At 41.3% G+C, this 61758-nt stretch overlaps 5 protein-coding genes across 12 annotated transcripts; 2 read left to right on the forward strand and 3 right to left on the reverse strand.

Moving 5' to 3' along the window:
• The first annotated feature begins 5308 nt into the window (after positions 1-5308).
• LOC131240585 (uncharacterized) lies at positions 5309-7395 on the forward strand. The gene is made up of 2 exons (XM_058238876.1): positions 5309-5710; positions 6808-7395. Exons 1-2 carry the CDS (start codon positions 5373-5375, stop codon positions 7280-7282), a joined length of 813 nt encoding a protein of 270 aa, XP_058094859.1. The 5' UTR covers positions 5309-5372; the 3' UTR covers positions 7283-7395.
• An 8635-nt stretch (positions 7396-16030) lies between these two features.
• On the reverse strand, positions 16031-17854 carry LOC131240586 (uncharacterized). Its single transcript, XM_058238877.1, has one exon. The coding sequence runs from the start codon at positions 17852-17854 to the stop codon at positions 16730-16732; it is 1125 nt and encodes a 374-aa protein (XP_058094860.1). The 3' UTR covers positions 16031-16729.
• Positions 17855-34315: 16461 nt separating this feature from the next.
• On the forward strand, positions 34316-43841 carry LOC131240588 (uncharacterized). Of its 2 annotated transcripts, XM_058238886.1 has the most exons (4): positions 34316-34460; positions 40397-41226; positions 42148-42320; positions 43315-43841. In XM_058238886.1, the coding sequence occupies exons 2-4, from the start codon at positions 40444-40446 to the stop codon at positions 43439-43441; spliced, it is 1083 nt and encodes a 360-aa protein (XP_058094869.1). In that variant the 5' UTR covers positions 34316-34460; positions 40397-40443; the 3' UTR covers positions 43442-43841. The 2 variants fall into 2 exon arrangements, with proteins under 2 accessions (XP_058094869.1, XP_058094870.1); XM_058238887.1 differs by lacking the exon at positions 34316-34460 and having other exon boundaries at positions 40365-41226.
• On the reverse strand, positions 35921-38142 carry LOC131239050 (uncharacterized). Its single transcript, XM_058236612.1, has 4 exons — positions 38119-38142; positions 37471-37626; positions 37095-37249; positions 35921-37028 (listed from the first exon to the last, which is right to left on the reverse strand). Exons 1-4 carry the CDS (start codon positions 38140-38142, stop codon positions 35921-35923), a joined length of 1443 nt encoding a protein of 480 aa, XP_058092595.1.
• A 643-nt stretch (positions 43842-44484) lies between the features above and the next one.
• On the reverse strand, positions 44485-60552 carry LOC131240587 (nuclear transport factor 2-like). Of its 7 annotated transcripts, none has more exons than XM_058238880.1 (10): positions 60415-60552; positions 60114-60246; positions 59858-59992; positions 49388-49694; positions 48004-48290; positions 47706-47901; positions 47063-47184; positions 46901-46966; positions 46150-46228; positions 44979-45290 (listed from the first exon to the last, which is right to left on the reverse strand). In XM_058238880.1, exons 2-10 carry the CDS (start codon positions 60150-60152, stop codon positions 45061-45063), a joined length of 1461 nt encoding a protein of 486 aa, XP_058094863.1. In that variant the 5' UTR covers positions 60153-60246; positions 60415-60552; the 3' UTR covers positions 44979-45060. The 7 variants fall into 7 exon arrangements, with proteins under 7 accessions (XP_058094864.1, XP_058094867.1, XP_058094868.1 ...); XM_058238879.1 differs by having other exon boundaries at positions 60114-60269; positions 60415-60549; XM_058238881.1 differs by lacking the exon at positions 44979-45290 and adding an exon at positions 44485-44929 and having other exon boundaries at positions 60114-60520.
• Positions 60553-61758: the final 1206 nt, after the last annotated feature.

Consider the following 61758-nt stretch of genomic DNA (forward strand, 5'->3'; position numbering starts at 1 on the left):
ATATTTGCAGGTCCTTTCCAAGTATGTTTTAAATTTTGCTAATTTTTTTGAGGAACCACCTGAAGCACAATTATACATGGAAGTTTGAGTATCTACTTCCTTATTGGATGGAATCTTCACTATGAAACATTTATAAGTGGATCAACCTGATTTTCATATCAACTAAAAATCATGGTGAGCCCCACCTTTTGAAATGATTGATATTCTACACATGTGATATGTTGGCCACAAAAACCAAATGTGCTTCTGATCATTTCACTTTGGATAGTACTACTCAATCAAAGGGAATAGGACTCGTCATCGAAAACATGTGAATAAGTGAAAACACTTCGTTTCTTTTCCTTTGTTTTCTTTTTAAAAAATTAAAGAAATGTGCATGCACTTTCTAGTCCACTGCGAATGCTTGTTAGTTGACTTAGACGAGAATGGTGGGCATTTGGTCCTTGAGAGGAAACGGTACCCTCTGCAATGTTACAAACGTTGTCAGTGGGGCTACCATGATGTTTTCATGGCATCCAACAGTCCAAAAGGGTAATCCAACATATATTTGGGACCCACACAAAATCAGGTGCATCCAACCATTATTTTACAACTACTTGAATTGGTGTTTATTTGGGAAGTTGCTCATTATTTATTGTTTTGTTAACTGCATTGATGTTTTTCTATAATCTAATGAACTGAGCTACACCATGATGATGGGATTTTTGAAACTAATTTTTTATGTCCAACATTTATGGTTGGGCTTCATGCCATGAGTAAAAACTACCTAGCTAGATCTGCTAACACTATTGTTTGAGATGATCCTAGCCTGCTTACGAAATGTTCTATGAATTATGCTTATGAATTTCTACAATTACATAAAATGCATTGTTTTCTCTCAAGTCTAGTCGGAGAATTTTCTTCCCATGTGTGAAAACACTTTTCTAGAGTTTCTCTTGATGCAAATGTTAAAACATATCTTCCTAAGTTATTTTTTCTTCTCATGCACGCCTCTCTATAACTCTCTTAATCATCTAAACTTGGAACCTTCTACACATGTAGACATGCACATATGTGAAGCTGGTAAAAAAACACATGTGATTAAAGTACTCAAACCATCTAAAAGTGAGTGGCTTAGACACGAGGATGGACCATACCAAACAATCTCCCACTCCAAACTCATGAATGGAGGACACAACCGTCATAACTCACTCAACACTCAATTCACTCAATATTGTTGTTAACTTAGTATAATTCTTCGCACATATTCACTCATAGAAATATTGGTATAATGCGTACCCAATCTATCCCCAAGCATTTCTCACAACTTCCCGAGTTTTGACAGGTTCACATAAAATGCACACAAACAATATTATAAGCCTTGCAAGTAGGGTTAGTAGCAGGTGAGGCCCTAGTCGTTGTCAATATAGATTATCTACCATTGGCTTTTATTAATATGAAAAATAATGGTATGATATAAAAGATGAATACTTCTGAATTTTTTCTGCATGAGCTAGTTGGGCATATATACGCCTTAATAAGCATAGAAGCAACTTTAAAGTCTTCTACTTCCGCAAATGATGCATAGGTGATAAATAGATGATGGAAGACCAAGATGAGGAAGAGATGGCCGAATCTATCGTTGTTCTTGCAATGGTAGCATGCGTTACAGCTATTGGGGAATACTGTCGGCACACTACATGTTGTGAGAACCGGCTCATTAAGAGGATGATGCACGGGCCAGATTTATCAATTCTATTATTCGGACGGGTGACAGAGACTGTATTACTCAACTCAGGATGAAGCAAGATGCATTTTTCCATCTATGTCAAGTAGTTCGTGAACTAACGACCCTACGTGATACACGAAATGTTAGTTTGGAGGAACAACTAGTCGTGTTCCTATATACACTCGGACATAATGTACGTAATCACGTGATAGGACACAGGTTCTGTCGTTCACGTGAAACTATAAGCTGTCACTTTCACCGAATTCTGGATGCAATAGTCTCCCTATATCCCGAATATGTTAAACAGGCCCGCGCAGAAACCCCAAATGAAATTCAATCAAATCCACATAAAGCCACATACTTCAAGGTACCATTATCGACCAAGGGTTCCTTTATGAAGTTTAAAGTTTAATTTTACATCATTCATGCTAATCTTATGGGCTTGATAACTCCCCCCATATAGGATTGTGTTGGTGCAATTGACGGGACACATATTCCGGCATATATACAAGCAGTACAGCACACAAGCTTTCGTAACCGACAGGGTATGTTGTCTCAGAATGTACTTGTTGCTTGTCAATTTGATATGTCAATATCATACGTGTTAGGCAGATGGAAAGGTTCGGCATCGAATGTAAGGGTCTTACATAACGTATTGACGCCAAATGATGATCCTCTAATTATGTCACCTGGTAATGAATCTCCACCATCATTCGCTCATCATTTGCTGCATAAAATCGTGATGCTGAAAGACAAAGAATAATTCCTGCAATTATGTAGAAAAATATTTCGTCGTCGACGCAGGTTACGCTCATTCACCAGGCTTCATGACCCCTTACCATGGGGTTCGATACCATCTGTAAGAGTATCGTACCGGGAGAGCATCCATGAATCCGAATGAATTATTCAACTACTGACATGCGCAATTGCGAAATGCAATTGAGCGATGTTTCGGTGTGATGAAGGGCAGGTTTCCAATACTAAAGACGGCTGTACAATATCCTTTTGATACGCATGTCAAAATTATTGTTGCTTGTTCTGTGCTCCATAATTTCATATGAAAAAAAGGTGGATCGGACGAATATTGGATTTCAGCCAATATTGACTTCATTGGACTCTACGCAGAAACACCGTGGCATGGAGTAATAACTCAGGTTTGCTTCCACAACTTTTCAAAATGACACCAATGTCTTGTGTTGCAACTGGTCCAAAAGTAGGTTCATGTCCTTGTTTTTATTATTAAGCCTATCAATGGAACAGAACATGTATTACAATAGTGCAGCTGGCACTCGCCTTCATTATATTGCTATTAATGCAAGCTCTAGTTTCCTGCACATGGGGCTCATGGTTCTCACTTCATTTGCTACTTATTTTCTTACCTTCTGTTCGTTTTTGAAATTTTTCTTTTGGGCAGGTAAGATAGTTATGACGGAGAGGAAACAAAGTGGTTATAGGCTTGTACTGAAACTGGTATTGACAGACAAAGAAGATTCAGCTTTGTTGGCACGCATTCTACCGAGAAGCTTTGCTTGTGTTGATTCTTTGTCATGCATTATTTGTGATGTACATCTAAACTGGTGTCAAAGTTAATCCCCTCGTCAATGATGGCTCTTTCAGATTTGATTGTCTGTGTCCTTGTGGTTTAGTCATTTCCCTACCTGTTTATTGTCATTTTCTTAATATATGTACAGGCTCAATTTCTGTATATGCAAGTTACACACCCACATTTACACGTGAACATACCATTTGTTCCTCATATACAGCAGAATCTGTCCTTTCTTGGGTCTCAGATAGATCTGCCTATGACGCATTTCACGGATTGAGATTGGCTGTCAATATATATTGTTTTCCTATTATTTGACTGCAGTTGAGATTTCTATCAACAAATGATGTGGTCACATACCCTATATTGATCTGTTATGATGATCTGAATGGTCTGGATGAAACACGTATATCAGTATAGGGCCCACTGATGATCACCGATTGCAATAGTCGTCAATGCAGATGGACTGGCCGGTCCGTTCACGTAGCCAACTATGATTTACACACATGACAATCTCACAAATTACATGCCAAACGTCCGTCCAAGGGAATCCCGTGGGAGTCTTTCATCTCCATTGCAATCCAAAAACGGCCACCCGGTATTAGGTGGGATGTTAGGTGGAATGTCCACGCAACCCAAACGCACTTGCTGAATTGACTGGTTTACACCTGTCCCAGACAAATCTCTGACAGCCATCAATAAATGCTACCTTCTCATCCCATCCCTTCAATTCTCATGGAATTTGACGGGCCAAACACGGCCTCGACAGTAAGCGTCCAATGTCCACTGTTTTGCGGAAGTGAATCTCACACGTACATGATGGTGAGGCTATAAAAGTTCCACACGTCAACACAGAAAATACGTATATTTTTCTATTATAAGTATTTATATTTTCCTTTTATTTTTCTAAACTGACGTCATTGGTGATGACGTGGACCAATGAGAAGGGAGGGCACAAGAATTCACGCGGCTTGGCTAATGACGTTGCCTGATCCATGTGGTCCATCCATTTTTTCATATCATTTTAGGTCTTTGATCCCAAAAACGAGGTAGATATAAATCTAAGGTGGACCACACCAGAGAATAAAAATAGTGATTGAATGTCCACCATTAAAGCCCCATATGCTCAGTATAATGTTTATATGATATCCAACCTCTTTAATATGTCATACAGAGCTAGATGAAGGAAAAAATAAATAAATAACAAATTGATGAAAAACTTCGTAGCCCTAAAAAGTTTTTAATGGTAGGCGTTCAATCAATATTGTTTCCTTATGATGTGGTCCATTTGAGATTTGCATCTAACTCATTTTTTAGATCATATTATTATATAATCTCAAAAAATGAATAGACGGCGTGGATGAAACACATACATCATGGCGGGTCCATGAAGCACCGACCACTAACATTGGCTAGTGGTAGGGTCATTAGCCAAACCGCGTCCAAGCCGTAGCGTCTAATAGGTGCACGTCATCCCCGATTATGTAGGCCAAATAACAAAAAGAAGTCGAAATACGTATGATAGAAACATTACTTATTTACTCTCCGTGGACCGTCTATGGCCTCACTTTGTTGTGCGTGTAAGATCCACACCATCCATCTATTTTTTTCCAAATCATTTTAAGTGATGAGCCAAAAAAAATTTAAGATAAATCCGAAGCTGAAGTGGACCACACCATAAAAAGTAGTGGGTATTAAACAATTACTGTTGAAATCTTTCTAGGGCCCACCATGACGTTGATTTGCCATGTAAGGTAACGCATAACGCGGATCTATCACATACATCATACATCATGGGGCGTAGATAAGTCCCACACGTCAATTGAGAGAATACGTATATATTTCTATTTTTGTTTTAATTTTGTGCTAACGTCATTGATGATGACGTGGACCAATGAGAAGCGACGGCACAAGAATCCCCTATATCTGCAGCATGGACTCTCCGTAATCTAGCCGATCTCTTGTCCGCATGCTTTTGTAAACACGTGTGGGTGCATCGTCCAAAAACTAAAAAGTCCAAACGTGTAATTAAAAAAACCTAAAAATGAAAGCATGACCCTTTACGAGTGTTTATAAAAGAGAAGTAGGAAAGAGAGAAGAAACAAATAATCAAAGTGGGGTATGGATAATAAGGCCCAAAGTGCATGTTGGGCGTCCATCATTCAAGAAATCCTAATCCAGATCTTCTCAAACCTGGATTTTGCTTCTCTGGTATCGGTATCTCGTGTCTGCCGTTCGTGGCGCTGCGTGGCCCATTTTCAAGAGTGCTGGGATCGTATCTACTTCGCTCATAATGAAATATTCTTAGAAAACAACATCAAAGAGAGCCTAGTACCCGATCATCAAGCAAGGCTCTGTAGGGAGTCGGTTTACGTTATCAGATATGCTGGATTCGGAGCTAAGTCGATTTTCGTCAGCCCGCTCGCCGATGACATGATGCTTCAGATGATTGCAGACAGGTTTGGATTCTGCGATTGATTCATGTTAATTACCTTAAGTAAGGAACGCCCCATCTGTGGGCTCCAAATGCAGAGATGGTTGAATGATCAGAAATTTTCATTAGCTGGATGCTTAAACTTGGGTGGGCCAGGGGTCAAAAACTAACAGTGATTAGATGATTCTGACAATTCTTGAACCGTTGAAAACGAAGCTTTCGATGTTTCTTCGTATTCAACTCGAATCGATGGTTAGGGTTGCCTTTACGATTTCGACCATATCTGCGTGTGGGCCCCACGGGGTTCATGTTGGATGAAGCCTTGCTAACTACGTTTTAAAATCATTTTTATATAAAAAATTTTATAAAAAAATGGATAATTGATTAAACTTTTAAAAGATGGTATTTTTTGGGGGAGGGAGGACCGAATTAAACTCCTTTTTTTTTTCAATAAAACATGTTTTATTCCCAAAAAATAAAAAAATAAAATCTTTTGGGGGGCAATTTAAAAAATAGAAATCATCGGGACCACCGGTAAGTAAAATTGAGTAGAAGGTGATTTTAATTGAGATGATTAATTATATGAAGATTACTTAAAAGAAAGGATTTGAAATAGGCAATAAACTCCATTCCACAGTTTACTTTAAATTTTCTATTTCAACCTTGTTTATATCTAATATAAACACAAATATATATGCCCCTATACAGTTGGTTTTTGTGTGTGTGTCTTACTTCATTTTCTAGTCCAAACTATGTTAAACTTGAAGTATTCTTCAAATTTGTAGCACTTTTGGGTTTTAGCATACCTCTGACAATAGAAACAGAATCAAACACCAACATCTCTGTACCTTCTTTGCAGTTTCCTTGTTTGCTAACTATGATCCAACCCACCAACTAAGAAATCCAGGCCTCCTAATGTTTCTTTATATATATATATATATATATCAAGATGGTTCTGTGGCAGTAGAGATTGTTTCCAGTTTCTATTCATACTGGAAATGACATTAATCAAACAGAAGGCTGGATTTCTTTGGGTCCCCAGCTCTGCAAGGAAGAGCTAATCCAAGCCAATGCATTCACCATTTATTAACATGTATCATGTTGGATTGAATTGAATGCTAGGTGCCCATCAATTGAATCAATATCCCTTCGGGGTTGTGAACGTATCTCAGAAACCGCTTTTCTCAAGTTAATCCGCACTTGCAAGGACCTGAAACTCGTCGACCTTAAACTTTGGTTGGCAGTCTCTGCCTCAACGATTGAAGAAATGGGTCGATCTTGTCCGAGCCTGGTGGGCCTCAACTTAGGTGGTCAGCAAGTGACAACAGCAATGGCAATAGCCATAGGAAAATTCATGCCCAAGCTCAAGTGGCTCAACCTCAACAATGCCATTATATCCAGTAACATTCTTTGTAGCATTCTAGACTCATGCACTGAGCTAGAATATGTTAGTGCCTTATGGTCTCATGGACTGTTCATGTATGATGAGCTGAGGAGCAGAGCTAACAGAATTGCAGAGTTCAAGCACTCACATCATGATCCTACCGACCCTCAAGTAGTTGAATTCTACTACGGCGCTGACCTTTGGTATCCTTAATGTTATAGTAGAGTAGGCTTAATTGCAGTTAAGATACTTTCGAGTTCATTGGACACAAAAAGATGTAAATTTAAATAACTACTGTGCTATCAATGCTAGGAGAAATATTAGAATTCCTGATGCATTAAAACTTGAATTGGGTTCTGATAAACTGGCCTGCATAAATGGGGACCATGATACAGTGGTCCAAACTGCTGATTTTATATATTAATTAGGAGATATTATATAAATGTTTAGGGCCGTTGTCTTTATTAGTACTTCGAAAAATTCTCTAGACTAGAGGTTAATGGCCATTTTGATAAGAGGTCTATGAATAAATGGTCAAGAGAAAAACAAGATATATAATAATGGTCCAAAAAAGAGGCACATTTGATGGCCAAGATCATCCCTCTTGCATGGGTTTTGGGTCACACCCCACCCATAATATCAATTGTTCAGATTAATGAAACCATGATCCTTAATTGTACAAAATGGGTGCATTGGGACATTATTCATGCTCTAAAATATGTATTTTAATTCTGGTCATATTCTCCTCATTGAACTGATTCTTGCACCCTCCCTAAATGGGTTGATCATGTTGTAAGCATAACACACATTTCCATTAAAAAATACACTCATCACCTGAAAAGATCAACACTATGGACGTCCATCATTGGAGCTGTTAGGGTCTCCAAACATAGACTACACCATCTACACATTTTTGAGGCCGCTCCAGTGGTACCACTATCGGCCATGTGTGGGGCCTATGCGATGCATGCAGAATCTCATATTGCCCCTAGGTTTCAAAAATCAACCAGATCGAACACTCAGGTGGGCCATAACAAAGGGAACAATGAGAAATCTGGCATTGATGCAATTATATTGCTCACTTAAGCCCATGACCCACTACAACTGTTTATTTATAGATTCCGGCCCCAAAATACCAAGATTTGCAATTAATATTTGTGAAATATATGAAAATTGATTTAAATTTGTGATTAAAAATATGAGGAGACGTAATTAAATATATATAAGAGCTAATTTAGAAATATAATTGAAGATTTGAATTATTATTTTCTACATTTGCTTTTATTATATTATTAGGCTTTTTCTATCTGATGTAGATCAGATTAATTTGAAATCAATTATGATTAATTTAAAATCATCCCATAGTTGGGGGATTTTAAAATTCATTTAGGTTCAATAAAAAGAGATGACCATTTTGCACTAAAAAGTAAAAACCCATCCTTTATTTGTAAAAGGGTCCATTGTATTTTAAAACCACCGTTCATTCAAACTAGATTAAAAATTGGAACTGCCTATATTTCATATAAACAACGTGGTAGGCCTTCCACCAATCAAGGGTTGGCATTCTCTCCAAAATTACACTCCATCATGTGGCCAACCTGATTCATAGATCAGTTCCCTTCTCGGGATAACACGCACTGATACATCTAATGGGCGGGTTGGATTTCATTCATGCACCACGTGGGCTCAAAATCCTCCCACTACTACAGTAGCTTATTGTGGTATCGGCACCACAGCAACGGTCTCCCCCATCTTAACGATGCCAAGCCACATCGCTCCAGTCTTCATCTAACCATTCTACGTTTCCTCAAATAAAAAGAGAAGGAAATATAGCACTCCCAATGGAGGACGTGCAGAGTAGATGGTTCAATGATCCGGACCATTTACAACACATACATTGAGGTGGGGCCCAGGGTCAGGTCCCACCCACATCGCTAGCTGGATCCGGAGTTGCAGCCAAGGTGAACACGCATTTGGAAGCTGCGCATAATCCCAAACCCTTAAAAAGTCCGGATGCTAGGATTCATTGCTAAGGGTGAAAGCAAAAGTTAGAACCCATAGTCAGCCCTATCACGTTCACTGAAAGGAATCCAATTCCTAGTAATAAATTCATGATGCTCTGTATTGTAATACGTCGGGATGTATTGTAACAAATTTCAAAAGATATATAATACCAAACAACCTATGGTAATCAAGCCATGAACCTTTATTAAAGGGAAGAAGCCTGTAGCATGGTAATTGTTTATATCCATTTTTGGCGCCCAAACATGGTCCAATAGAAAATTGTCATATCGTGACGTTACATGTTTGGCACACAGGGAAGACGTACTCACATCCGAAGAGATCTTTGATAGATTTTTCTTCAGCATTATGCTTTCTGTTATTAATGTGACGGTATAAACCCTTACGCATGCCTTTAAGGGAATGAATCATCGCATGCTAAGTGGCCACGATCAACGTTCTAGGCATGACTATAAAAGACCTACGGAGAGAACGTATCTATCGTGAAACTAGCGATGATATTCTCGATGAGGTCATCTCTCACAGTTCTTCCAAAATGGAATATCTTCTCAAAAACATTCGGAGAACCGACAGCGATTAAAAAGGTTCTAAATATCGGGATATTGAACTTGTGTCCAAGCCAATCCAATTTAGGTTCCAACCTAAGCTGGGAGAGCATCTCATCAACTAATCCCAAGCCATCCATTGATTGGAACAAAAAAAGAATGGGAGAGCTTTTTGAGAAGGTAAGTTTGTCCAATAATAATAAATTAGACAGATCCAGTTCGCCCAACAATGTGGATATCAGAAGAAACAGATATATCACCCAAACACCTCTAGGGTCAAACTTCAATAAGGATGAAGAGTTTGGGAGATCAGGATGTAATGGATCATGTTCATCTATCCTTTCAAACGCTGTAAACCATCCCGCCGTGAATTGTGAAGATGTTGGAGAAGATATGATCCAAACTGTCCAACATCCTAAAGTGGACAAGGTGGACCATCAATAGAGACGTTGAGTAGCCAATACTGATTTGGGTCCAAACCTTGACCTGGTTGTCTTAATTAGAAGAATCTTGACATGTCTAGGCCTGTTCTTTAGTAGACCATGAACATTTTCGTGACAAGTCAGCTACAAAAAGACGATTCAGAAAACTAGAAAGTCCATATCTAACTAGAGTCCCTTTTTCCAATCCAAGTCCCTAGTTCTGGAGGAATTAAGGGGATTCTCATATCCAGAACTGCGACATAAGCGTTAAGAATCTATAAGCAACAAAGAAGGTCAGTAAGGAGTTTCACCATCACAACAAGCTATAAAAGGACCACATGAAGAAGAGCTCAAGGACCCATGCTAAACACATTTATCTATATTTCATTTATCTTTTCTTAGTTTATCTTAGCATAGATAGCTACTATATAGAGGGCTCCCGCTACAATACCTTAGGAGTAGAAGTAAATATCTTCAACCCTAAGTTGTAGAATCATGTTCAATTGAGTTTCAATTCAGATGTTCATATCAACTCGGTCACGTCCTGCTGAACACTCTCCTCGATCGTTTGTTGTGATAAACAAATCAGGTTTTTATCTTACTTTAGTTTGCTTTCATTTCTTTATCGAGTTAATTATTATTTTGTTGATTGTAATAAACTACATATTTTAATATCAATAAAGTCGACATTTATTCAGCCATACTTCATTTATTTGTATATTCTTGTTCATTTGAGAGGTATATATATAAATTTAAAAATTAGTGAAAGAAAAAGCTTTTAAGATCATAGGCTCACGTCTATTGTCACAAGGTAAAAAGAACTCATTCGGAGGTGTAAAAAGAACTCATTCGGAAGGGCTAACCCCTACCCTTTCACAAATTGTTTTAGCGCAAATCAATGATCAAGAGGATAACTAGATCCAAATCCTGTCTCCAATCTATCCATCTTGACGTGGGGTGTTGCACTCTGAAATAGGTAGTCGGGCTCTCCAACTTTCCGAGCACTAATCCCAAGTAAAGGGATTAGACTTGGCAAATGGACTCACCAAATTCTCAAACTTCAAATCTATCTCGTGGTAAAGGGATTTTTTTATTAGGTCAAATATTTAATAGCAAGATTCATACATTTAATGGACCATCTTCTATAAATGGGGCCCATTATTTGGAGGTCTAATCCATTGATCATATGCAACCTTGTCGGTGGAGGATAACCCAAAAATCTCTTAGACTAGAGGTTCCTAGCCCTTTTGATTACAGGCATGGAAAGTTATGGTTAATGATGGTCTAGGAAAAAAAAAAAGGAATATTTGATAATTAGGATTGTCCATTCGGTAAGCTTTTTCTCTCTTTCTTTTTTTCACACCTTACCTCACACAAAGACTTTGATTGATGCATAATATTAATGATCTACATTAACGTATAATGATCTCTACTTGGTAGTGTATGCTCTAGAATTGATTTCGACTCCTTTTTAAAAAAAATATATAACAAGTTTTATTCCTCTCCAAAAAAAAAAGACACTTCTACAATCAATTTAAAAAATAGAAGTTTTCGCTACCTATCAATAAAACTGAGTTAAGGTGATTTTAATAAAGATAATTAGTTTATATAAGAATTACTAAAAAGGAAGGATTTGAGAGAGGCAATGAACACCATTCAACTATTTATATATACATTATGTTTATACAAATAAAAATTTTAAGTAAAAGGTCCGACTTGATTTTCCCGCCTGAGGTAGAATATATTACCGAGGCATATTTGCTGCTCTCGGGATTCTTCCGCTCTAATACCATGTCAAATCACCACATTCTCTAAAAGCTCGAGCCATTAGAGGATGGTGTATCAATGTAAGACTTAACACTCCAACAAATATAAAGAGTAGCAATGGCTGTTGATAAGGGGTTTACCATTGACATGGTCCATACTTACTCTTTGCCCAACCATTAGAAATTAATAATCCATTTGCAGCCCTATTGTCATGACTAAGATTGTTCAGTAACATGAATTTTGAGTCATATAATGCCCCATGATATGCATCATCCATCATGATAAAAATCAATTGATCAACTCATTTTTGGTGTTTTCATTTTGTGGTCCTAATATTGCATTGAATCAATCGTAGTTCCATCATCTATGACAGTAGAGATTGTTTCTTGTTTCTATCCATACCAGAAATGGTATCTATCACAACAAAAGGTGGGATTTCTTTGGGTCATCAGCTCTGCAAGGAAGAGCAAATCCAACCCAATGCAGTCACAACTAATTAACATGCATCATGTTGGATTGAATTGCATGCTAGGTGCTCATCAATTGAGTCAATATCCCTTCGAGGCTGTCAACATATCTCCAGCAAACACTCTTCTCAAGCTAATTCGCACTTGTAAAGACTTGAAACTGATCGACCTTAAGCTTTGCTCTGCAGTCTCCAACTCAGTGATTGAAGAAATGGGTCGATCTTGTCCAAGTCTAGTGAGCCTCAACCTAGGTGGTCAGAAATGGCAGCAGCGATTCGAAAATTCATGCCCAAGCTCAAGTGGTTCAACCTCAACAGCACTGAGGAGCAGGGCAATGGCCTTTGGTATCCTTAATGTTATAGGAGAGTAGGCTCGAATTGCAATTAAGATCCTTTTCAAGTTTGTTGGACACAAAAGGATGTTATTTATATGACTACTGTTATGGGAAGATCCGAGTCCCCTCAGTTCTGAGGTCCGAGGCCATCTTAATCTGATCAGATACGTAAGAGGTTGTCTGGAATGGTGAAAACAACTGAAGAGAATGAAGATTCTCGGCTCGGCCCCAGACGTGCTCCTGCTCCGAGGCCATCTTAATCTGATCAGATACGTAAGAGGTTGTCTGGAATGGTGAAAACAACTGAAGAGAATGAAGATTCTCGGCTCGGCCCCAGACGTGCTCCTGCTCCGAGGCAGTCGGTTTAAAGTAATCTGAGGTTGGGGCCGTCGATGCGAACCTCAGACTGAAGCCTACTTATGAGATCCTGGATCACCTCACTACTGTTCGACCAGAGATGGATTATTCAATTGGCCACATCTACGTGTCACCCGTTATGAAGAAATCTAACTTGATGGGTGAAGTTTGCCGCCCACTTTGGGGCTCGGAGGGAAGACCTCGAGGGTACCTGACAAGCGAGCGATGCCGAATCCACCATGAGCTCGAACCGAAACTCGTCTCGACCTGTGGACATTGTCCTGTGTATACTAGTCCAGGTCCAAGGCTCGGAGTCAGGGCCTCTTTAGTCAGAGATCCCAAGCCAAGGCTGAGGCCAGAAGTGAACAGTCTCATGTGCCAAACTGAGAAACTAACTTAAGCGAACACATCCGATTATCCTGCTCGCAGATACGCTACACGATCTCCGGATTACGAACAATATCCCCACGATCATGGTATCCCACTAATAGAGTGGATCGTGCCGAAATTAACGGACCCAGACCGTCCGATAGGCAGGTATAAATACAATGGAACTCCATCGCTACGGGGAGGAAAAATCTTGCACTCTCTCGCTACACCCGAACTTAGACCCCGATTCCCTTAACCTGACTTAGGCATCGGAGAGTCCCCTGCCTAGACCGGAGTCTCCTTTGCTCATTGTGAGTGTGCAGGTTCAAGACGTTGGAGCGGTTCAGAGTTGTCTTTTAAGATTCTTTTAAGATTTGACTTGTCTTTTAAGATTCTTTTAGAATCTATAAAAAGAAAACAGCCTCAGTGGCTGGGATTCTAAAAAAAAAAATGTAAATATTCTTAAATATTATAAACTGAAGTTTGATAACAATAAAATTATTTTTCAGTCTCTGTTGAAATATTCTCGTTAGTATATTCTTATACATTTCTTTGAGATTCGAGAGAGTCGTGATCAACTTGATAACCAGATGCTCATCCTTAATTTACACAGGGCCCATGTGAATTTTACAACAGCCTAAAGTTTGTCCTGATCCTTCATTCAAGCCAAATGAAGGGTTGGAACTGCCTAGATTCCATATAAACAACATGGTGGGCCCTCTGCCACTCATGGGTTGGCATTCTCTCCAACATTGCACCCCATCATGTGGCCGACCTGATTCATGAATCAGCCTCATTTTCAGGATCCGGTTATGACATGCACCCGTGCATCTGATGGCCAGGTTGGATTTCATTCATGCACCAAATGGGCCTCTCATTATCAAGCATTTTTCTAGGGTTGGATAATAAAGAGAATATTTGAGTTCTATACAACAATTATTACTTTAATAGTCAAATTCTCACCTACATCATTGGGGTGAAACTCGAGAGCCAAGCCTAGACTTGAAATCTAGAATGGTGGCCCATTCCGGTTAAATAATTGACCGGATTGTTGTTGTATGGAGTTAAATATCTGCCAGCGATTCTCATTGAAAAATAATCTTGGTTCGGGTTAAAATTCAATGATCAAAACCATTCATATAATAATCATGATAAATCTTTTCGTTAAGGAGATGGCATTGGCCTTTTTGCCTAATTAGAACTAGGACCGGTCGGAACAAGAGCTAGCCCAAGACCGGGTCAATCATAATATTAGCCTATTGCCACTTCGATGTAAGACGTGGCACAAATACATTCCTAGCATGGTTGGACCAAAAGAAGGTGAACTGTAAATTAGTCATAACTTTTGATCTGGCTATTGTTACGAGGCACACAACCCATTATCAATCTTTGGGCCATGCGAGGTGAACCGATGTATATGGTGGGTCGCATCTGTCCGTTTCGCCAAAAAACGCACACTTTCAACTCAAAACAAAAATTTATGAATAATAATAATATTTTTACTAATTCCAATATTTGTAATATTTTCTTCTTTTTTAAAAATAACTTTTAATCATGTTAGTACTCTTCTAGCAAAAGTTTATTTAGAATTTTCATTTTTAAAAAAATTAAGCTTTAAAAGGATTTTACTAGAATTAAGATTTTTATTAGAGTTAGAATTTTATTATTTTTGGTAATTATGAATTTTGGAGTTGGTTTTTTTTTTTTCTTTGTTAATAATGTAACGGGACATCTACCAATTAAATTTTGAATTTTTATAATTTTTTTCTATTTTTTTATTTTCTAACAGGGATTTAGGGTATCTATTTGTGAAGTCCAAAAAAGCTCCGTAAACTGGCAGTAATTATCCCCTTGAGGAAGATAGTGATAGACCTCATCACACTCATCCTGCATCATACTTGAATATAATGTCTGTTACTAGGAGAATGTGATATTTTCATATGCTATCCAAAACCCTTATATAGGGTATTCATGAAATTTTACATTTAAATAATACTCTTAAAATATATGAGAAATCATGGTTAGATAAGTTATTTTTTTCTTTCCCCACAATCCATATGGACCACATCGAAGTTAAGTACAACTTGATGAGGATCAAATGCTGACGTTTGGGTCATGGGCACTCAGAAACCTCATATAGATGTAAGTGACACTTAGTACTGCTACCATCCATCCGGACTGTCCATCGTAATCGTCTCCTCGTCAAATATCAATAGAATGTTAATTCAAACATCATTTATGAAAAATCGGCCTAACCAACAATTTGGGCCATCTGTTTATTGGGTCCAATCATATCTTGGAATTTTATTCGTCGGAGAATTTTAACCATCCCATCCCTAGCTTGGAAAATGCATGGTTATGATAGAGATAGCCAACTTATGGGTGTAATAGATCATTCACCGACCTGGTGGACGGTCCAGATGGCTCAAGTGGACAGTTAAAGTGCCCATGCAAGTAGGAGAACCGTAACTTTCAGTTGTATAAAAAATCAAAAACAAAAATACAGCTCCTCAGCCATCTTATTAAATCAATTTAAATAATTGAATGTTTTTTTTCAATAATTTACATCCTACTGAGTAATGAAACAAATATATATATATATATATATATATATATATATATATATATATATATATATATATATATATATATATTATTTTTAAAAAAAAATGAAAACGAACCGGTTCCAACGGTTTTCAACTACCAGGGTACGTTACCCCGCCGGTTTTGATAGGGTACGTTGCCACCCTACCACAGTATATAGTACGGTGGAAGGTTTTCACACCGACTTGCATCTAAATAATGATTTGAACCGTTCATTTTCTGAACTGTATGCTATACCGGCTGTCTCAAGAAGCCTTTGTTGAATAGATGATTTTATATGTAGATGAATAGTTAATGGCTCATATTCAAAACTAGTATTCAAAGGTCAAGATGGATAATGCAGCATAAGTTATAAACATATAAAAGATTTATGGTAGTAAGAGAGAACATGAACGGTTCAGATCATTCTATGAATGCAATCCAGGGTAGAAAATCTATCAACGAACAATGATACAGTGGCACCGTACCCTATCAAAACCCCATCCACTCGCGGCTGCTGCGTATTTTAGATCCACCGTCCGTCCCCACTCTTATCCTGCGCCAGCCAACCAGTGGCCTGTGGAGCATTTGGGAATTCGAAACAGCGGACGGAGAACCACGTTAAAAACGTGGGATAAAATTTTTGGGTAACAAAAGAAAAGGGAAAAAGAAAATGAGAAATTTTTGCGTATGGATCCTGGGCGCAGGATTAGAGGGCAAAACACCATAAGCGCACTTTAGCAAAGGTGAGTCAGTTGGTACCGTCCCGTCATCACAATACCATCTCCTCGCTCTCAGTCAACCGCGTAGGACCGGCACAAGTTACCATCGGACTGGCTGACATGCATTTTCGTTGCTCTCGCGGCCTTGGGCTTGCCGGAGAAAATGGAGCTTTCGCGGCCGAACGAATCCCTAAAGCAAGAGAACAAGCCCCCTCCACCGTCCGTGTTACTCCGCTTATGGCCTACCGCATCCGTTACCGCGGTGGTCGTCAGCGATTTGAAGCTCCCATACCCATGATCGTAGATCGGAGGCAGCTCCGCCCGCCACCTCTCCAGCTTCGACTTCAGGCCCTCGATGCTGCTATCCTCGCTCCAGTCCTCCAGCACAGAGCTCCCGACCTCCGTCGGCAAGAAATCATCGTCGTCGTTCGTTCGTGCCGCGTCTGAAGGCCTTGGGACCAGCTCCGACTGGGACCAGAGCAACTCGGGCGTTTTCACCACGAGATCCAACCCTTTCAGAGTCGTGGGAGCGGATTTTTGTTTAGAGGGGTGGTCTTCGGCCGTTTGAGAGAAGTACTCGCTCTTGGTACGTCGCAGCTGAGTCTGGGATTGCACGTGATTGTGGTGGGGGTCGTTGTGAGGCTCACCCATCAGATCACGATAGTCGAGGGCGGAGGTCGTGAGTCGCATGTAGATAGGCATGCTGCGCATCGAACCGTCGAGGAGAGCGACGCCGATGTTGAGTATGCCCTGCGGGCGACCGGATGGGCGACGGACCTGCAGCGCGACGAACCGGGTTGGGAAAGAGAGGGGGCGGGTCGGAGGAGAAATTGGGGCGGCGGATGGGAAGGGGGTTGGAGGGACCGGCGAGGAGGGGAAGAGGTTGCTGACTAGGATGCGGACAGTGCCAACGAGGACGTCACGGAAGCAACGGACGGCGTAGATCTCGATGGTGACGGCAGACGTGTCGGATCGGAGGAAGGAGTCGTCGACGCGGAAGACGAACTTGTCGTTCCAGGTGGGGTTGGTTAGGCCGTCGGGGTCCACACGACCGGAGAGCTTGCGATTGGGATGGACCCATCCGATGGCGTAGGCGCGCATGGCCCTAGTGACGGGGGCGAGGTCCTGAGCAGAGATGATGTTGATCTCCAGGAGCTGGAAAGGGAATATGGACGGTGGATCGTTAGGGACTGGCATGGTGGTGGTGGGGCCCGCTAGACCCCTTCCAAACCCAATGAAAACGATGGAAGGGACAAACGGGTGGATTCGGCAGGTGGGTGAACGTGGGATATTAACTGCTCGGGATTTCAGGAGGGTCGTTATTTTCCTGGGGCTAGACGAGTTTCGCTAATTACGGGTCCAGCGGATTCGCGCCGAGTCGACATTCAAGAGGAAAACCGTGCGTTGTGGGTCCCACCATGATGTTTGTGTGACATCTGATCCGTCCATCGTTTGCGCCAGGTCATGTTTGGACTGGAGACTAAAACAACCAAACCGTGGATGCGTGGACGCCCACCATTGAAACCTTCCTGGCGCCATCCAAGTTTTGGATGATGGCATATAACGTCAACCTGGACCCCAGGAAGGTTTCAATCGTGGGCGTTCCCTTTGGTGTGGCCCACTTGGAATTTCGATCGGGCTGATTACAATAAGTGGGGCAGCGATGGAAGAAGTCGATGATACGCACATCACTGTGGGTCCCACAGCATTTATTGCACGGTCAGGCCGCATTCCCCGGTGGGTGTAGCCTACTGTTGTTATGTTTACATGAAATCAACTCCACACATGTGCATCACCCCTAGTTAGGCTCCGGTCTCAAAACCTAACAATTTTTCTGGTTTAGAGGCAACACCCACCTAAAATGTGATCACCCTATTTTTGTACCCGAAGCCAACTTTTTGGTATAACATCTAATGGTTAAAGTGTATTTTGTATAATCACCTATAAAAATAAAAAATCAGAGTCCGTCTCTCTCCCAACTATTTACTGTGACATGGTACCTCACAGGTTAGTTTGATTTTTTATCTTTGAATCTAACATGGTATTATACATATAATGGCCCACAATATGATGGGCCTTGGAAAACATCAAGGGCAACATCACTCTCCAACTGTTCCCGAAAATATCATATGTGTGCGATCCTTGATTTTTATAGGTCCCACCATGAAATTTATATGAGATCCACTCTAATCATTAGATATATGTTACCAAGGTTTGGCCCATGTCTAAAGAACCAAGCTTAACTATAATTTAGGTAGGCCACACTAAAAGAAATGGTTGGGAGAGAGGGAAGGAGATTGCGCGCTAAGCAAGCTACGTGACTTACTAGCCCGATTTACGATAGAAGCCCAAAATTAAAGCATATCTAATGTTCCAATGGACCACATCATCAGAAACAATGTGAATTGAATGCCTATCATTAAAAACTTCTTGGGGGCACAAAAATATTAGATCAAGCTGATATTTGTTACCTTTATCAATGTCAATGTTACCTTATAAATGGGTTAGATGACAAACAAACATTACCGTGGATCCTATGAAGGTTTCAACATATCCCTGCTGTTTTATGTGGTGTGGTCCATTTAAGCTTTTCATATGCTTCAATTTTGAGCTCTTCCCTAATTAAATGAGCTGGTGAGATGAATAGACAACATGGATAAGACACAAACATCATTGTGGGCCCAACAGAGTTTACTCATCACACCCTACACAATCTCCTTTGAGAGAGAAGTTCACCCCGGATGTTTTTGAGGGACCACCATGCTAATTATTTGAAATCCACTCCAGCCATTAGATGTCACACCAAAATTCAGGCCTTAGGCCGAAAATTTAGACCTATATGTCGTTCTAGTGGGGGACACTAAGGGAAAAAGTTTGGAAGGTAAGAGTTGCCTTGTACACTATTTTCAATTGTGTGTTCCTCCTAAATCGTGGGTTGAGCTAATTTTGGGCCCTAGCCTAATACATGGTGACGGACCCGGTGGTTTGGACCCGGTGGTTTGGGTCTATTTCACATAAACCCTGCTAGCACGGCATACCCAGCCTATGTTACGAGCTAAAGGTGCTTAGAATGTAAATTCTATATTAAGGAAGTACTTTAGAATGTAAATTCTATATTAAGGAAGTACTTATATCACCTAGAGTTTTCCTCAGCGTACAGTGTGCGGCTTCCATTGATCGACGATTATGCTGTGGATACGATGTTGATGAGCCACGTGGCAAAAGCTACCCGTATCTTCAATCCCCATAGCTGGACTTTTCGTGATGAATGCAGACTGTTGTACATGGAAGCTGTCATTGGGTTGAGTTTTGCTTGCTGCCCATGTGGGGTGAAGGACCACGAAGCGGATTGCTTACTGAGTAAGTCAGTATCTGTGGGGCCCACCGTCATTCATACATTGTATGGCCTCCGTCCACCCATTTTATCATATAAATTTAGGGCTTTAAATCAAAGATTAAGAATATCCAAATCTCAAGTGGACCTGACGCAGGGATGAACATGATGAGGATAACTACTCCGAATTCACGGAGCTTCTCTGGACTCCTCACAGAAACTTCTCGAATCCACGAGGAAAGAAAGTAGAAAATAGAAATAAATTCTAATAAATTCGAAATTGATTAATTGATCAATAAAAACGAGTTCACAACCCTTTAAATAGGGGTACCAAGCAATGAGAAAGAAATCAGAATCAAACTACAACTCAAACTCCTAGAATCCACGACTTACTATAAATAGTAAACTTACTATTTATAGACGGTCGTGATGTCTACCAGTGCACAAGGTTTTCGGCCAAAAATAGTAAGTGTCCTATTTGGCTTCACCAAACCGTTCTCCTAATTATTCTAAGCTCTTTTCACGTTCGGCACAACTCCTAAAGCCCGACGGATGAAGAGTTATAATCAAACTAAAACTTACTATTTATAGTAAAACGAAATTAAAACAGGGAAATGACCGTCGATCCAGGAGTTTTTCGCAATTCCGGTCTGCGCAACCCGGCGTAGCGGGTTGGTTGGCTTCAATAGCTCATTCTACTCCAAAATCATATATTTTACGTCAGATAACTCATTCCGGATTGCGAGATACGCCCGATTTAAGGTTCGATGGTCTGGATCACTTCTATCGTCGACCGGGCCTTTTCTGATCCATCTTGGCCATGTAACTGTCTGCGACCCGCTCTACATCAGTCTCCTCCACTTTAAAAGAACTCGTCCTCGAATTCTCGTCATGCTCTGGTTCATGATACTCGGTCAAGTCCGCGACATTGAAAGTCTGTGAGATTGTCATGTCATCTGGAAGATCAACAATATAAGCGTTGTCATTGATCTTTTGGATGATTGGGACGGGTCCAATCTTCTTATTTTTCAACTTGTTGTACGTCCCGGTCGAAAATCTCTCTTTGCGCAGATGGACCATGACGTGGTCGCCCACCTCGAACACTTTTTGTTGCCGATGCTTGTCCGCTTGTTCCTTGTACTTCTCGTTCGAGGCATGTACCTTAGTCTACACTTCTGCATGGATGCCCATGATCTTGTCTGCCATATGTTCTGCTGCAATGCTCGTGCCTGGGTGCTTGGGTAGAGGGACCAAGTCAAGTGTGTGGCAAGGCACTCGTCCGTAGATAATCTGGAACGGTGATCTCCCTGTCGAGCGGTTCACCATGTTGTTGAATGCAAACTCTACTTGGGACAAAGACAAATCCCACTGCTTCGGTTTTTCACCTGAAATACAGCGAAGGAGGTTTCCCAATGTGCGATTCACAACTTCGGTCTGCCCATCAGTCTGTGGGTGGTAAGCACTGCTGAATTGAAGTCGTGTATCGAATCGATTCCATAAAGTCCGCCAAAAGTGGCTAATGAACTTCGTGTCACGATCAGAAGTAATGGTCTTAGGGATCCCGTGTAGCCAAACGACTTCCCTGAAAAATAAATTCGCCACGTGTGTTGCATCAAGGGTCTTCTTGCATGGGATAAAGTGCGCCATCTTTGAGAAACGATCTACCACCACGAACACTAAATCCATGCCGCGTTGTGTTCGTAGGAGACCAAGCACGAAGTCCATTAATAAATCCTCCCAAGGACCGTCAGGCACAAGTAACAGGGTGTAGAGGTCCGTATTCTGAGATTGTCCCTTGGAGGTCTGACAAACATGACAACGTTGTACGGCTTTTTCCACATCGCGTACTAACTGCGGCCAGTAATACTGCTCTTCCACAAGAGCTCGCGTCTTGTCTCGCCCCAGGTGTCTACCAAGGCCACCTCCATGTAGCTCCTGAATAATCTGCTCCCTCAGATAACTTTGGGGGAAGCACAATCGATTCCCTTTGAAGAAAAAATCGTCCTGTATATGAAGGTCACTAGGGTGACCTTCTTGACACTTTATCCAAGAATCTTTGAAGTCCTCATCCTCGACATACAGCTCCTTGAGACAGTCAAAGCCTACTACCTCGTTGCTCATTGTAACTAGTAGTGATGCATGACGGCTAAGTGCATCAGCCACCTTTTTCTGCTGCCCTGACTTGTGCTTCAGAACGAACGTGAATTCTTGTAAAAACGCAACCCATCTAACATGCACACGATTCACGTTAGTCTGACTATTAATAAACTTTAATGCTTGATGGTCAGTGTACAAAACAAACTCTCTTTGAATTAGATAATGTCGCTAATGTCGCAGTCGACCACTTCTTTCGGGCTTCGCTGAGCTTCTCGCTGTAGAAGGCTACCGGCCTGCCTTCCTGTGATAATACTCTTCCAATTCCAACATATGAAGCGTCACACTCAACCTCAAACAATTTGTCGAAATTAGGAAGCACCAAGACCGGTGTTGTAGACAAACGATGTTTGATCTCATGAAAGCTCTTATCAGCTTTATCGATCCACTGGAACGGTCCTTTTTTCATGCAATTTGTTATAGGTGCGACTATGGTGCTAAAATCTCGCACAAATCGACGATAGAAAGTCGCCAACCCGTGAAAACTCCTTATTTCATGAATGTTTGTCGGGATCGGCCATTCCCTAATAGCTCGCACATTTTCATTGTCCACACGAATGCCTGTAGACGTTACAACAAATCCTAGAAATAATAGGTTGTCAGTTAAAAAACTACACTTCTTCAAGTTGAGGAACAACTTGTTAATTTGTAGGACCTGTAGCACCTGCCTGAGATGTTTCCTGTGCTCCGCCTCATCCTGGCTATATATCAATATGTCATCGAAATATACTACCACAAATCGGCTAGTGAACAGTTTTAGAACTTGATTCATCAAACGTATAAAAGTACTTGGTGCGTTCGATAGGCCGAAGGGCATGGCCAGCCACTCATACAATCCTTCCTTGGTCTTGAATGCCGTTTTCCACTCATCACCGGGTCGAATACGAATCTGATGGTACCCGTTCCTTAGATCTAGTTTAGAAAACACATTGGCCCCTTCTAACATATCGAGCATGTCGTCCAACCGTGGTATTGGGAACCGATATTTGATGGTAATTTTATTGATTGCTCGGCTGCCGACACACATGCGCCAGCTTGCATCCTTTTTTGGCGTTAATAATGCTGGTACGGCACATGGGCTCATGCTCTCTCTCCAGAGACCCTTACGGATCAATTCCTCCACTTGCCCCTGAAGTATCTCAAACTCCTTCGGACTCATCCGATAATGAGGGCGATTAGGCAGGCTAGCCCCAGGGACGAGATCTATGTGATGTTGGATGTCCCTCATGGGGGGCAATCAATCAGGTAAATCCTTAGGCCAGACTTCTTTGAATTCATTTAGCAACAGTCTTAAACTTGGAGGGATGTTTGAGGGTTCCTCTCCCTCGCCCTTCACTACTACGGCGTATACCTCGCCAGTTTCCTTGGATTCCTCCATGAAATCCCGAATGGTCAAGAGGAAACTCCCCTCCACTTTAGAGGCTTCAGGGTGGTTCTCTGGTGCTATAGGGACAAGGATTATTTTTCGACTATCCTTGACGAATACGTAGACATTATCTCGTCCCCGATGGATCGCATCACGGTCCGACTGCCAGGGTCGACCGAGTAACATATGACAAGCTTCCATATCGACCACGTCACAAAGTATTTGATCCTTATAATTTTTGCCAATTGAAAACGAGATAGTGCATTGTTCAGTTACCTTGGTCTCATTCACCTTTTTTATCCAGCCAATTGAGTAGGAGGAAGGATGTTTCATCGTTGGTAACCGCAACTTGTCCACCATTACTCTCGAGACGATGTTTTCACTATTACCACTGTCTATGATCACATCACAGACCTTTTCGTTGACGGTGCACCGAGTACGAAATATATTGTGTCGCTGTGGATGTAATTCCTTTCGTGGGGCATACAGTAATCGCCTCACAACTAGAAATTCGCCACGATCCTCGCCCGTCATTGCCACCTGCTATTTCTTCAATGGTTTGTTCATGTTCATCAAAGCGATGGTCTTCTTCTGCGGCCTCATCTTCAGTGCCCCCTTCATTTATAGTCAAGTGCACTACGGGACGTTGAGGACAAGTGTTTCATAAGTGGTCTAGTTGGCCACAGCGATAACAATTGTTCGACCTTAGCCGAGTATAAGGATTTGGAATCCTACTTGGACCTGCTGTTGTGGGTGCTGCACGTTGAGGTCTGGGTGAGCTGATCCGTCCATCGTTTGCGCCAGGTCATGTTTGGACTTGAGATTAAAACTAGCAAACCGTGGATGCGTGGACGCCCACCATTGAAACCTTCTTGGCGCCATCCAAGTTTTGGATGATGGCATATAACGTCAACCTGGACCCCAGGAAGGTTTCAATCGTGGGCGTTCCCTTTGGTGTGGCCCACTTGGAATTTGGATCGGGCTGATTGCAATAAGTGGGGCAGTGATGGAAGAAGTCGATGACACGCACATCACTGTGGGTCCCACAGCATTTATTGCACGGTCAGGCCGCATTCCCTGGTGGGTGTAGCCTACTGTTGTTATGTTTACATGAAATCAACTCCACACATGTGCATCACCCCAAGTTAGGCTCAGGTCTCAAAACCTAATAATTTTGTGGTTTAGATGTACCATATGGTTGTAATTAGTATAGAGGCAACACCCACCTAAAATGTGGATCACCCTAATTTTAGGCCCCAAGCCTAATTTTTGGTATGACATGTAATGGTTAAAGTGTATTTGGTATAATCACCTATAAAAATAAAAAAATCAGAGTCCGTCTCTCTCCCAACTATTTACTATGAAATGGTACCTCATAGGTCAGCTTGATTTTTTATCTTTGAATCTAAGATGGTATTATACATATAATGGGGGCCCGGGAAAACATCAAGGGCGACATCACTCTCCAACTGTTCCCAAAAATATCCAATGTGTGCCATCCTTGATTTTTATAGGTCCCATCATGAAATTTATATGAGATCCACTCTAATCATTAGATATGTTACCAAGGTTTGGCCCATGTCTAAAAAACCAAGCTTAATTATAATTTAGTTAGGCCACACTAAAAGAAATGGTTGGGAGAGAGGGAAGGAGATTGCGCGCTGAGTAAGCTACGTGACTTACTAGCTCGATTTATGATAGGAACCCAAAATTAAAGCATATCTAATGTTCAAATGGACCACACCATCAGAAACAATGTGAATTGAACGCGTATCATTAAAAACTTCTTGAGGGGCACAAAAGTATTAGATCAAGCTGATATTTGTTACCCTTTATCAATGTCAATGTTACCTTAAAAATGGGTTAGATCACAAACAAACATTACCGTGGATCCTAGGAAGGTTTGAATATATCCCAAGTGTTTTATGTGGTGTGGTCATTTAAGCTTTGCATATGCTTCAATTTTGAGCTCTTCCCTGATTAAATGAGCTGGTGAGATGAATAGACAACATGGATAAGACACAAACATCATGGTGGGCTCAACAGAGTTTACTCATCACACCCTACACAATCTCCTTTGAGAGAGAAGTTCACCGCGGATGTTTTTGAGGGACCACCATGCTAATTATTTGAAATCCACTCCAGCCATTAGATGTCACACCAAAATTCAGGCCTTAGACCAAAAATTTATACATATATGTCGTTCTAATGGGGGACACTAAGGGAAAAAGTTTGGAAGGTAAGAGTTGCCTTGCACACTATTTTCAGTTGTGTGGTCCTCCTAAATCGTGGGTTGAGCTGAATTTTGGGCCCTGGCCTAATACATGGTGACGGAACCGGTGGTTTGGGTCTATTTCACATAAACCGTTCTAGCACGGCATACCCAGCCTATGTTAAGAGGTTAAGGTGCTTAGAATGTAAATTCTATAGTAAGGAAGTACTTTAGAATGTAAATTCTCGATTAAGGAAGTACTTTTTGTAATATTACCTAGAGTTTTCCTCAGCGTACAGTGTGCGGCCTCCATTGATCGACGATTATGCTGTGGATACGATGTTGATGAGCCACGTGGCAAAAGTTACGCCGTATCTTCAATCCCCATAGCTGGACTTTCCGTGATGAATGCAGACTGTTGTACATGGAAGCTGTCATTGGGTTGAGTTTTGCTTGCTGCCCATGTGGGGTGAAGGACCAGGAAGCGGATTGCTTACTGAGTAAGTCAGTATCCGTGGAGCCCACCGTCATTCATACATTGTATCACCTCCGTCCACCCATTTTATCATATAAATTTAGGGCTTTAAATCAAAGATTAAGAATATCCAAATCTCAAGTGAATCACACCACCGGAAACAGTGTGAATTGTATTCTACTGTTGAAAAGTTCTTAGGGGGCAACAGAAGTTTTAGATAAAGCTGATATTTGTGTTTTCCCTTCATCCATGTCTGTGTGATCTTATTAACATTTTGGATGAGAAATAAATATCACTGGGGCCTTAGAAAGGTTTCAACGGTGGAAATAAATAATTCCACTGTTTCCTGTGGTATGGTCTATTTGAGCTTTAGATATACTTAAATTTTGCGCTCAACCCCTAAAATGATCTTGGAAAAACGGATGGACGGCGTGGATAAAGCACATGAATTCACAGTGCGCCCAACAGAGTTTAATAAGTACGATAAGAGCGTACTACGTAACTGAGTACGCAATCCGATTTGGAAGGACCATGGACGCACTGTGTTTACTACCATAGATGCAAATGGCGTCTTTTAATATGCCACGCAAATCGTCTAGAAAATATTCTCGATATCTAGAATCATTTATGGCCCACCGAATGAATAGGGCAGCCGCTGATTTTTGGGTCAGAATGATAACACGATTAACGTTCAGATGAATGGCCAAAATCTCACAATCCAACAGGCTCGGAACAGACGGCCAAGATGAGAAAAACAGCAACTGCCCACATCTCCGTGGCACACGCAAGAACTGGACCATTAATCACGTGGAGTCTATATACATTGAAGATATCGTGTTCTGTCTGTAATTTTGATATTGCTGGAATAATATCTGCTCATAATCACTGGGGAGAAATCGTGATCGAAGAAGACGTCTCATCCGAGGCCATGATGAGATGGGCGCCTTGTTCTAGTGGGCTCGTGAGAGTTGTAATTGTTTCCACTATGTAGAAGCACCAGATTTTAATTTAAACGCTATCAATTTTACCCTTTTATGATCTTGCACGTTCATGTAATCAAAATATCTCTCTACTTCGGCTAGCCAATCGAGAAAATCTTCTATACGTAATAAACCGTTAAAACTAGGAAGTTCAGTCTTACCTCGATAGTCTCTTTCAGCACAATCTAGATGATCACCTCCATGGATTGGTCGTCGAGCAAAACCCTCATTAAAGTCCTCGTCGCTGGAACTTGAATCATCTGATGTAGCCTACGGTTTGCCACTGGTAGTGCTCTACGAAAATCGGGGTTGTGTCATATAGCAACTATGGGTGGTGGAGCCACCATGGGTGGTGGAGCACCGCCTAGGGCTCGGGGCGGAAGTAGCACATCCGCAAGACGGTCGAGAGTTGCCTGCAGCCCTTGCATAGTCAACTGACTCTCCCGGTGGAAAGCTTCCATTCTTTCCGAAAGATAACGAATCCCTGGATTACCGTCCACAGGATTTTGATTCATACCTTCGTTGTTTGTCATCGGCCCAAGGGGAATCCTCGCTTTGATACCAATTGACGCAGGGATGAATGTGATAAGGATAACTACTCTAAATCTACGGAGCTTCTCTGGACTCCTCACAGAGACTTCTCGAATCCACGAGGAAAGAAAGCAGAAAATAGAAATAAATTCTAATAAATTCAAAATTGATTAATTGATTAATAAAAACGAGTTCACAACCCTTTAAATAGGGGTACCAAGCAATGGGAAAGAAATCAGAATCAAACTACAACTCAAACTCCTAGAATCCACAACTTACTATAAATAGTAAACTTACTATTTATAGACGGTCGTGATGTCTACCAGTGTGCAAAGTTTTCGGCCAAAAATAGTAAGTGTCCTATTTGGCTTCACCAAACCGCTCTCCTAATTATTCTAAGCTCTTTTCACGTTGGGCGCAACTCCTAAAGCCCGACGGATGAAGAGTTATAATCAAACTAAAACTTACTATTTATAGTAAAAGCAAAATTAAAACGGGGAAACGACCATCGATCCAGGGGTTTTTCACAATTCCGGGCTGCGCAACCCGGCGTAACGGGGTTGGTTGGCTTCAGTCGCTCGTTCTACCCCAAAATCATATATTTTACGTCAGATAACTCATTCCGGATTGCAAGATACGCCCGATTTAAGGTTCGATGGTCTGGATCACTTCTGTCGTCGACCGGGCCTTTTCTGATCCATCTTGGCCATGCAACTGTCTGCGACCCGCTCTACATCAGGACCACACCACCGGAAACAGTGTGAATTGTATTCTACTGTTGAAAAGTTCTTAGGGGGCAACAGGAGTTTTAGATCAAGCTGATATTTGTGTTTTCCCTTCATCCATGTCTGTGTGATCTTATGAACATTTTGGATGACAAATAAATATCATTGGGGCCTTAGAAAGGTTTCAACGGTGGAAATAAATAATTCCACTGTTTCCTGTCGTATGGTCTATTTGAGCGTCAGATATACTTAAATTTTGGGCTCAACCCCTAAAATGATCTGGAAAAACGGATGGACGGTGTGGATAAAGCACATGAATTCACAGTGGGCCCAACAGAGTTTACTCAGTACGATAAGAGCGTACTACGTCAATCCGATTTCGAAGGACCATGGACGCACTGTATTTACTACCATAGATGCACATGGCGTCTTTTAATATGCCACGCAAATCGTCTAGAAAATATTCTCGATATCTGGAATCATTTATGGCCCACCGAATGAATAGGGCAGCCGCTGATTTTTGGGCCAGAACGATAACACGATTAACCTTCTGATGAATGGCCAAAATCTCACAATCCAACAGGCTCGGAACAGACGGCCAAGATGAGAAAAACAGCAACTGCCCACGTCTCCGTGGCACACGCAAGAACTGGACCATTAATCACGTGGAGACTATATACATTGAAGATATCGTGTTCTGTCCACTCATCATATGCATGGTCCAGTGTGCATCAGAAAAAATAAGAACAATGGTGGTCCATATTGGACGTTGCATGTGGCCCACGTCATTATTGGACCGCCATAATTACACGCACGTGTGGCACGTATACCACAAAGGAAGTCAATTTGGATTCCTCTTCCTTGTAGCTTCTACCTAACCTTTGAACGCACACCTGTCACGTGCTAATTTTGGAGGAATTTTCTGGTTCTGTACACAGAGGACCAGTCCAGGTTTGTTGCAAAGACACAGTCCATCCGGTTATGGATGATGAATCCAGACCGTTCATTTGGGGGTGTTCTGGGGATGGCCCACAGTGCAAGACAAACCGACTGAAGAATCTGAGTCCTAAGACAAACCAAACTATTGAATAGGGCACGTTGAAAGACAGACTGTTCTACGAGTAAAACAGTAGTATTCTAATTAGGATAATGTGCAGCTGTGGGCCATATCTAATAGTGCTGACCAGATGGATGGTCCGGATTCACCAGTAGGGATAGAAATTTCAGCCCAAGCCCAGGTTGACCCAACCCAAGTCGCACCCCTCTGCATGCCGCCATCCCATGTACAAATGCAATGCACGTGCGTGCGTGAGATCCAAGCCATCCAATGTATGGGTCCAAGCGCGTCCGACCAAAACGGGCTTGTCCACTGATAAGCTCGGCTAGAACTAGCAAAGTGTAACTGTCTTAAAATTTTAGCCATTTGGCAGACACTGTGGGGGCCACCATGATGTATGTGTTTTATCTCCGCCGTCCATCAATTTGTCAGTTCATTTTAAGATAGGAGCCCAAAAATAAGTAGATCCAAAGTTCAAGCAGACCGCACCGTAGGAAACAGTGGTTATTAGACACCCACCATTAAAAACTTCTTGGGGAGTACATAAGCCCGTGCCCTCATGAATCAAGCTGATGTCTGTATTTTGCTTCCGTTCAGGCCCCTGACCTCATGAACAGGTTGGGTTCCAAATAAACATTATGGTGGCCCCTAAGAAGGTTTCAAATGTGGTCTACTCAAGCTTTGGATCTACTTCATTTTTAAGGCTATACTTAAGAATGAGCTGCCAAAATAGATGGACAGCATATATGGATATAAAACACTTACAACACGATGGCCCCAGTAGCCCAAGCAATGCCGGATATCCATGGTGGAAGTGTCATAAGGGAATCAGCATCTATTTTTTCAAGAGGTTTGGCCAGATATATCCTAACATACTATATTAAGATGGGTGTAGATTGGGTACCGTCCCTGCCAACGCTTGCCTCCCTCTTAGCCTGGCATAAAAGTAGGGCTGTCAATTGGCTGGGTAGTCCTGACCGGCCTTCGGGCTTAGCCTGTATTAATGGTCTAGGTTTGGGGTGGTGTATGAGGCCTGATAGTCGGGCGCAGGCCTAAATCAGGAGCCCAATTGTAAATCAAGCCCGATAGGCCTTTTCTAAGTCTAATTTTCTCCATTTTCGTTCATTTTCTCCCTCTCTTTCTCACATGAGGCACACCAAAATATCATTTATCCACAAAGATATCCAAGGATTGGGATTGGGCGTTGTGTAAATTATATCCTGGGCCAACTCGGGTTGGACTACTTCAGCCCATCACAGGACCAGGCTAGATTTGGGCTTAAGTTCAAAATTGCAAGCCGAGCTTGGATAGAGCTTGGCCAGCCCTTACCTAGCCCATTGATAGCCCTACATAAAAGGATTTAATCATATGATAGGTTGCGGCTAGAAATGAGGCCCATGCATGGAAAGATTTAATCCAGCAGTAGGTTGTTCTCAAAGAGATGAAGGCCAGACATGAAAGGATTTAATGGAAGGTAGGCTACTGTCAGAGATGAGTTCCAAAGCATATTTAAATGTTATTCTCAACCATGCTCTATCTTTGATGGTAGCCTATTATCTAATCAAATCCCACCATGTCATGCCAAGGCTTAACTGATGCTGGTAGGTTCAGTACCTAATCCTTGTACCAAAAAGACACTGCAAAAGGCCAATTAAAAAGCCCTCAATTGAATTTGTTTACACTTAACCTGTTCACAATCTTGAACACATCTCTAATAGAAACGTGTGTTGCATCAAGAAAACTAAGATGCTCAAAGACATAAGCACTTTTGAAAACCTAATGCGATCATTCTCTCCATGACATGTACTAGGCAAGCACAAGAGAAGCATATGCATCATGTTTTTGGAAATGTATTTGATGTCGTGATAACACCCAAAGACAACCAAATATGATTAACCTTACATACTCGAAGATATATTAATAGAAGAAAATCATCTAAATCAGAGATGCACCCATACACGATGGTATAATAGTGTAATTTGTCATGTCTCAGAAAAGAAAGATATCAAACATCGAATCCAAAAGCTTAGAGACTACATACAAGGCCACCACCTCTCCTATAAAAGTAGCATAAAATGTATAGCTCTGAGACCTTATCAATTCAATTCAATCAAACTCTTTTCAATTAAACAGTGCCTGATAACCTTTTGTTCCGTATAGACACATATTTTAGTAAAGTTTAGTTTTAGCCTATCCACTTCTGTTCAGCATCATATTGCAGCAAGTCTGAATAAATTAGCTTAGCATAATCTAATTTTCATTTATGTCAAATGAATCAATACAGCAAGTCAATTTAGTTTAAATAAATATCTACAACTCCATCGATTGGATGTCCTCTAAATTCTTAAGTCATTACTTAGGGATTCTCTGATGATCATCCATTCTACAGCCATCTCATCTAACAGAACTATCATCCGTAACTTATTTTTGCTTTATTTACTTTTATATGTCAATTATACTAAATCTTCATTTATATTAATAAAATTAGCATTTAACTTTTAAACTTCAGTTCTACTCTTCTTATATTATTTTTTTTCATAAATTAATACAATATATCATACCACTGCCGTGATAAAATTTCTTGTCTTTAAGGCAAAAAGAAGCCATTCAAGGGAATGACTCTCCCCTTTGTAAAACACTTGATCATCTTGTTAATTGATGGCTGAGTAATCATAGTAGTTAAGTCAATTTTCATAAATTTGGCACCCGGGGTTACAAGGTGTATAATTCAATTCTAGTTGGTTATGATTCTGGCACGCCTGGCATATAGATACTCACGCATACATAAATAAAATTGGATCATTCATTACACATGTGACCGTATATGTGTCTAAATTAAATAGCAATAGATTTATTTTCCTTTGGGTACTTTGGCTTTTTCACTTTTAACATGAATGATCATGGTAGCATTTTGTATCCCAATGGATGGAATCATTCAATCTAAAAGAAATCATTCCTTCCTTAAAACAGTTTTATCATTTAAAAAGGCCCAAGTCCAACTAATAACATTCCCAAGTATCTTAATTTGGTAAAGAGGTATTCAAGCATGTGGAATCAGCAGAACGCTTAACATTATAACTGAACTCACATGCATGATTAAGACACCACTTAAAACAATAACTCAGTCGACCAAAATCCTACTCCAACTTTGATACCTAAAACCGAATATAAACCCAACTTACAAAGAGTTATATAGGTAAGAAAACTTACCAGTCAATTTATTTTAGCCCTACATGTACTTTGTAAACTGTGGCCCACCGTATTAAGGGTTCTGATCTTATTCTTAGGAGAGAGCATCTATATAGTAAATGCATTAGATCTTATATCAATGTGTGGTGCTGGAAGCTGGAATATGTGTGGCGTGTACACAAACAGCGCACAGGTCACAGCCGAGATTGACAGGCTCTCGATTCGTCTCCCCGATGCACTGTCGATAGGAAGAGTTTCTAGAGGGCGTCCTTCAGTCAGGTAGGACTTGTGCACGTCAACCGTCTCCATCAGCTCACGTGCCTGTATTCCAATTAAGAGTCGTTGTGGTAGCCCGTCCTTGCCGTGTCCAAAATGTCGCCATCTTCAATTTAGGTGGACCAGGGTGCTCCCCGTTCTCATCTTTGACACCTTGTCGGGTCCAAAACCCGACGCCGGATCGCCAAGGAAGCTAAAGCGAATTCCAGCACTGCACTTTCGTGGCATTCGTGTTCCACGCTGGCCAAGTGACACGTGTGGAAGACGCAACCCACTCATCAGATATGACCACACGTGTAGAGAGATGATTCGTCTCAAAAATCATAAACTTTGACGGTCGTGTTAGATATGAACTGCGGAATTGTTGGATGGGCTATTCATCTATGCATCAATAAACGAAGATAGATATTTTCGATACCTTGAGGTTACCAACGGAAATCCTCTTCTTCCGCACTTCGAACTTCACACTTCGTCTTGGTAAAGGGACCAAGATATTTATTTACATGAAAGGGGGTTAGTAGCTTACCCAGTGTATTTCTCTCCAGGTCCCCACACAATAGTTTTTCACCTGCAACTTAATAATCGTGTATAAGAATCATGGTTTAAAGGTCCCACCCACAACCTATTTACAATTATCAAATTTATAGTGTAAATAATCAAATTTATAGTGGGGTCCACTGAATCACTAAATTTGAATAATCCAACAATCAGATCTAAATCAATGATCTGATAAGAGTCTTACACGTGGATCCAAGCATGAAGAACGGATAGGATCTTGTACACGCATGCAATCTGCTGAGGCAAATGAATACTCATGGCTTCCACCGCGTCCTTCCCAAGAGATTTTTTTTGTCCCGAGAAAGACGTATGAGGCAGCTGGTTCTAATGTGCGCCACAGCCTATGGTCAACCAAGGTCCCGTGTTCGGCGTTCCAGCTGAGAAGCCCTCAAGACCGTGGAAAGATACCCAAGTCAGTCCAAGCCCCACCCTAGTTCGAAACGGGGTTATTTGATACTTCGGCAGCGTATGACGCTTGATACGCTGGCATTTAGTAATTGTACACGTGGCATATATTAACTCAAACTAAACCGATTAAATTGTGGAATCTGCTGCTGATAACTCACACTTCGAAAATCAGAATGATTTAATAATCCTAACATCCCTTGTGCGTCGAAATTGGATATTTTTTATTCTTAACCGTCCAATAACTATCGAATAATCCAGTGATCAGATAACAATAAAATCTTAATATTTGATCAATGATACATCTAAACTGAGACCCAGAACTTGTACAGTTGAATTTGAATTACTGTATGTCAGAAATTTATAAGCGCCTGTGTATCATCTATGGTGTCCTGCAAGAGTATCACAGTTTCGAATATTCCTTCGCCATCACGTTCCTTTCTCGCCAGCTTTCGAAGCCTGTCCATATAAGAAGGGCCCTCCTCCGTCTCTGACCTTCTTAGGCTCTTTTGCAAGCGCTTTCTCTCTCCTCCCTGTTAAGGTACGCTTTAACCCCCTTTTCTCTCTCTCTTATCGTTCTACTCCCATGGAATGGGATTTTCATGGCGAGCATTTTGTGATCAGAGCTGTTATTCTGGTGGGACATCCAGTCGATAGCCTATATCTCAAAAATCAACGGATATGGACTGTGGTAGCCATCCAACGAGTGATCTGAAAAAGGTGCTGTTAGATCGTCAGAATTTCCCGTCACTGCCATTTTTGGACCAGTGGCCTATTCAGATGGTGGCCCACCATATTAACAGTCCTGATTTGCCTCGCGCACCTTGAGAAAGGGAATTCGTACAAGTTGTATGCAGCGCAAGATGCATACTAGCATTCGTCTTTCTTTATATCTCACTTTGGCCATTTTGCTGTTGAATCACGAAAAGAGAGCTTTCCTAATGCTGATGTCACACGCGTCTGCAATAAAGCTCATGTAAACATGTGCGAGATCCAACTCATCTATCTGTTTGGTCTGACCTTCTGCATGCTTTCCCAAAAATGAATCTGGGCCACTTAGCATGTGAGGCCCAAAGCTGGAAACAAGTGGATGGTGTAAAAAAAAACTTCAGAGAAGTTTTTTTATTGTCATACATTTGTTTTGAAAACGGTGGTCCACCTAACCCGTGGATCTAACTGATTCTTGGGCTAGGACATCAATATAACGGTTTCTTTTGATACATGGATTGGATCTAAAAGGCCTCTGAAGGCCCCCTTGATGATTATGCTTTCAAATATGATTCTGGGCCAGAGAGCTCGGATGATAGACATAGACGAGAGGCCTCTGAAGGCCCCCTTGATATAGTACCCCTCTACCCTCTTTCCAGGAGGGGTAACGAGGCTGGGGCTCGGACGCGCTGCAAGGATGGAGAAAAGGCCTCCCAAGCCCCCTGAGATTCAACGGGGGGGTATACGGAGATGCCCGCGAGTGAGCGAGCCGCGGAGACCATCCCAGGAGGCTCTGTGCTGGTCGAGTCTCAGATGGAATGGATTCGATCAGAATTCAAGATCCCGGACTCCGTCCGGATACGAGCGCCAGATCCCCTTGACACCGTTGGAGCTCCTGCTGAAGGGAAAGTAGGGATCTTCCTCTGCGCCCTATAATATGGACTCCACCTTCCGATGCATCCCTTCATTCGAGCCCTAACGGCTTACTTGGGACTGGCCCCAGGCCAGTTCACTCCCAATGCTTGGAGGATTTTAATATCTTCATACATCATCTGGCGCCAAGTCAAGAACCCGGAACTGACACCAGAAGAGCTGATAAGTTTATACTTTATCAAGTACGATAGTCAGGAGTCGTGGTACTATTTCGCGACCCGGGGCGCAAGGGCTAGAGGCTAGTCCTGCAACTTCCATCCTTTAACAAGAATTGGAAGAACAAGTGATTTTAGGCTTCGGGCGAGTGAAAAGCACCGGCGACGGAGCTAAGGAACCTAAGGACTCGGGTTCCGACCCGATTTACTCTTCCAAGTCGAATTCCGAACAATCTTTTTGCAACATTCCTTTGCTTGTTATACTATGACCAGCGTTTATCTTCATTGCTATCATATAACATTTTCGAGCCTCGTGTTGATCGCCTCGAAGGTAGCCTATTCCGCCCTCGGCGAAAAACTTCATCATTAGATGATATGTAGACACGACCACCCTCATTACATTGAGGGAAGGTCTGCCCAGGATAACGTTGTGCACTGATGGTACATTAACGATGAGAAAGTCCACCAGGAGAGTGACTTGATGCCGTCCTTCTCCCTCGGTCACAGGGAGGGAGATGGCTCCTTCGGAGATCACCCTTTCTCCAGCAAAGCCATGTAGAAGGGTCTTCACAGGTCTGAGGTGTGACCTTAGAATCGTCATTCTTTTGAAAGCTTCTGAGTATATTACATCAGTCGAGCTCCCAGTGTCGACCAGGATGCGGTACACCTTGTGGTTGGATATGGTCATAGTCACCACTAAGGCATTGTCATAAGGCATTGTCATGGGATGTTGAATTCCGCGCACATCGTCTTCCGTGAAGGTCAGGTTGCAAGGGCTTACTCGGAGTTCTTTCCTCAACCTCTCAATCATGTGGACGTAGTGCTCCGGGTCAAACTTCTGGGAGTAGGATTTATGAGCCCTGTTCGAGTCTCCTCCACCGGACGAACCACCAAAGATGGTATGAATTTCGACCGGTTCTTTTGCAACTTTGCTCGGCTGCTCTTCTCTCCGAGTTGTTCTCTCCTCCTTGGTGTATTGGCACAGATGACCCTTACGGATGAGGGTCTCGATCTCGTCTTTGAGATCCACGCAGTCACTTGTATTGTGGTCGTGGTCACAGTGGAACCGGTAATACTTGCGCTTGTTTCGGTGCTCTGCATCGGCCTTCATGCAAACGGGCCAATTCAAGAGCTTGTCCCTTGATGTCCAACAATATCTGCTCTGTAGATGTATTGAGGGGGGTGTGCCCTTAGGCTTCCTGCTCGGCCGACGATCACGAGGGACTTGGTTGTTCGATTTATTGCTGGATAGTTGGGGTTCTTCATTCCTCAACCTCTTCCCTTTGGTTGGCGACTCTGCCACTTGAACATTTCTACGAGAGTTGGAGAACTCTTCGGCGTTAGTGTATTTTTAAGCTCTAGTGACGAGTTCGACCAACGTCTTCGGCGGATTCTTCCCAATGGAGAAGGTAAACTTCCTCTCTTTCAGACCACTGAACATAGCAGAGAGCGTCATTTTGTCATCGTAGTCCTCCACCTGCAATGCCTCCTCGTTGAAGCAGGCAATGAAGTCTTTCAACGACTCTTTAGGCCCCTACTTAATGGTGAACAGATGAGTAGTTGGCTTCTGACTCTTCTTCCACTTATGAACTGGGTAAGGAACAATCTGCTGAGCTCTGCGAAGGAACTAACTAAATTGGATTTGAGTTGCTTGTACCAACTCTGAGCGGATCCGGTAAGGGTGATTATGAATCCCCTACACATCATCGCGTCCGTGGCCGTCTGGATTTACATCAATGAGCGATGGGCCTCTACGTGTTCGGACGGGTCTCCAGACCCGGAGTACTGGATGACGGGGGGTATCCGGAACCTCTTCGGCATCACCTCGCTCATGATTGCAGATGTGAAGGGAGGTTCGTTCTTTTCCATCATTACTTGAACGGCGGCAGGAACGAACGAAGGCTGCTGATTCTGTTGTAATATCAGAACCCGATTATTAAGTTCTGTGAACCACGCTTCCCACGGACCCCCCCCCCCCCCCCCTCCCTTTCTCCTCTCCAGCTCGTGATGGAGATCCGTCAGTGTCAGGGCCGAAGTGACTAAAGCATTCATCAGAGCCCGAGTCGTCGTGTTCCGAGCCGGAACTTGGTTTTGGGTCGGATGGGGGTTCTAGACTGAAGTTGGAACCTGTGCGAATTGATGTTGTGATCCTTCGGGTCTTGCACTCCGCGGTGCGGACTCAACTTCCACCACCAGTCCGATTGTTTCCCGGTCAGGATGCGGCTGTTGCTCCTGTCATTGCTTCATCTGATTGATTTCATCGTGTAAGGCTTGGATCTCGCTTTGCATGGCTCGATACTTACTCCTCCGATTACTAGAACGTTAGGATGATCTTGGAGCCGACTCGGCGTGAAGCAACGAGGAAGACCGAGTCTGATCGTTCTGCTCCGGCTCTACAGTTACGGATTTCTTCTTTCCTCTTGCCATTGTGTCGGAGAATAGGAAACTGACTTTTTGTATCAATTTTCCACAAACGGCGCCAAAAATGTTGCAGACAAAATCTAGAGTACTCTCTGCTCGGATATCCAAACTTCAAGCCGCTTCAGAGACTGACACTACACAACAATGATGAGCAAAGGAGACCCTGGCTTAAACAGGGGACCCTTCGATGCCTAAGTCAAGTCAAGGGAATCTGGGTCTAAGTTAAGTTGTAGAGGGAGAGTGCGAGATATTGTGTACATGTTTCCTCCCCGCAAGATGCTATTTATACCCCCTCGCCTAAGATGGGCATATCCGCATAACTCGGCGCATCTTAAGGCATTTGCTACATCATGCGGGTGATTCGGCTACTCAGTCATTGTGTGGTCATGCAGACGTGGGCGGTTGAGTAACCGTCGCCAATGGTGTGGTAGTGGGACACCTCATGGTCTTCCTCATTAATGGATTCCGATCCAAATCCCGAACCGACCACCTCAACCTCGAATCACTCCGAGCCGACTGCCTCGGCCTCGGATCATTCCACCTAGGGCCTCAGAGTGAAGGCGTAACTGATGTCGAATTGGAAGTCCTTCCCTCTACTATTCTCATAACTCCGAGCTTAATCTTGCGCCTCGAGTCGGTTCTAAAAAGCCTCGGATCTTGGGGTTGAAATGTCTCTAATCTTCCCGTAACAGTGTTATGGTCATGAAAAGCATGTTAGACAGTTATTTGATCGAGTAGTCAAGGGACCGGCCCATCTTCGACCGAGGCTAAGGCGAACTAGACCACATCCAACCAGGACGTACCGCGTCTGCGCCGCTGTGTCACGTTGGGTAGTATCTAATCGGGTCATACCTCTCCAACTTAGATCCAAATCAAATCACACCGCATTACGTCACTGCTGATGTCACCGGCGGAAGTGGGGAAGCGGATTGCCCATGACCCAGAGATACACTTGTGCCCGGGGCTGTATATGGCCCACAGAGATGTCCATGAAATGTCCACTCCGTCCATCTCTTTTGAAAGACTATAATAAGATACGGTTCTAAAAATCAGGAAGATACAAAACTAAGGTGAGCCACACCAGCGAAACAATGGGAACAAAAATGTCCTCCGTTGAAATCTTTGGGGAGCTGATTATGATGCTTTTATGCCATCCAAACCGTTCATAGGGTCATTGCCACTCAGATAAACTTTAGAAACAAATATCTATCATCCTGATATAAAAACTTTGGTCACCCACCAGGCATTCAATCCCCACTGTTTCGTGTAGTATGGCCCACATGAGTTTTGGATCTGCTTGATTTTTAGAATTATGCTTTGTTGTGATTTTTCAAAACAAATGGACGGAGTGGATTTATCACGGACATCTCTGTGGGCCCAACACAACCCCGGGCACAAGAATATCTCCATATCGAGGGGCATTTCTCGTGGATAAGTGAATGAATGAACCATATCCAACATTCAACTAACGTACATGGCCAGCAATTTAGACCGTCCGTATGGTATGATCCGAAAACTGCAGCAAAAGATCGGGCTCGATCTTGACCGTCCAGTTAGCGGCGCATGATTTACAGCAACACTGGAGCAACCCACCGACAGTCGTACACTGACGGAGATGTCTTTTTATAAAGAAATCACGTGCATCCTACTGGTATATCGCTATTTTATTGTTAGGTATGTATAGAGCGGTGGACCCGTGATTTCCACGAGAATCTATTTGCAGCCGCCATTATAATGTAGGTGTCAGATATCAGAAAAAATTACTAGGATCTTTCAAGTTGTCGAAGACCGTCCATTATCTTGGTAGCTGATGAACCGCTCTGATCATTAACAACCCGATATTTTGGCCAAACGGTCCTACGAACCTTATGATACACGGATTGGATGTCCTACACGTATCCCGAGTATGGCACTTTTGGCTGCATGCTGAGGTGCATATGGAAGTAGGAAACTCACATTATCAAACTAATCTAAGAATCACTCCCTTCAATAGAAGTGCAATTGGGATGAGTTTGGTTGGGTGGATGCCCCTCCCAACCGTTTCCTATCATATGGCCCACCTGAGCTTCCAATAGGGATGATTTTTTACCATATAGCATAATATTGAATTTCCCACCTGATGGACGGAACGGATTTCATGTAATAATCACGGTGGGCCCCACAAAGGTCGACACTACTGAATCATTCTCCACTGTTATCTATGGTTTTTTTATACCCTTTATATCTCCTAACTCATATATCTTTCATTGTTCTAAAGCAGTTTCTCTTCTACAAAGAAAACCGAAATCCAATCACAGCTTAGAAAGGATGTTGCTGAGAAGCTCTTCAACTCCCGTTCTTGGATCCCTTCTCTCCTCTTTCTCAGACAGTCCTAACAACTCCTTTGATTCCAACAAAACCCCATCTGACCACCTCAAGAAGATCTCCTTCTCCCACTCCACCCATTCCAACTTCCATTCCTTCATATGCAATTCCTCTCCCATCTCTCACTCCTTCGCTAGCACTCCTGACTTCATTCCAGAATCCGGCGTCAGCACCAAAGGCTTCCGAAGGGCCCACTCAGACGGCAACCTGGCAGGTCTTTCTGCCAACGACGACGATTTCCATAATTCAGTCCCATCCAAGTTGCCCCGGCGACCCAGTCCCGTATTGCAGACGATTCCATCGTTTACGGTGTATGATTCAAGAGGCAATGAATACGACGAAGAAGAGGAAGAAGAAGAAGAGGAAGTCGGTGGGCTTGAAGGTTTGCCGAGGTCTGTTACTATCGGAGAGAATATAATGTCAATCGGAGGAGATTTCAACTTTGCCAATGAAAAAGGCATGGGATTGGTTGGGCTAGAGGAAGAGAATGAAGAGGGTGTGTTTGATACTGGGGCGGAAGCTCCTCCTCTGTTTCTTGCCAGAGGGCTTGGAATTGATGCAGGTAATCCGTCTGATTTCATGACTGGCTGCAGGAGTGGTTTTCAGTTTGCTGATTCCAGCAGAGGGGGAGATGGTTCAGACGTTGAGAATCATTATAAGAGGATGGTTGAAGAAGATCCCTGCAATCCTCTGTTTCTGAGGAACTATGCACAGTTTCTGTATCAGGTGAGATCCGTCCTTCTGATTTTCTTCTTGCATTTTCTTCAACAGCTTAGATAGGTCTTTTCTTCTTCTTTTTTACCCTTCTCTCTCTCTCTTTAATGGGAATTCTGATTTCTTGTCATTATTTTTATTTCTTATACGAATAATCATCAATCAAAATGTAAGATTGTAAGCAAAACTGCCCACTCTGGTGGGCCATGTCCAAAATCTGCACCACTTAAATGATCCCAACCGTTCGATGAATGGCCCAAGTCTTTGCATCCATAAAAGCAGGCTATGACTTATCGATGGAATGATCGGACTGGTAGGGATGCATTTTCATTGGATGCCAATGATGGGGCCTTTCTTCTTATTTTAATTGCATTTCTGTTATGTATTTGGTTTTTCATTTTCTTAATTCTCATGATTATATTAAGCTAATTAACAATTTTCTTATTCATTTTTTTAATTACAGCTTACGTTTCTTTCAAATCCAACTTCAAATTAATGTAATTGCAATTTGTAACTATGACCCTTGATGTGAATGCTGAAAAATTAGGCGTCTACCAAACAGGCCGTACATCTAATTTTATTTAGCCATAATTATGTATTAGAGATGATGATTGTTGGTACATGAATAGTTTTAATCCTTAATAAAATGAAATATGATCTTTGACACATAATTACAATTAACTAAAATGAGATGAACTCATTTTTTGAATGTCTACCAAACAGGCCCTAAGTATTTTAAAGATGATCGCGGACCTAATATTTGTTAAAAGCTAGTAAGTTTTCACTAAATCAAGTACTGCAAAATGCAAATATAGAAAAGAGTTAGGCAATTTCCTCTCTAGTTTATTCAATCTGAAGAATTCTTCTTTCTTTCTTTTTTTGGGTAAATAAAGAATTCTTTACTAAGATAATTTTGTATTATCATGGCAACAGTCCAAGGGAGATTTCGCGAGAGCAGAGGAATACTATTCAAGGGCCGTACTTGCAGGACCAGGCGACGGTGAGCTCTTGTCGCAGTATGCGAAATTAATTTGGGAGCGCCATCATGATCAAGAAAGAGCATCGAGCTACTTTGAACAGGCAGTTCAATCTGCTCCTGAAGATAGGTATGTATTTCTCAGACTAGCCATGAAATCTTCTACAAATATAGAAGATGACTCGTCACCTACAACAGGTTGTAAGATAACCTACAACCATTATTACAAACCCTTTTGTCCTTGAAAATACATGTATTTAAAACCATGTTTTTGCAAGGGCAAAATTGGAAATGAAAATTCTGAAGGCAAGAGACTATGGCTTGTAGGTGATCATTCCCCAGACATAAAGAGGAATCGTCCTATATGTAAAGCATCCACAAGAAGTCAAATGTATGGACCATCTCTATAATTGAATTGGTAGACTTACCCTGCTAATCAAGATCGACTATGAAGTCCACCAATTGGGTCTTTTTTTAACTGTCCAAACAATTGCCTGCCTTTGGAAGGCTCTGTTTGTGCAATTATTAGGCCATGGCCTATCCAAGAGGTGACGCTACAGCTAGACTGTCTGATCAATATGCTTCGACCAGCATTAAGTGTTGGGCCATTTGTTGAATATAAGAGTACATCAAACCTATATGAAGTCTTACCATTAGCATACTGTATCAAACTAAACTAACCTGAACAGATGAAAATAGGCTTGACCCGACTCGACTAAATATTTAATAATTATAAACTAAAATCTTTGTGATAACTAATAGGTATTTAAAATAGGTATAATACCAATAAGACATAAAATACAAAATTAATCAACAGCTCATCAAATAGTGCATTGATTCAATTGCCATACCATAACCAAGAGGCCAAAGTTCGATTCCCTTGTCCTCACCTATGCATTTTGTATGCCAAAATGGGTGACTCGGTTGAGCCCATGTCAAGTAGACCGAGTAGTCGAGTCAACCTGACAAGTCTTGCAGGAACTCAGCAAGATTTCGAGCAATCAGTGAGTTTTAGAACTCTGGTTCCGACAAGCGAGCACAACCATTCATGGTATTGAAAATGCACCGACACATTGAAACCTGGATATCTGACAAGTTTGCAAATTTTCTCTTCTCGTGTGCAGCCATGTTCTTGCAGCATATGCTAGTTTTCTTTGGGAAACAGAGGATGAAGAAGAAGAAAACAGCAGATCAAGTAATTACCAAGGAATACCAGTTTTCCATGGTGCTGTGGCTTCTGCAAGTGCTTGATCATTGCTTCTATGGTGTCTTCCAACATTAGTTTTAAGCGAGAACTTTTAACATGTGTGTTAGGAAGGGATATCATACGCAGACCATGTAATCTCTTTATTGCATTGGATAGAATTTTCTGAATAAATTTAAGGATCCTAAGTGGACATCCTCCACAAGACATTTATGAATCATGGTAGATATATTCATTGTAAAGATTTGGTGGAGACAGAGAATGCAGAAGCATGTTCTATGGTTGATCAGGTATTTTTGGTGTCTTCTGTTATTCACTGGTAAATCTCTCCTTCCAGGAAGGAGATTTAAGGCGAAGATACAATCATACAAACGTGGTCTTGTTTAAGATTTGCAATTCAATTGACGGATGTGGTATAAACATGTTCAGAAGCTTGCAATCTGAGGATATCAAGGAATGTGAAATGTGTTTAGTATCAAGCTTTGGGAGAGTTCATTTTACAAGTTGATACAACCATTCACACTCGGCGTTGAGTTGTGTTAGGTGGCAGTTATCATGAATATGGATTTCAGCCCTTCCAGAGCTGCGTATCTGGCAAAACAGGCTTTCTGGGTGCAATTCATTTTACCAGTTGATATAACCTTTTCAGCACAGGCGCTGTTACAAAGACTTGGAAATTAGGGAGCTCCCATTTCACTCCCCTATTGGAAGAGGGATGCACCAAACAGCAACGTTTCCTTCTTAGATGGAAGCTGCCATCCAAAGGTAGTCACCCCACTCATTGGCTCAAGTAACGGGATCCCCAAACACAGAAGGAACAGTTTAGGTAACTTATGCCAAATTCAATGTCTTAAAGGGCTTGTTTGTGGGCACCATAAAATCATGGTGCGTTCAGTGGTTCCTCCAGATCATCATCACCTGGGCTTTCACTCGGTGTGTTCCAGATGAATGGAGTGACCATCAGATGTCATTATGCACTGCATAGTTTCCCTTTTTTTTCTTTTTCTTTTTTCTTTTTCAAGGGTGCAATTGGTTGCACCAAATTTCATGAAATTTCACACCACAATAAACCTCTCATAACCAAGGGAAATAAAACAAAGAAACAAGAAACTATGATTATGCAAACATCAAAATCAGGGGTGCTGCTGCTCAAACCAGATGGCTAATGAAGCTCCACAAAAATATGGATATATATATTTCCTGAAAATAATATAAATGTGTTAAGATGGAGGACTGCACCTGAAAACCCTAAAGCTCACTCTCTCTCTCTCTCTCCATCCCTCTCCCTCTGCCTAAAGAGATGTACTAAGAGGCTTAGGCCTCTGAAGAGTAAGGACCATTCCTGGATACATGGTTCCCTAAGATCCCCCTTTCTTGCCGCAGGACCCCACCCCGCTGATGGAAACCATTCCCCCTCGGCCTGTTGCTGTAGTCCCTGTCACCAGCTTCTTGCCCATTTCCCCTCCCAAAAGTTCGATTGCTGAAACGCCCCCTGGGGGCCTCTGACAGATAACCACCCCTCCCCTGACCCCTTCCTGCCAAGAACAATACAAGGGGGCACAATAGAAGAAATCAGAAATCTTTTTCTAAGGGAATTGGAAGGTATGGCAAGGCAGATAGCAATAACGTTTAAAATAGCTCTGAATTGAGGAAAAGATGTACAATTTCATGAATTGAATTCGTAAGTATTCCATGTTAGCCATACGTACGCAATTTGGAACTCTAATAGATTTTTTTCTTTTTTTAAAAGGCAGCAGAGATTTGAGCTGCTTAGAGAAAATTGAGAGTAATTCAAGGAAAAGACTTGACAAGTTGAATGAGACAGCACAGCACTACTACAAGACAAGAATAGGAGAATGAGTTCCATTGTTTCTGGAAAGTCTCCCTGGATTTTGTCTGCACAGGTGTATTCGATCAAATCCACAACATGAAGATGCAGGTTCCATAAATTTGGTCAAATCCGAGTATATTTTTTAACAGATATGTAAGAACCTTGATGCAGGACAATTAACCACTTGCTCTAAAAGCTCAAACTGATAGAGAGCATGGCGATTGGCGAATTAATCCCTTTATCTCATAACCCAAGCCCCAAATCCATGGGTTAGGTCCTCGGCCAAACCCTCTTCATGGGCCCCAAATCCATGGGTTCCGCCCCCTCGTGGGCCCCAAATCTACGGGCTCTACCTCACACAAGTCACCCACCTCACACAAGCCCCAAATCCATGGGTTATGCAGGCCGCCCACCCCGAGTGTGTCCCTGCATCCCACAGACCACCCAACTCGAGCCCAGTGTGAAAATGTCCCCTCATTAATCACCCCCGGTGAGGAATCTCGAACACGTAACCTCCCACTTTGATACTAATTTGATGCAGGACAATTAACCACTTGCTCTAAAAGCTTAAACTGATAGAGCATGGCAAATTAATCCCTCCAAATCCATGGGTTCCGCCCCCTCGTGGGCCCCAAATCCATGTGCTCTGCCTCACACAAGTCACCCGCCTCACATGGGCCCCAAATCCACGGGTTATGCGGGCCACCCACCCTGAGTGTGCCCCTGCATCCCACAGGCCACCCCACTCAAGCCCGGTGTGAAAATGCCCCCGCATTAAACCTGTTTCCTTAATTTTTTGAAATACAACAAAATATTGAATTTGGGCAGTAATAATAAATAATGATTTTTTTTTTTTCTTTGAGAAGCAATAATAGATAGATGCGAGAGTAATTTAACTGGAGCAGCAAGATAAGAGGCACATACTTCCTCCTCGAGATGAGCTGCCATTTGCTCTCCGCTCCTCAATGTGTACCTGCCGCCCTGCAAACTGTATTGGAGATGCCTACAAAACCACATGCATATAATGATGATATATAAGGTGTTGGTCCAGTTACAGCACATCAAACCTGATACATGGGGTGAATGTATGTGAATTTTTTTCATCTTTTCTTGGAAAGCGACAGACAACAAAACCAAATACAAGCACGAACATAAAAATGTGTAGGGAGAAAACAAAAGTAATGGCTCGATCATATCACCCAGAGAGCGAGGTATTCCATAATGGTAACAGTGGCCATAATGGCCACCAACATTACGTTTACGATATGGATCGTAACGGCTGTTACGGCCCCCGTAACAGCCATACAGTCTTCTTTTTTTATTGGAAAAAAAAAAAAATCCAGAAAAGCCTGTATCTGCCCTGTAACACTGGAAAAAAAATAATCCGAAAAACGTGTATTTTCCCTGAAATAGACCATTACGGGGCTGTTGCGGCCTTTACAGGGGGCGTAACAGGGCACTAACAGTGGTTACGGGTCATTTTTTTTCCATAACGGTTGCTACCACCATCACAACCCCGTAACGTGTAACAGTTTCCACCGTTACCTTTACATAACAGCCTTTACGGCACACCATGCCAGAGAGGCTATTATTTATATTTTTTGCATGTGGCAGTGAAATCTTTATGTAGTTACTTGAAATAAAATAAAATACAAATAAACATGTGAAAAGGAACCTTGACTGCATTTTGGACACCAAGTGTGTCTTCAAATTCGATGAAAGCATAGCACACTCCAATATCCTGCGTGTCCATAAATTCATGCACATGAGCTAAATGTTAGACTACTTTCAAGGTAGTGGAGGAGGTCCCTAAAAAAGAGGAAGGCAAACGAGGTACCTTGCGGTTCCTCACAACAACACCGTCAAGCTTGATTCTCCCAAAGTTCTTGAACTCCTGCTCAATGTCAGAAGCTGAAACAGTAGATGGCAGGTTTCTCACATAAACAGATCTCGCTTCACCTGACAAGGTTCAAAAATAACACATCATGAATCAAAACCTGAAAGAAAACAGGATCTAAAAAGGATGCACTGGATCTGCAGCATAAAAAAACTTCAATTATTTGTGGTAGTGTATGACCCCAGCACTTAAAAAGGAACCGAGTTTCAGCATTCAGTGGCTATTTTACAATGCTCAAGAAAAAGTACAAAAAAGTTAACATGTATTGATGGTCGATGAAGTTTTGAACGTCATTTTTTTAAATGATGACAGGATGTCCCCACCCCTTTTTAAGGCGAGACTATTCCCTGCAAATGCACCCAATCACCCGCCAACCACGTGTATCGGCTAAATCACGGGGAGGGGAATCGAGCTTGTGTTTGTGGGGAGCAAACCCATGACACTAGCCATTCGCCCAAACCCTGGGCGGGTAATTAAGTTTCGATCATTACAAGCAAATTGACATTATTTAATAATTTTCATGGAAAATTGTCAGCAGAACAATGCCATCTTCACTATTAGGGTATATTGCAGGAAAGCTAACCTTCTTCTGGAATGGCAATTTCTTCCATTGCTTCTACACCAGACCTCTCAGACCCCATTGATGATGCAGGATGCAACTGCTGGGGAGTAGTCTGTGGTGCATGATGATGCCACTCCGAAGCAACTGGAGCAGCATTCTTATGTAAAGGTGCCTGAGGAGATACAGAAGGTCCAGATAGTCCCCTTGCAACCCGTAGCTGCCAATATCACAACATTAAAAACGAAAAGAGAACAGAAAAATCAGTTTCAATCAGAAATGTTTGGTGGAAGAAGATTAGCGCTGTGGTAATGGTGCATACAATCGAAGCATAAGTTTGCTTTGGGGGCTCTCCAATAGGTTCCTCAACAGGAACAGGAGGGGGGTCCCTTAGAGTTTCCAAAGCAACTGGATATGATGATGCAGTGGACTCTTCCACAGGAGTTTCTTCAACTAAGTTGTCAGCTTCAGAAACTTGCTGTTGCAGCTCAGGGATACTGTACTTGTCAACTGTATCATTTTCTTCCACATGAGCCGATGCCACAAACTCCCTGGCCTGAACTTCTCCTCCCAGCATGTAGTCCGAAACTGCCAAAGCCATTAGTTGTTCTACGGTCACAAGACTCACAACATTAAGATGTAGAGTAATTGGCAAGGCCAAAGGAAGTAGAATAGACAAAGCAGCATTCCAAATAAAAAACAATCTAAAAATTTTGACTTGCACAAAGAAAGAAAAAACAGCATTTCAGAAGCTCATAATGCAATGTCTTTATGTAATATTGCTCATGTCTTGTACTTTTCAAAATCATAAGCACTAAGCAGGAGTATGAAATCTTCCACATTTTTAAAAGTTACCCACACCGTAATCACTATCAGGCAGGATAACTGTTATTTCAATGGCAGTAGTTTGTATCCTGAACTGTAATTCACAAACATATTCAGAACAAATAGTCATTTATAAGCCTTCCTGCAATGAGATAGACAAATTCATGGAAAGATGACTATTAGAAACTGTTATTTTGTCGAAAATTGCCCCATTGCTGACAGGCAGCTAGTCAGCCACCGAATTAACTAGTTCTACTAGTGTAAGTTTCAGCAAACTTGATAAAATAAACTCAGCCGACTGGGAAAAATCATTTAGGGGGCGTTTGGGTCATAAGTTACTAAAGTTACTCATGCCTCAAGTAGCTTATCTTAGTTTCTACTTGTTAAGCATATAAGTATGTTTGGTAAACAACATACTTATCAGCTTCTCCTCTCTTTCGTCTCTCCTGATGACTGTCTTCAGTAACTTAAGAAAATTAGAAAAGCTAAAAAAAAACTGAAGTGATTGAGTAATTTTAAGTAAAAAAAATTACTTATAACTAATCATAAACCAAACTTACTTATCTGAAACAAGTTACTTATCTACTGCTGTAAGTAGAAAAAGTAACTTATTTGCTGGTATCCAAACGGGCCCATAAAGAACAAAGTTTTGGAAATAACTTAGAGAAATAGTCCCTTTTTAGTTTTTCTAATAATTTACTGACATTCCCAAAAAAATTTAGTATATATATGCAAGTCATTGTAGTTCCTCCAATCCCTTTATCCCAAATAATTTACTGATATTCCCAAAAAACTGAGTACATTTATCAGTGCAAGTTGTAGTAGTTCCTCCCTCCCCCTGGTAAGACTTAAATTTGTAGATCAACCAAGTAACAACATACCTGGCTCTGGAAGCGGACTCGATGCACGTAGCGTAGGCTCAAAATTTCCATGGGCCAATACAGCTGCTGGGTGCTGAAGAATCTGTTCATCATTGAGGAAGTGAAAGATATCATTGAGAACAAAATAACCTTTCTCCTGAGGAGCAAGGAAAAAGGTCTGTGCAAATTTTCTTCTGCCATCGGAATCCTTGGTTTGCACAGAACCAGAAACCATCACCAGAACACCATCATTCCAAGATTTCAGTGAATGAGCAGTTTTGATCTCAATTCCCGTGAAGTTCATTGACATGATAAGGGAATGAATTTGCTGCAAGATTCAGATCCCAAACTTGATTAATTACCCATACAACATGTATATAACTGATATTTGAAACTACAAACAAACTGGCAAAGAATATGCAGCCTATAGGGTTGGCTACAATGAAACATCTGGAATTCTTGGCTAATTCAAAAATAATAACAATAAGAATGGTGATAATAAACAAGGAAAAGAAACAAATTAAAAAACAAACACAAAAATTGTGTTTTCCCTGATTTGGTATCAAGCATCCAACTGCTTTTATCAGTTGAAGTGTATATAAACCAAAAATAATAAAAGGTGATAAGAATTGTTCAGTGTATCCCCGATATTACGATACTATCCCCAATATTATCCGTATTTCCAGTTTGGTGATACCAGTAACACTGGTAGCGATACCAATAGCACTAGTAGTATCAGAAATTCCCAGTATCGACAATATAACACTAAGTATCACTGGGATAGATGGTTGGACGGGATGGATGGATTGATGGTTGGATGATTGGAGATTTATGTATGGATGAATAATGCACGAATGCATTATGCATTTTTGTTTGCTTGTTAATTGGTTTAATGAGATTTAAGTGATTATTGTGTTGCTATTAGACTGATTTCTCACAACAGCACATACTTACCCCGTTAAATGGAAACTTATTAGGTATGCATTCTTTTTGCGATTTTTTATTCCTAAATATGCAAATATGTGTAATTTAGCATGTCCTAAAGTTTCGCTGAAAAATTCCATCATTTCCCCACATTTCCGGAATTTGGCGATATCAATATTGTTTCCGTATCCCTGGGCCAGTGAAACTTGTAGCAATAGCCTAACCAAGCTACCACAGAAACCAACCATAGGCAAAGAGTTTAAAAAATCATGTATCATAGACTGTTGTCAATGGGTTAAGCAGAGCAGCTTACCCATCTCAAATTAGTAAAAATAATCATAGGGAAAACAATATCGACACTGAATCAAAAAATGCAGCAAGTTCTGTTTTTGATAAATAGGAAAAAGAAGAAAGAGATTTGCTTTTAATAAAGGGATACAGGGCAGAGAGTGCTTAACACAGAGCTGGTCCAAATATCCTTTAGAAAGAGCATCGGTTACTTGTCAGCCTTGCACAAGATATGACTAAGAAAAACCTATATCACTGGAAAGATCTGAAATTTTTCTTTTCTTTTCTTTTCTTTTCTTTTTGTGTGTGTGCGCGCGCATGTAAGAAACTGATTTTATTCAAGCCAAACAGGCAAAAAGGAAAAACAAGGCAACAAGAAAAGGAAAAGGAAAAAAAGCAAAGACAACTCAACAAGCAATACAACGAAAAACCCTTTCAATAACCCTTTGAGAAGAACATCTATTGTTCCAGAAGCAACGATCATTCCTTTCACCCCATATGGACCAAATAACTGCAGGAAGCGCAACTTTCCAACTGGTACATCTTTTGACTCTTGGACCTCCCACATGCCAAGAACGAAAGAGGTCCGCAATTGAGATAGGTATTGCACCCAAGACACACCAAAGAAGAGGATAACGTTGTTCCAGACTTCGCTTACAAAGGGGCAATGAATGAGGAGATGGTCTACAAATTCCGCATCCAAGAATAGCAAAGGAGGCAAATATTGGGGATAATCATAGCCCTCTTACAAACATTATCCACGGTCAGGATGTTGTTTCTTCCCTTTATCTCATAGCCTAGGCCCCGCATCCCATGGGTTAGTTCCGCCTCACACAAGCCACTCGCCTCACACGGGCCGCCCACCTCGAGGTGCCCCCACATCCCACAAGCCACCCCACTCGAGTCCGATGTGAAAATGCCCATGAATTAATCACCCCCGGTAAGGAATCTCGAACATGAAACATACTCTGATACCACTTTTATGCAGGACAACTAACCACTTGGACTAAAAGCTCGAACTAAAAAAGCTTAAACTGATAGAACGTGGCGAATCAACCCATTTACCTTATAGCCCAGGCCCCACATCTCATGGATTGGGTCATCAGCCAAACCCTCCTCATGGGCCCCACATCACATGGGTTCCTCCTCACACAAGCCACCCACCTCACATGGCCACCCACCCCAAGTGTGCCCCCGCATCCCACAAGCCACCCCACTTGAGCCCAGTGTGAAAATGCCCTTGCATTACCGCTGATACGACCCACAACCCCCAAGGTAACATCTAACTAAGAGTTTCAGAGATGATAATGAACGGGAATGGGGAGAGGGGGCCCCCTTGTCAAAGACCTCTTGAGGCTTTAAAGAAGCCAAAAAGGGAGCCATTGATGATAACCGAGATTTTGGCCAAGGAGACATGGACCTTGATCCAACTCCATTTGGAACCGCAATCAATTCTACCCAATATATAATTCAAAAAGGTCCAGTCGACATAGTCAAAAGTTTTTTCCAAATTTACTCGTAGATAATTCCTTTACTGCCCTCCCAAGTCCCAATGGCAAGAGTCGAGGGTTTCATGAGCAATCAAAGTGTTGTCGAAAATTTATCTTTCGAGGATAAAAGCGCTCTAGAAGGAAGAGAGAACTTTTGAAAGAACAAACCTCGGCCTCAAGCTCATAATCTTGGCCAGAATTTTGAATGGGCTACCTACTAGGCTACTTGGCCTGTAATCCGAGAGGTTAACAATGGCCTTCAATCTTGGGGATAAGGACAAAAAAGGAATTACCCAAGTCAGGAAGAATGCGACTAGACGCGAAGAACTCATTCACGAAACCCAACAAATTCGGTTTTGATGAGGTCCTAGAAAAATTATTTAAAAAACAAAGGCTACTCGTCTAGACCCAAGGCCTCATCTCTAGCTAAATTTGAAACCACTTCTTTAACTTCCTCCCCCTGAGAAGGCAATTCAAGGGAGTTTGCCTCCTCCGAGGAGATTCTATCAAAGGCTAAATTGTCGAGGGTTAGACTCGTACATTCCTCGTTTCAAGGGAAGAGATTCAGTTGGTCCTAGCTCAAGCACTAGTTGTCCCCTAAAAATTCTTTACTGTCGCCATCTTTCGACTAAATAGCCCTAAAGCATTGGTGCCACTTTATCTCCTCCTCCTTTAGCCTTAGAGCTATAATTAGAAGAGAGCGTGTCTTTGAGAGCTTATCTTCGAGAGTCACCAACAATGAATAGATGATGTGTTGATAATGATCATAATTATGAAAGCCTTGTCCTAACTAGTCGAGGTCAGCTCTCGTTATTGCTTAAATGCTTGGCAAAAGTTTAATAGCAGATTACCTGCCTGACCCCCTACTTAACCAAGGTTTAGGACCACCCAATGCATCACCACCATGAGTTAATGAGCAAATGAACAATAAATCATTAACTAAATAAACTAGAACTTTATAATTTGGGCCCAAAACCTTGATTTCATTAGTACTTCTACCCAACAAGGGCTCAAATAGGCTAACTACACATTACCTTTGTGATGCAAGATGGAATGATCTAACCTAATATGATGCCATGAAATAATTATAAAAAATTAAAATAATAATAATAATAATAATAAACAAGTTAACTAAAGTAGTGGAACAACAAAATAAAGCTAATTTACCATAAATTCAGAAATTTCATATTCATGACATGTCCAAATTCAAGCCTACAATAGTCCTGCAATGCGAATCTCATAAATTACTAATTAACCAGGACCTATGGCAGATTTTAAAAAGAAAAAAAAAAAAAAACCTTCCTAGCATAGGGTAAAAATCTGAATTCAATGGAGATCATGTGTCTTATAAGAGTTTTGACATGTTATGGTTGTTTAAAGGGTAGGGAATGTGGGAAATATTATGGGGTATATATGCTCAGAGGAATTAGGGTTTGGAATATTAAGCTTGAGGTTTTACGAGGTTGCAGGTTAGGATTTCAAATTTTGGGTTTAGGGGAATTAGGATTTAAGGTTTCTAGAATTGAAAATATGGATTTCAAGTTGTGGGAATTAGGGATTTATGATTTGGACAAGGGATTTTGGAATTTGAAAATTTTAGGGTTAGGATTTTGGAGAGATTAGGATTAGGGTTATAGAGATTTAGGGTTAGGGTTTTAGGGTTTTGAGAACTAGGGTTTTGAAAAATAGGTTTAGATGGATTAGGGGTTGTAGAAAGAATAAGAATGAAGGTTTAAAAGCAGAAAAAAGAAGGAAAAAAAAAAAAAGGCGAGAGAGAGAGAGAGAGATGAAGAAGGAAGAAAAGAAGAAAAGATGATACCTTGTTGAGAAGAGAGAAAAGTAAAAAAGATAACTAGAGAATCACTCCACATGGCTTTACACCGCCAATCCAATCACATGATAAAATACACCCTGATCCATAGCTCAAGTGGTAGACTGAGTGAAAGATACCCCGTTTCAACACTGAGGTCTTGGTATTGATTCCCTAGTGGGGGTGGCTAACAATGCAGTGTGAACTGACAGTGGGTGTACTAACAAGCTAACCCCACAAAAAAAAAAAATAAATAAATAATTCACATAATGAAATTTTGCTCAATCTCAAAGCAAAATGTCAGAAATCTCTTCCATTCATAAGATGCATATTGGCTAAGGTGGGGACGTCCAACCCTTTACAGTCTCAGAAAATACTTTTTACAAAAAGGCACTCTTGAATAAGATTCTCGACATAAAGACGGTTAATGAATTAAAAATTGTTCCTAACTCCCTACTCTCAACACAAATATGAGTTATACCAAAAATAACGAAACATGTAAGCAAACCAAACGACTAAATTATTTCGCGGCCCATGAGGGTCCGCAAATATTTGATGATGATGATCCCATGGCCATGATCCAACAGTCCGATCATTGTGTCCACTTGATCCGACAGTCCGATGTGTCCATGAAGCTACTATATGCAGCCCACGTGCATCTTTCCAGTGTGGGTTTTTCAAAGATGCACGAACATGCACATGGGGTCTTCAACGTGGCTAGGAATGTGAATTAGGCAAAGAGAACCCCATGTAATAGTCGTCTAGCCATAAGCCATAAGGAGACTGGCTCAGCCCTCCTCTAGTATGGTGCTCAAATGTCCTCATCACTTTGCCATTCCCAATGGCTAATCCCTAATCCCTGTGTAAAAGGCATGACACCATTTTTTTGGAATGTCCATGTCACTCCATCATAACATATGTTTAGGTCCACACGTCCAATACAAAAGGACAAATATAACGTAGAAAACTAATTGCTTAAAAATGTGCAGCTATTGTTATTGTTTATTTCAATAATACCTTTTTACATATAAAAGGTTGCTTTTAGGTTTGACCATGTCTTTATCTTTTAGGATTTTACATATAAATAGTTACCATATAGCTTTAGAATATAAATTTTATTTTTAAAGGTTTGTAAGGACATGTCAGTGGATCTTACTCCTAAAAGCCACCATGACCAGCAGTCTCACAATTTTAAGGGGGGCTACCCAGTCTCAAGAGGTATATTTCAACTTTAGTACATTAGTCGTTGAGGGCTAAGACTTAGTATCTAGTTAATTGCTGGATAGTACCGTAATAAGGATGCAATTCCTAGATGCTCATAGAGCAAAGTGTAGACCATTTGGGCCCCCAATGAGCATCCATTTAATCGTGCCTAGCGTTCAAAGCATCGGTATCACTACAAGTTTCGATGGTTATGGATACGAAAACAACATTGATGTTGCCGATAACCAAAAATGCAGGGAAACATGGGTAAAACAGTGAAATTTTTCAATGAAACTTCAGCAGATGCTAAAATACATATTTGCATATTTAGGAATCAAAAAATTGCAAAAGGAATGCATACATAATAAGTTTCCATTTAATGGATCCCTAAAAGCGTGTTGCGTAAGAAATCAGTCCAACCATCCCGTCAATCCCATCCATCCATCTAACCATCCAAACATCCATCGATATTTCAGAATATCAACAACACACAATATTTCGCCAAGAAATCGTCAACAATTGGAAAGGAAATGAAAGTTTGTGGTCTTGATATCACCTATGTTGTGACAACAATAATATCACGATATTATTGTCAACAATTTGAACACTGCATAAACCCAAGTGCTCATAAAAATTGAAATGAAAAATTTTTTTAATAAACAATTTTTTAGCAATCGATACATTGGCAATATTGTTGAAATATCGTTGATACACTAGTGATATAAGCAACACTTGGAATTTACACAATCGAAAATATTGGTGATCCATTGGCAATATTGATATGTTGGTGACATAAGCAACAATTGGAATTTACATAATTGAAAATATTGGCAATGTCGATACATTGGCGACTCAAGCAGCACTGGAAATTTACATAGTTGAAAATATCGGCGATACATTGGTGATATTGTTACATTGGCAATACTTAGCAATACATCGCCAGTGCCTAAAATTTTTTATACTACCAATGTTATCAGTATCATTACTAGTGTTATCAATATCATTACCAATGTCATCGGTATCATTACTGTCGTTATCAATATCGCTATCGGTGTTATCGGAATCGTCATGTGGAGATACAGATAATATTGGGGATATTTCAATAATATCAGAGATACTCCAAACAATGATCGTGTCTAATGACTTCTAGTTGTTGTACATGTTATAACCTTGAGGTACATACATTGTACCCAACATGGTCCGAAGCATATCAGCAACTGCTCACAAGCATCTTTGATATGGAATATGTGCATGAAAATATAAAGTGGACTAGAAGATTAGGACAGAAGTGTATGACAAAGTAAATGTGGATTATTTTTTCATGTGTGCCAGGGAGCATTGTTCCTGCCAATTGCAAGTAAAATAAATAGCCAATGTCAACTTGCCATCCGATGTCTCTATCCATACTAGTAGATAAAGATCTCGCCAATGTAATCTCTAGTCATCCAAAGACAAAGTAACAATTTCATACTAAGAATCCTACAAGCCTCAACAGTTCGTGTCCATAAACCCACCATGCTCATTGGACAAACCATCTTGGAAAAGCAACTGGCAGCCAATAACAATAACACATATATAGCACCAACAGTTGGAGAGTATCAGATGCTCAAAGCAAGTGACAAATCTAAAGATGAGCATCGCTTAAATGAGGATGCGTGGCAAGACAAGGAGAGAATTAGAAATGAAAGCATTAGAGGGAATCCTGGAGTAGCACCAATAGGTAACAAGATGAAAGAAGGTAGACTTGGGTCCCCATTTGGACACACCCTTGAAAGGGGATTTTGATGCCTAAATGCCAATTTGAGTCAAACCACTTCTTCAAGATGTGCAATTGGATGCACTTGTCACAACCCTCCTCTGAACCCCCACTCAATGAATAGGCACTCAAAAGCCTATTCGCCGAAAGCCAAGCAGATTGGTTTCAGCAGGTAAACGTTACAGACCTGCCTCAAAAACTCCCTTTTGCGGAATTTGCATCCAAATGGAGCTTTAGATGGTTTGGCCATGTGCAATGGAGACCAAGAACTACGCCGATTAGACGTCAGGTCAAGTTGAAGGCTCTCAAAGGGCAAAGGGGAAGGAGCAAAAGGACGTGAGTGGAGGCACCTATGTAACTGAAGATATGCTCCTTCATAGAGTGGAATGGCATAACAAGATTCATTTAGCCAACCCCAACTAATTGGGATGAGGCTTAGGCAATGATGATGAACTTAAGGAGAAAAATGGATTGCACATTACTTTTTGAGTTTTGACCAATGACCATAAAAGGGACCTTGCGTGTAAGGTTCAAATTAACATGCAAAAAACAGGCCCTCTAATAAGAGCATTCATGTGAGGTAGCCATCTTATAAGTTGATTTCCTAAACCAGCACATGATTTATAAGTTCTAACAGAACATTTGAGATGTTTTATAAGTTACTTTCCTAAACTAGTAGATATCCTATAACTTCTAACAGCATATTTGCTACAAGTTTTTCCTACTATCACATTAATACTTTTACTTGAAAGATGCATCATAAGAAACAAATTTACAACTCAGCGTGCAAAGGGTAGAATGATAGGACAGTGTGTGACAAAGCAGCTAAATACACATGGAGTTTTCCAAATGGCATAAGGGAAGGTAATATCCGATGCAAGTGGAACAAAGGTCTCCAGGAATGCAGCAGGAATCTCTCTAATTGGTACATGGAGAGTGGAATATTTGCTGTTTGTGGCTAGATGATCGCTCATTATATGGACCCTGCCCTTGCTCATGTGATGTACTTTTTACTTTTGTAATTAACAATGATATTGCAATTGGCACTCATATCCCTTTTGCAATTTGCCAATGGATGCATTGAGAGAAGGCAATTCCTTTAAAGTAGGGAGCCTTTCCTATAATAAAAAATAAATAAATAAAAGATTGAATTTTAGGGATTTTTTTGAAAACTGATGTACATGGGGGGTCTGTTAAGCCCCCGCATATTTGGAGCATTTCATCCACACGACACAAGCACACTTGTCAACTGCTAAAAGATGGCAAAGCGTGTGAGATCCAAGCTTTCCATTGGATGGGCCACACTCTTTGGATTTTCCAAAATAAATATCATTCTGTTTCAATCCTCGTGTGGTCAACAATGCACAAAACAAATGGACGGGTAGAGAAAAATGCTTTAGCAGTTCCGTTTGTTTTGTACATTGTTTGTGGCCCACCTTCTGATATAACCACCATGCTTTTGGAGCAAGAAGATCTAATCAGGGTGGCCTGCCTGATGGGGAAGCTTGTTGCTAGCACGTGTGCATATTTCCGCTTGTGTTTACTTGTGATGAGCAGCTCTCTACATAAACGTAGGCTAAACAAACCCTTCTGAACATTTTTTATATGGATTACATAAATTGATTCAGGAAATAGAGAAACAAGTACATCAGCAGGACTCAAGCCCAGGTCTCCCCTCAAGTAAGGCTGCACAATAACCAGCTCACCTAGCAAGCTTGTATATTTTTCTGTGCACATGGCTACAGGTTTCGACAAAATGGCCTTGTAACTACACTCTATTATGCTTTTATTACATTAAATTGACAGAGCATTCCTTTCCCAATTAGTACAAACAGATATGCATATAAAATATACAGATACCACCCTGAAATGTTGAAAAAACATTATTGGTTAGTAGGGAGTTTGCTAAGCCCATAGGCATGTGGAGCCCTGCCCACCCAGATGCCTCCACATGCAAGCACACATAAAATATGGCAGACCTGTACTGGATCAAAGCTTTCCATAGGGTGGGCAGCAGGTGCACTGTTTTGATCTTCTGGTGTTAAAATCAGGATGATTCAAGCCTCAGGTAGGCCATGGTGTATAAAACAAATGTGTGGCTAGAAAAAATAGTGGTTTAGCTGTCAATTTGTTTTGTACAGTGTTTAGCCAACCTGAGGAGTGGGGCTGCCTAAATTTTAGGCCAGAAGTTCTAAAAAGTGTGGCCCACCTAACACAAAGTTCGGTTCTCACACGTGTGCTATATTGGCATGTAAGCCTGAATGTGGACATCCACACGCATGTGGACTCAGCAGTCAGCACACCTCTAGTTAGTAGAGGTTCAACATCATAACAATAAACCACAGAACAAACTTGGTTCCTCACAAATAGTTCATGTTCGAGGTTATGATTAATTTAGAGTATTAGTTACAAGAAGGCCTACATTACAACCATTCAGGGAAACAAAAGGCCCACGTACATTAACTCCTTAATTCCAGGTCATAGGGAAGATATGCATAAATATAGATCACCGCATTTTCATTTGACGTTTCTTTTCTCTGATGCATGCGGCATCATACACTACATTACATTTATGATGGCAATGTCCCTATAATCTACATATGGAAGTTCAAAACTATAAAGATAAGGTACCACCCAACTTCCGTAACATGTCACCTCCCAAGAGATTTATACAAGCAAAAACAAATTCAATAATCAGTGTTCTTATGAAAAAAAAATTATGATCTTTTTTCACATAGGAACAATAATTGCAAATAAAAAGAAACAGGGAGAACAAGAAGATGGAAAACAACAATTCAAATTTCAATCACAGTTGAAACGATCTATTACAAAATAGGGAGTGATGTCTTAGACAGTGATTCACTAGACAGATTCTTTATTCTATTTCATCGAGAAAACAAAACTACACGCTCAAGATGGAATTCAGACAACTTCCAAACCAAAAACAATAAAGAAAGTGGAAATGGAAAGAAACTACGTAATTAGAAAATACGATTGCATGAAAGGATTTCAAACCTCACCAGCATTGCCGTGGCAGTCTCACTCATGTTCCCGTCCACACGGAGCATCGTGCTCGCATCCGTATAGAACTGATGAACTAAATCCGGCTGCTGCTGAAGAACCTGATAATACTGTCCCACAAAATACGATCCCACCTGAAAAGAAACAAAAAACCCAAAACCAAAAAAAAAAAAAAAGAAAGAAAAAAAGACATTAAAGTTTTTTTTCAAGGAAAATGCTTTTTAAAAAAAGGACTTCTTTACTAGTTTCAGTCACCTGAATAGCACTGACGGGAGCAGGAAACGGGGTCGTCATTATCGCGCTGAAAGAACATGCAGGGAGATCGACCTCGAAACCCTAATACGAAGAACACTAGCAGAAACCCTAGATCTAGAACGCCGTCGGAGATCTGAAAGAGGAGAGAGAAACGCCCTAGAGAAAAAGGCTTTCAGAGTTACTGAATACGACAGGATTTTTCAGCAACTGGCAAGAGAGAGTCCGTACATGTGAAAGATCTAGTTTCCGGGGGTAGAGAGAGAGAGAGAGGAAGAAGAAGAAGAAGAAGAAGAAGAGAAACCTGGGATTCGCAAGGATACTGTTTTCGAAAGCTGTTCGCCACTTGTTTTTCTTTGGTTTGAGGAAGCGGCTTCGCTATAACAACGAGAGTCCTGAAACTGAAAGGAGCAGCGCACTCTGGTTTTGATAAGAAAAGAAGCATCCCACATTAAGAAGGGTGTGTGTTTGTACGTGTACACGACACGCGTTGCTAGAGGGAGGAACACACCAACTTGGGTGAAGCCGTGACCGTGGGTCCCATCTTAATATATATTTTGTATATCAACGCCGTCCATCCATTTTTACAGATGATTTTAGGGGATGACACAAAATATTAAGCACATTAAACTCTCATGTGGACCACACTACAGTAAAAAGTATTCATTGAATGTTCCTCATTAAAAACTTTTTGTAGGCCACAATTTTCCTATTAAAATGATATTTATGTTTTCCATTAAACCAGATCTCTTGTAACCTTATTAACATGTTGGATGGCAAATAAACATTAGAGTGGGCCCTAGAAAGTTTTTAACGGTGGGCGTTCAATCACCACTGTTTCCTGTGGTGTGGTCCGTATCTGCTTTCTTCTTCTTTTTTCCTCGAGACGTTAAATGAGCCGGAAAACGGGCGGACAGCGTGGATCTACAGCACATACATCAAGATGGGCCCAAGGTCACGGCCTCACCGAAGTGGTGTTTGGGCCACCGAATCAGCTCTCAACCTGGGAAACCGATTGGCTACTACCTTGCCGCTGGACCGTGGCTTATTGTCGGTGCTCTGTGGGCTCCACCATAATGTATGTGTTTCATCTATGCCGTTCATCCATTTTTACATTTCATTTTAGCACTTGATCCCAAAAATGAGAGGGATATAAATCTCAGGTGGACCACCCCACAGAAGACATTAGTGATTGGATATCCACCATTAAGATCCTCATAAGGCCCACTGTACTATTTATTTGACATCCAATCTGTTGATTAAGTCATGCAGAACTATATTAACGGAAAAAACAAAAATCAACTTGATCCAAAACTTTTATGGGCCCAAAATAATTTTAATGGTCAATGTTCATTCAACACTGTTTTCTGTATTGTGGTCCACTTGAGATTGGGATATACCTCATTTTTTTGTCTTGTACCCTGAAATGATCTATAAAAATAGATGAACCGCATGGATGAAACACATAAATCATAGTGGGTCCCACATGGCACCGACCATCAGCCATTGGCTGGTGGCAGGGAGTAGCCAATCCGTTTCCCTGGACCTGGAGTCGGGTGGGTGAAGGGCGCTGTGGGCGCAGGATAGTGGGCAGCCGGTGGTACGCCTCGGATTCCTGCCAGAAGTGGTGAATCGAAGACGGCTTCTT

The sequence above is a fragment of the Magnolia sinica genome, chromosome 3 (genome assembly GCF_029962835.1).
Source record: "Magnolia sinica isolate HGM2019 chromosome 3, MsV1, whole genome shotgun sequence".
Lineage (NCBI taxonomy): Eukaryota > Viridiplantae > Streptophyta > Magnoliopsida > Magnoliales > Magnoliaceae > Magnolia > Magnolia sinica.

Excerpts from the sequence above, each read along its gene's own strand:
- LOC131239050 (XM_058236612.1), bottom strand. The coding sequence starts at position 38,142 with ATGGCAAGAGGAAAGAAGAAATCC. Across the intron at positions 37,250-37,470 it reads CTGGAGACCCGTCCGAACAC|GGGCCTAAAGAGTCGTTGAA; the intron begins GTAGAGGCCCAT and ends ACCATTAAGTAG. Across the intron at positions 37,029-37,094 it reads GGGAAGAATCCGCCGAAGAC|AAATGTTCAAGTGGCAGAGT; the intron begins GTTGGTCGAACT and ends CAACTCTCGTAG.
- LOC131240588 (XM_058238886.1), top strand. The coding sequence starts at position 40,444 with ATGTTGCTGAGAAGCTCTTCAACTCCCGTTCTTGGATCCCTTCTCTCC. Across the intron at positions 41,227-42,147 it reads ATGCACAGTTTCTGTATCAG|TCCAAGGGAGATTTCGCGAG; the intron begins GTGAGATCCGTC and ends TCATGGCAACAG. Across the intron at positions 42,321-43,314 it reads CAATCTGCTCCTGAAGATAG|CCATGTTCTTGCAGCATATG; the intron begins GTATGTATTTCT and ends TCTCGTGTGCAG.
- LOC131240585 (XM_058238876.1), top strand. The coding sequence starts at position 5,373 with ATGGATAATAAGGCCCAAAGTGCATGTTGGGCGTCCATCATTCAAGAA. Across the intron at positions 5,711-6,807 it reads CTTCAGATGATTGCAGACAG|GTGCCCATCAATTGAATCAA; the intron begins GTTTGGATTCTG and ends ATTGAATGCTAG.
- LOC131240586 (XM_058238877.1), bottom strand. The coding sequence starts at position 17,854 with ATGCCAGTCCCTAACGATCCACCGTCCATATTCCCTTTCCAGCTCCTG.
- LOC131240587 (XM_058238880.1), bottom strand. The coding sequence starts at position 60,152 with ATGACGACCCCGTTTCCTGCTCCCGTCAGTGCTATTCAG. Across the intron at positions 47,902-48,003 it reads AGCAAACTTATGCTTCGATT|CTACGGGTTGCAAGGGGACT; the intron begins GTATGCACCATT and ends TGATATTGGCAG. Across the intron at positions 46,967-47,062 it reads TTGTTGTGAGGAACCGCAAG|GATATTGGAGTGTGCTATGC; the intron begins GTACCTCGTTTG and ends ATGGACACGCAG.